The following is a 52,611-nucleotide window of genomic DNA, read 5'->3' as shown; positions in this document are numbered from 1 at the left end:
TTGTGCAATATATATATATAAATATACAAAAAAACCTGTTATTGTTGGTGAGTCTCATTATTTAAATCAGTGTATTTGTATCTTCCAAATATACTTAAATGAGATGTTTAAATAAGCTAAAATAAATATTTTGAATGCTTAAATATCGTCTTTGCCATTTTTTAATGTGCTAATGTGCCCCTCTGATTAAACACTGGCCCCTCCTTGGCCCCCACAGTAAAACTGGTCTAGAACCGCCACTGCCAACTGACCTTCAAGGTTCATGTGTCCTCAATTGCCAGGTCGTGTTGATTCTCCCTGTACAACATCAGGAAGATCAGACCCTACCTGACCGAGCAATCCAAACAAATCCTGGTTCAGGCCCTTGTGTTATCGTGTTCAGACTACTGCAACTCTCTACTGGCAGGTCTTCCTGCTGCACCACCAAGCCTCTGTGCACGTCTGGTCTTCAACCAACCATAGAGAGCATATGTCACTCCGCTCATTATCTCTCTACACTGGCTCAGCTACTATCAAACTCAAAGTTTTGTCTCTTGTCTACAAACCAGCAACAGGCACAGCTCCTACATATCTGAACTCCTTTGTTCAGGTCCACAAACCCTCCCGCCCACTACGCTCTTTGAGTGAAAGACGTCTGGCTCCTCCGCCGCTGAAGGGCCCTACATCTCAAACCAGATTCTTCTCCTCTGTAGTGCCCCGGTGGAACAAAATACCAAACTCAATCCAATCTGCTGAATCCTTTTCAATCTTTAAGAAGAGACTGAAGACCCAACTCTTTACTGAACACCTCCACACTTGATCGTTGCTTGTGTTGTATTAGCTTTCAAATGTACGTTGCTTTGGATAAAAGTGTCTGCTAAATGACATTGTAGAATTGTACCTCTAAGATGTTAGATTTACATTTAATATTCTTCAAAAAACATCCTTTTCAAAGTCAAATTGTATATTTCTTTGTATTTTTTGGTTCTAAATGTTGATCTAGTGAGTCAAAGTAGTGATGGGATGTACTGTGCCGAGGCTTCGGTTTTTGGGTTTGAGAAATCCAGCAAATCTTTCATGAAGCGCGGATCAAGGCTTGTTTCTTTAAGGGTGAGTGATGTCATTGATGACGTCTGAAGCCTCGCTGGTTCAGGGAATGGTCCGAGTGTTGGCGTGATCTACGAACATATAGCGCAATGGATTCCCACAACATTGAGTCCAATCACAGTGGAAAAAACATTGTTCAGTCATCATCATCACCCCAGTATTCAGAATCAGACTCAGAATCACTTTATTAGTCCCTTGAAGGGAGATTTGTTTACGCCACACGCATATATAAAATCACTGACACACCCCTAAATGGAGAGTTAATACCTAGTATAGGCAAAAAGTGCAATGTGCAGATGTGCAAGAAGCAGACTTGTGAAGATGAGCAATTTGAGGGCTACTTTCTATTCGTTAAATAATGGCAGTTGGTATAAATGAGACCTGGAGTCTTTTAGTCCTCCACCTAGGGGCCCTAAGACGACGGCCTGAGGGCAAGAGCTCAAATTCATTCCGAAGAGGATGATCAGGACAATCCATAATGGCGTTAGCCTTCCTCAGGACCTGTCTGTTTTACATGGACATAACACCTTCCTGCCCACTTCCTGAAATCCTTCCAGCAGTATTGCAGTATTGTACTTCAGCACAATCACTGTCCCCTCTTTGGTAAACACTGCAAAAGTTTTTACAAACATCTAATGTCCTGTTGGATTTATTTACACATTGACTGATATCATACTGACACGTTTTTAAAAAATGAATAGACCTCTATTACCATTACCCACACATTAATCAAAAACAGATTAAATGAATGAATCACACAAGATCAAATCAAACTGTTCTTGGCAGTGATTATTCCCATGCTCACACTGTTGCAGACAGCCAAGAGGCCATCACAAATATTTGAAATGACTATCAAGGTTTTGACCAGCAGGGAGGTTTGTGAGCACAGGAAGCCTCGAGAAATTAACCTTTTTTTAAAAAAATCAATTGGATGTAAAGCTTCAAGACTTCATTAGGCTTCATCTGGCCATCACTAAGTCAAAGTGAGAAGTAATGATCAGGTCCTGATGGTGAACATTTGACCTTTATATCCAGGCAGGATGAGAAGGAGTCAGACACTCTGAACACACCAAACTCAGAAGGGTTCAGCAGTATACATGTAACAACCCAATGAGCAGGCAGACTACAGTGAGAGCTGTTTTACATGTTTACACTGAAGAATAAACTCCTGTTAATAAAAACATTTAATAAATTATGAGATTGTTCGTGGGGAGCAGCTGTCAGTGTGACCTGCTGGTCCTGCCAGCTGGTCCTGGTTGGCTCTGCCAAGGCAAAGTTCACAACAAATCAATAGTTTACTTTTCTGCTGATAAAGCCAATGTCCCGTCATTGGTCCCACCCCAAACTCTTTCACAACCTTCATTTACAGGAACAGTTTGGTGCAACAGCAGCTGTTTTCCAGCTTTCAACGTCTTTTGCTGACCCTGGCCCAGCTTTTCTTTTTTACTGGCATCAATCTCAGAAGAAGCTGAATATTTCCAAAAATCCATGAAGTTGCTAAGATAAAACATGAAGTATACTGTACACAGTTTTGTAGTTGAATGTGTCCAAACTGATTAAACATTTAATACAGCATCCCCAACACTTTTTAGCATTGTATGTTGATGAGTTTGATTATCTTTGATCTAAAATAGTCTCCTGGGGCTGATCAGTTGGAGCCAGCGGTGATTTTATTAGCAGTTCCACAGATACCCCTTCTCCACTGTTGGGACCAAGAACCCATAGAAGTCAGTGAGAAAAAACAGACTCCAGTAGTATCTATGAAGGGGTTGAAACACCCTTGTCTTAGACGAGACACCAATTGTGAAATAATGGCAAGGTGAGAGGGAGACATTTAACATTGCCTGGATGCTCTTTAATCCATTGAAGAGGGATTTCTAGGCAGGCTACAACCTGATAGATCCATGCACCTTGAATAAAACGGGATCCTGCAATTAATGCAGAGTTCTCTCCTCCCATGATGCTTGGCGTTTATGACACCTACAAATCACCTCATTGGTCAGGAGACCTTTGACACCACAGGTGGTCTACTGTCAAAAGCCCAAGACCTTCTCCCCACCTCTCACTCTTTCTCATCTGCCTGCCAAGGCGACGCCATCTCCTCCTCTAAGAGGGACAGAGGCCTGGACCCACCAGGGCCTCCCGCCTCCCTCACCTCCTGCTTAGGTCTGAGGCCTCCTGCAGAGATCTCCCTCCAGAAACAAGGAATCTTGCAGCTTACCAACTCCAAAATACCCTGTGCATCAATAGTTGGATTAATGAACACAAGTTCATTGCAACCAACAATAAAACTGCCTCAACAAACAATAGTGAGCAAAAGCTTAATTTGCAAGACAGCAAATTATTTCAAAACAGTCTGCAACAAAACCTTGTTCTAACGCCTTCTCCACCAAAAGGACTTCTCCTCTTTCTATCTGTTGATGGACTGTTGTTAATGTATTGATGATTTGGTTTATGTGTGTTTTTTAATGTTATTGTTGAAATATTTGTGTGCCAAATCACTTTAAGTTGTTAATCTTATTTTACAGACATTAAGTCACACATGCAAACTAACTCTACTAACTTATAATAAATACCTTTTGGAATATACATGCTGTCTATTCACATGTCATACACTGTGTGTAACTGTGTGGCAGGTACAGCCTTATGTAACCATGTGGGAGCCCTGTTATATCAGACTGGACATTATTCCCAGCTGAAGGTCACCTCTGTTTATGAAAACCTTTTTTTGTTAAGTGCAGGGTGTTAAACCTGGTCTGGTGAACGACATGATGATTTTTTCAGCCAGACCTAAGGAAAGGAGACTGGGAGAAGGCCTCAGGTTATTATTATTATTGTTGTTGTTATTAAAATACATTTTCTGTGGTAATCATATCAGTGGTAGAGTGGGTTGGCCCCCAACCGAAGGGTTGGTGGTTCGATCCCTGACCGTCGCAGCCTACATGTCGAAGTATCCTTGAGCAAGATACTGAACCCCAAATTGCTCCCGATGCTGCGTTCATCCGTGTGAGAATGAATTCCCGATGGTGGCAGGTGGCACCATTTAGGGTAGCCTCTGCCACCAGTATGAATGAGTGTGTGAAAGGGTGAATGAGCGCAGTCTGTAGTGTAAAGCGCTTTGACTGGTCGCAAAGTTACTAGAAAAGCGCTATATAAGTGCAGGTCCATTTACCATTTACAATTGTATTTGATAAATACAAGTATTTAAATACTGTTGCGATGCACTTAGGGTGGTGGAGGGCGGTTTAACGCAGCAGAGTGATGCGATAGAGGAGGAATGAGAGGCAGAACAGTTTAAATGATTGTGATTGGTTGGGCTTGACGCGGTTCTCGGCCAGCTGACAGCCGAGCGGGCGTGTCTTTTCCCCTGTTAATGTACATTTCTTTTTGGGTTTTCTGACGAGCCAGTTCTTGTTTTGTAACAGCCAGTTCTTGGCTTAGTTGAGCTGACCTGTTGCTTTCATGGAAAAGGCCAGACCTCTCTTCTTGAGAACTTCTTGGCGAAGTGCATGCAGCTAGGTCATGTTGGCGTATGGAGCCTGACGGTTGACCTGCTGTCTGAAGGGTCCGTGTCCTCTGGGGTCCCTTGTTGGCTGCATTTTGTCACAGATGTTGTCTGTATCAGTCGTCTGCTGTAGTTTTCTATCAAAGATTTCTCTGGGAACTGTGTGTCAGATCAGCTGTGTGATCCTATATATAGACCAGATGATGTCATGGAACTAATTCTCTGATGTCATATGTGTGTGACATATTTATTCAGGCATTCATTAGTTTAATAAGTTGATTTGGGGAATTTACTATTATAAATGTTTGAACTTCCCTATCATGTGAAAGATTCATCTGATGTGAAGGTCACTGCTATATGATGAAACTATGACATTGATTCAATCAATATGACTTTTCTAATGGTAAGCCTACTATAATATACTGTCTGTGGTCAGATGTATACAAAGATTTGGGGAAATAAACATTTTCTATTTCTGCCATTTTGCCTCAAATGTGTTTAGTTTCTGTTGATTGTGTTTGTTAATATTGCACATTTTTCCTGAGAGGATTATGTATCTCACACATATTGTCAGTAGTGAAAATACTGTTGCATGGGACTATAAATTAAACAACGAATAAACATATTTGTATATACACAGTTCATAAAAAATATCCACAGTATATGAAAAAAGTAAAGTAACATGGTGATATGGGCATATAGGTTACATTGTCATGCTGGTGTTAGCCCTCCTGTTATGTTGCGGGTCAAAATTGACCCATTTCAAAGTTTACTTCTTTTTTTTTAATTGTTAAAAGCACTTTTCATAAAAAGCAAAAAAAAAAAAAGTGAAATATATATATTTTAAAAAATCACTGTCATGTAAAACCATTGTATTTTAAATGTAGGCATTTCTAATGTACTTAAAAAAATATTTTAACATGTGTTTTTTAATGAAAAACGAGTGAATAATCCTTATTGAACCATAATCTATGAGAGGTAAAAAAAAAACACCATTGCACTAAATATTGATTGAAATGGTTAGTAACGGAGTTATGAATGAATATAAACAATGCTTATCGGGATTTCTATATAGTTTCTGGCACTTTTGGGTAATTTACCTCGTTGTAAAATGTGTTTTTTTTTTCGGTAAGAAGGCTTCAGATTGTTATAGAAGAATAGTTGGTAACGCTTTATATTAAGGTCCTTGTAATAACCATTAAGTAACAAGTAATAAGGCCCTTGTAAGTCTTTACAAGATGCTTATTAACATTATTGTGTTTATAAGCTTATATAAGTGTTAATAATGGCATTACAAACACCCATGACCCCCCCATTATGTCTTTGCCATGCCTTTATTAATCTTATTTTGTTTGCTTATTGATATTAAAATATACTTTATTGCTCATCTATTATAAGTTAACTATGCTTTTTGCAACTACCGGATCTAAAGCGAGAACAATGCCTTATTACTTGTTAATTAATGGTTATTAAGGACCTTATTATAAAGCGGTACCAAATAGTTTTTAATGGCCTTGAGAGATAAAAGTAATAAAAATGTTAATAAAAAATGAAAAATATAAAGAATTTGAATAGCAAAAAAAACAAGTGTTGGATTTGAAATGTTTGGGTGTTTTTTTTTTTGAGTGTCTGAAATGATGCCTTTCAGATAATTGCAAATGTTTGGCAATGAACATGCCTCGGGACAAATTAACCAGATAACATTATTGCTGTTCCCTCTGACTGCAGGTGTTAATAAAGAGTACCATCACTTTATAGTGCAGCAGCGTTTGTCAGTGTAATCTGTGAAGTGTCCTGTAGGCGGCAGCAGGAAGCTCAGCTGGTCGGAAACGTAGAAGAAGAAAAAAAATCCGTATGGTCTGTGACGTAATCTCTTCCTCATAACCTCCATCTTTCACTACCGCATGCCTGTGTGGATATTTGAGCAGGTTTGTGGCGTTAAATGTTGAATTGTGTGTGTCGTGCGGTGTGTGTGGAGTGTGTGTGTGTTGGTGTGTGTCCCGAGCCGAGCTGTCGGACCGAGCCGAGCCGTGACAGGCTGTGTGTCCAGTCTGTAGGCCCTGTGTTGTGTTTTTATCTCTGCAGCTGCTAACACACAAACAAACACACACACACGCACAGCACACTGACAAGTTGAAGCCAGTCTGTTATTATTGCATCAGCGTGGTGTATTTTTTATGCGTCTTTTTTATTGCTTTACCTCGTTGTAATTTTTTTTTTTTTCGGTTACTGTATTTTATTACTGTATTCTTTATACAATGGACTCTTTCTGTGGTTACCTCATGTTGTTGCGGCTCACAGTCGAAAGGGAAAACAGCAGCAGCAGCAGCATGCTAGTTGTTGAGCTGCTAACACATAACATTTGTTTTATTTTTTCAACATTACCTTCAATTTTCTCACTCTGTAGGTGACAACATGAATCAAGAAAAACTGGCAAAACTTCAAGCCCAGGTCCGGATAGGTGGAAAGGTGAGTTGACACCCAGGAAGTAGTTTATTCTTATGAGTGGTAGGTGTTATTTGAGGTGAGATAGTAGGTGTGTATGTGTGATTTATGGCTCTCCTTTCTTGTGTCAAATGAACTTGGCTGGACCAAAACCTACAGTAAATATTGCCATAAATGGGTAAATGGGTTTGTATTTTTAGGCCTGTCAAGATCACCACATTTTTGTTGAACGATATTGTCCCATAAATATTGCAATTAACAATATTATTGTATCTTTGAAGACTATTAAATGCCACTGATGTAATGATGATTAACCTTTTTCAAAATAAAATTAAAAAATCACATTCGTGCAATATCATTTAAATAAAAATGTATATTATGGGGTGTTTTGTTTGTGGACAGGGAAAAAAAACAAATGTATATCCTAAATTTCCAGAAAACTTTCCATGGGAAGGTATGCTGGGGATTTTTTTTCCCAAATCAGAACCTTTCCATGGGAATTATGGAAGATTATGGGAAATTATAGGAAATTGGGGGAAATTCAAACAAAAAAATGTATAAGCAGACATCCATGCAAAAATAATACAATTATAAAAAACAACACATTTCAACAGATTTTTGTAAGTAATACTTTATAAAGTTTAAATTATTTCATTGAACACATTTCTTTCATTGAGCAACATAAACATGAATGATGAGGTAAATAATACGCACCCCCCCAGACCCCACCCATTTATAAAAAAAAAAAGTAAAATCACCCAAGGGGCCAACCTTCAATTTTGTTAATTCCCAGTTTATTCACATTAATTCCTATGGAAAGTTTCCAACTTTGAAAATTCACAGAATTTTGGAACCCTTTAGAATACTAAACTTGCATACATATGGAAAAGATTTAAATAAGAGTGTGTGCATACTTTCCATTTCTGCCATATTTCCTCAAATGTGAAAATGTCATACATTATTGTACCATTCTCCTATGGATGGAGGGTCCGGCTTAAGCAGATAATTACATTTTAATTAAATGTCTGAATCTCCAACACAGCAATCAGAGAAGAGGACAGAAGCAACTTGACCAGAAATGCCAGCAAAACATTGCTCCGTTTATTGTAATCTTATAATGTTGGTAAACCCTGCTGTTTTCATGGCATTATGTTATTATTGTATATCTTTTGTTAAGCAATTAAACCCAAGATACATTCCATATGCATTCAAGACCCATTTTCATGACCAGCAATTCTGCATGTAACCCTGGAGTCATTAGAAACTCAGATATTGTATTAGGCACAAATATGATAGAGAAATAAGATAATAGAGAAATAAAGTGCAATAGAATCTAATTTAAAAAATGATGATAAGAACAATAACAAGCTAACCAGGTTACCCCATCCCTCTCAGGTCGACCCTCCCACACCTTCATGACATTATGTTGACTAAAATGTTGGTGATATTCTTATGTCAACAAACATAATGCATGCATATCTGGACAAGTTTTGCTGAGCTTGATAAGTCGATACTGTAAGTCTTATGTATTTTTAATTGTTTTTGTCTACAAGAAGAAGAAGAAGCTAATTTATTAAGACTTTTTTTCAATCCTGCAAGGTGAAGTTCATTTTCTTCACTCGGTTGTTTTGTGGAGTTTATGCATTCATATTCATTGTTGGGCCATAATATTTATATCAAGGTATTTGGTCAAAAATATTGATATTTAATTGCCCAACAGTAAACACTGTTCTACCCCAGTGATGGAGATTTGAATGTTAAAAATGTAGAAGAGGACTTCAGATTGTTATAGAAGAATAGTTGGTAACGCTTTATATTAAGGTCCTTGTAATAACCATTAAGTAACAAGTAATAAGGCCCTTGTAAGTCCTTACAAGATGCTTATTAACATTATTGTGTGTTTATAAGCTTATATAAGTGATAATAATGGCATTACAAACACCCATGACCCACCCATTATGTCTTTGCCATGCCTTTATTAATCTTATTTTGTTTGCTTATTGATATTAAAATATACTTTATTGCTCATCTATTATAAGTTAACTATGCTTTTTGCAACTACCGGATCTAAAGCGAGAACAATGCCTTATTACTTGTTAATTAATGGTTATTAAGGACCTTATTATAAAGCGTTACCAAATAGTTTTTAATGGCCTTGAGAGATAAAATTAATCAAAATGTTAACAAAAAATGAAAAATATAAAGAATTTGAATAGCAAAAAAAAACAAGTGTTGGATTTGAAATGTTTGGGTGTGTTCATAATACATTTTTAATACAACTGAGTGTCCGAAATGATACCAGATAATTGCAAATGTTTGGCAATGATGATAACATTTAGATATTAAATCTTTGAGTCTTGCGACCAACTTAAATATTGAACATTTGCTACAGGGACATCAAGAGTAATTTATTCCTTAACAGGGAATACTGACAATTGAATTCCTCAACGGTTAGCACCTTTGTTATCAATAAATGCAATGTTACAACATTGTAGCTATAACTTAGATATAACAACAACAACAACAACAACAAGTTGCCACCTAAACAGGTGCCTATATGGTTGAGTAAACAGTTTTGTTTTTCTGGCATCATGTTGGCTAACATGCTCCATATAAACACAATTCTTAAGACTGAAGTATGTCTAGACTTTGTATTCTATTTATACTTTTATGGCAAATATATTGATAGTAGTTTTCACATTCAAATATGTATCTGCCTGAAAAATATGTCTGATTATAGACTGCAGCTGATTTTAACCAGTCACATTTTGAATTCTGTGATTCTTACTGAATGTGTTGAATAAAGAGTCTTGTATGAAATCCTGAGATGCAATACTAAAGGTTTTGTTGCCCCTTTTTATAGCCTTTTCTTTTCCTCCTGATTCGGTCTTTCTTTTAAGAATCATGTTGCTGTCATTTAGCAGTCTTGCTTCTGTTTCAGGGATCTGCACGCAGGAAGAAGAAGGTGGTTCACAGAACAGCAACAGCTGATGACAAAAAGCTTCAGAGTTCACTTAAGAAGTTGGCTGTCAACAATATTGCTGGAATTGAGGAGGTAAGTTGTTATGAATATTGGTTATTAGTGAACCCTGAGTCTTATCTCCGCTTTACATTGATGTGATGTATTCTTACTGGGCTGTGGAGACTTCATGTTAAGGGATTTGCATCCATTTAGTCAGCACAGAGTAACAGATCATTATGACACAGAGACATTCAGCCATATTCAGCCCTGTGGAACAAGCTCAATATGGAGCTGAAGCAATGCCCAAACATGAAACAGTTCAAAACGAGGTACAAAGACACTATTTTCCAGAGGAACATGGATGAGGGAGATGTTGGGTAGCACCAAGTGTTATGAGGATACTGTGTTTATTTATTTTGATCTTTTTACACTGGTTGTCATTTTGTGTTGTTTCTTTTCCTTGTGTTGTTGTTTCTTTTCCTTGTGTTGTTGTTTCTTTTCCTTGTGTTGTTGTTCTTTTCCTTGTGTTGTTGTTCTTTTCCTTGTGTTATTTCTTTTCCTTGTGTTGTTGTTTCTTTTCCTTGTGTTGTTGTTCTTTTCCTTGTGTTGTTGTTTCTTTTCCTTGTGTTGTTGTTTCTTTTCCTTGTGTTGTTGTTTCTTTTCCTTGTGTTGTTGTTTCTTTTCCTTGTGTTGTTTCTTTTCCTTGTGTTGTTCTTTTCCTTGTGTTGTTGTTTCTTTTCCTTGTGTTGTTGTTCTTTTCCTTGTGTTGTTGTTTCTTTTCCTTGTGTTGTTGTTCTTTTCCTTGTGTTGTTGTTTCTTTTCCTTGTGTTGTTTCTTTTCCTTGTGTTGTTTCTTTTCCTTGTGTTGTTGTTCTTTTCCTTGTGTTGTTGTTTCTTTTCCTTGTGTTGTTGTTTCTTTTCCTTGTGTTGTTGTTTCTTTTCCTTGTGTTGTTGTTTCTTTTCCTTGTGTTGTTGTTCTTTTCCTTGTGTTGTATCTTTTCCTTGTGTTGTTGTTTCTTTTCCTTGTGTTGTTGTTTCTTTTCCTTGTGTTGTTTCTTTTCCTTGTGTTGTTTCTTTTCCTTGTGTTGTTGTTTCTTTTCCTTGTGTTGTTGTTCTTTTCCTTGTGTTGTTGTTTCTTTTCCTTGTGTTGTTGTTTCTTTTCCTTGTGTTGTTGTTCTTTTCCTTGTGTTGTTGTTCTTTTCCTTGTGTTATTTCTTTTCCTTGTGTTGTTGTTTCTTTTCCTTGTGTTGTTGTTCTTTTCCTTGTGTTGTTGTTTCTTTTCCTTGTGTTGTTGTTTCTTTTCCTTGTGTTGTTGTTCTTTTCCTTGTGTTGTTGTTTCTTTTCCTTGTGTTGTTGTTTCTTTTCCTTGTGTTGTTGTTTCTTTTCCTTGTGTTGTTGTTTCTTTTCCTTGTGTTGTTTCTTTTCCTTGTGTTGTTCTTTTCCTTGTGTTGTTGTTTCTTTTCCTTGTGTTGTTGTTCTTTTCCTTGTGTTGTTGTTTCTTTTCCTTGTGTTGTTGTTCTTTTCCTTGTGTTGTTGTTTCTTTTCCTTGTGTTGTTTCTTTTCCTTGTGTTGTTTCTTTTCCTTGTGTTGTTGTTCTTTTCCTTGTGTTGTTGTTTCTTTTCCTTGTGTTGTTGTTTCTTTTCCTTGTGTTGTTGTTTCTTTTCCTTGTGTTGTTGTTTCTTTTCCTTGTGTTGTTGTTCTTTTCCTTGTGTTGTATCTTTTCCTTGTGTTGTTGTTTCTTTTCCTTGTGTTGTTGTTTCTTTTCCTTGTGTTGTTTCTTTTCCTTGTGTTGTTTCTTTTCCTTGTGTTGTTGTTTCTTTTCCTTGTGGTGTTGTTCTTTTCCTTGTGGTGTTGTTTCTTTTCCTTGTGTTGTTGTTTCTTTTCCTTGTGTTGTTGTTTCTTTTCCTTGTGTTGTTGTTCTTTTCCTTGTGTTGTATCTTTTCCTTGTGTTGTATCTTTTCCTTGTGTTGTTGTTTCTTTTCCTTGTGTTGTTGTTTCTTTTCCTTGTGTTGTTGTTTCTTTTCCTTGTGTTGTTGTTTCTTTTCCTTGTGTTGTTGTTTCTTTTCCTTGTGTTGTTGTTCTTTTCCTTGTGTTGTTGTTTCTTTTCCTTGTGTTGTTGTTCTTTTCCTTGTGTTGTTGTTCTTTTCCTTGTGTTATTTCTTTTCCTTGTGTTGTTGTTTCTTTTCCTTGTGTTGTTGTTCTTTTCCTTGTGTTGTTGTTTCTTTTCCTTGTGTTGTTGTTTCTTTTCCTTGTGTTGTTGTTTCTTTTCCTTGTGTTGTTGTTTCTTTTCCTTGTGTTGTTGTTTCTTTTCCTTGTGTTGTTGTTTCTTTTCCTTGTGTTGTTTCTTTTCCTTGTGTTGTTCTTTTCCTTGTGTTGTTGTTTCTTTTCCTTGTGTTGTTGTTCTTTTCCTTGTGTTGTTGTTTCTTTTCCTTGTGTTGTTGTTCTTTTCCTTGTGTTGTTGTTTCTTTTCCTTGTGTTGTTTCTTTTCCTTGTGTTGTTTCTTTTCCTTGTGTTGTTGTTCTTTTCCTTGTGTTGTTGTTTCTTTTCCTTGTGTTGTTGTTTCTTTTCCTTGTGTTGTTGTTTCTTTTCCTTGTGTTGTTGTTTCTTTTCCTTGTGTTGTTGTTTCTTTTCCTTGTGTTGTTGTTCTTTTCCTTGTGTTGTATCTTTTCCTTGTGTTGTTGTTTCTTTTCCTTGTGTTGTTGTTTCTTTTCCTTGTGTTGTTTCTTTTCCTTGTGTTGTTGTTTCTTTTCCTTGTGGTGTTGTTCTTTTCCTTGTGGTGTTGTTTCTTTTCCTTGTGTTGTTGTTTCTTTTCCTTGTGTTGTTGTTTCTTTTCCTTGTGTTGTTGTTCTTTTCCTTGTGTTGTTGTTTCTTTTCCTTGTGTTGTTGTTTCTTTTCCTTGTGGTGTTGTTCTTTTCCTTGTGTTGTTGTTTCTTTTCCTTGTGTTGTTTCTTTTCCTTGTGGTGTTGTTTCTTTTCCTTGTGTTGTTGTTTCTTCTCCTTGTGTTGTTGTTTCTTCTCCTTTCATATGTATGTGTGCGTGTGTTTGGGTATGTATCCAAATGTGGGCGCGTGTATGTATGTATGTATAATTTCGCTGTATAGGTAAATTATATTTATGTTTTTGTAATACAAGACATGTTTAGACAAGGATGTTAACTTGTCATATTTAAGGAGAGGGGGTGGGAGTTTATAAGTTTTACTACTTCTCACTCCTTTTCAAAATATGTATTCTGTCATGTTAAATGTTTTGTCTGACTCTTTTTTTATTTTATTATTTGTTTTCATATTCGAAATAAACCTAAATCAAATCTCAAATCAAATCATAACTATAAAAACTGTCTCTTCTCAGGTGAACATGATTAAGGATGACGGGACTGTGATCCACTTCAACAACCCCAAAGTTCAGGCCTCTCTGTCCGCCAACACCTTCGCCATCACGGGCCACGCTGAGACCAAGCAGCTGACAGAGATGCTGCCCGGCATCCTCAGTCAGCTCGGAGCAGACAGCCTCAGCAGCCTGCGCAAACTGGCAGAACATTTCCCCCGGCAAGGTGGGTGTGCCTGCACCTCTTAGACCCTTGACCTCTTTAGGGCGGTTTAGATAAGAGAGAAAAAAAAAACAGTGCCATTATCAATTACAGTGATGGAAATAAGTATTTGATCCCCTGCTGATTTTGTGATTTTTGCTAAATTTTCCCACTGACAAATAAATGAACGGTTTTATAATTTTAATGGTAGGTTTTATTTCAACAGTGAGAGACAGAATATTCCAAAAATATCCAGAAAATCACATTATATAAAAGTTACAAATGTATTTCCATTTAGATAGATAGATAGATAGATTACTTTATTCATCCCTGAAGGGAAATTTGGTTGTCACAGCAGTCCGGTATTCAAGTACAATAAAATACAATAGAATAAAATACTGAGGTAGCATAAATAAAAACAACAATAGAAAATAACACAGAATAGAACAAGGACACTTAAGAAGGTAAAAAAGAACATCAGTTGGTAGGATGGTTGGCAGATGATGGTAATAATTAAACTGGTGATATGATGGCAACAATGCTATAGTGACTAGATGGTATATAATAATAATAATAATAATAGTACAGTAGATAATATAATATATATAATATAATATGTAATAATAGATAATAAACAATATAAAAATAAATAAAATGAAAAATATAAATAAAGTAATTTTAAGATTTTTTGACTGAGTGAAATAAGTAATTGATGCCCCAACAAAACATAGTGAGAAACCCTTATTTAAGAGAGGTCAGATGTTTCTTGTTGTTAGCCACCAGGTTCACACACATCTCAGGAGGGATTTCGGTCCACTCCTCTTCGCCTCAAAACATTAAGGATTTGGAGAGGACCTGTAGTTGCTCGGCAACACGAAGCATCAGCTCCCTCCACAGATTTTCTCTGGGATTAAGGTCCTGAAAACCGTGACCTTAATATGCCCTTTCTGGAGCCTCTCCTTTTGTTGCCTTGGCCGATGTTTTGGGCCATTGTCGTGCTGGAACCAGTTCTCCCTGTCCTGGCTGAGGGCAGGAGGTTGTCACCCAAAATTTCACGTTACCTGTCCCCGTCCATCTTCCACTCACTGTGGTGAAGTCATTGTGTCCCCTTAGCAGAGAAACGGCCCTAAAGCATAATATTTCCACCTCCATGTTTGACGGAGGGGGTGGTGTTCTTTGGGTCATAGTCAGCATGTCTCCTCCTCCAACACAGCGAGTTGAGTTGATGGCGAAGATACATTCCATATGCATTCAAGACTCATTTTCATGACCAGCAATTCTGCATGTAACCCTGGAGTCATTAGAAAGTCAGATATTTTATTAGGCACAAATGTGATAGAGAAATAAAGTGCAATAGAATCTAATTTAAAAAATTATGATGAGAACAATAACAAGCTAACCAGGTTACCCTACCCCAGGTCGACCCTCCCACACCTTCATGACATTATGTTGACTAAAATGTTGGTGATATCCTTATGTCAACAAACATAATGCATGCATATCTGGACAAGTTTTGCTGAGCTTGAGAAGTCGATACTGTAAGTCTTATGTATTTTTACTTGTTTTTGTCTACAAGAAGAAGAAGAAGCTAATTTATTAAGACTTTTTTTAATCCTGCAAGGTGAAGTTCATTTTCTTCACTCGGTTGTTTTGTGGAGTTTATGCATTCATATTCATTGTTGGGCCATAATATTTATATCAAGGTATTTGGTAAAATATAATAAATATTGATATTTAATTGCCCAACAGTAAACACTGTTCTACCCCAGTGATGGAGATTTGAATGTTAAAGATGTAGAAGAAGACTTCAGATTGTTATAGAAGAATAGTTGGTAACGCTTTATATTAAGGTCCTTGTAATAACCATTAAGTAACAAGTAATAAGGCCCTTGGAAGTCTTTACAAGATGCTTATTAACATTATTGTGTGTTTATAAGCTTATATAAGTGATAATAATGGCATTACAAACACCCATGACCCACCCATAATGTCTTTGCCATGCCTTTATTAATCTTATTTTGTTTGCTTATTGATATTAAAATATACTTTATTGCTCATCTATTATAAGTTAACTATAAGTTAACTATGCTTTTTGCAACTACCGGATCTAAAGCGAGAACAATGCCTTATTACTTGTTAATTAATGGTTATTAAGGACCTTATTATAAAGCGTTACCAAATAGTTTTTAATGGCCTTGACCCCAGTGATGGAGATTTGAATGTTTAAGATGTAGAAGGAGACTTCAGATTGTTATAGAAGAATAGTTGGTAACGCTTTATATTAAGGTCCTTGTAATAACCATTAAGTAACAAGTAATCAGGCCCTTGTATGTCTTTACAAGATGCTTATTAACATTATTGTGTGTTTATAAGCGAGTTGAGTTGATGGCAAAGAGCTTGATTTTGGTCTCATCGGACCACATGACGTTCTCCCAAGCCTTCTCTGAATCAGCTGGTGTTCATTGGCAAACGTCAGACGGGCCTGTACATGTGCCTTCTTCAGCAGGGGGACCTTGCGGGCACTGCAGGATTTCAATCCATTACGGCGTAGTGTGTTACCAATAGTTCTCTACATTACTTTGGTTCCAGCTGCCTTGAGATCATTAACAAGCTCCTCCTGTGTAGTTCTGGGCTGATTCCTCACCTTTCTCATGGTCATTGATACCCTATCTTGCGTGGCACCCCAGACTGAGGGCGATTGCTGGTTATTTTGTGTTTCTTCTATTTCTATTTTGAATAATTGCACCAACAGTTGACTCCTTCTCACCAAGCTGCTTGCTGATGGTCTTGTTGCCCATTCCAGCCTTGTGCAGGATGACTATCTTGTCCTTAGACAGGTCTTTGGTCTTGCCCATAGTGGAGAGGTTGGAATCTGATTGAATGATTCTGTGGACAGGTGCCTCTTATACAGGTAACGAGCTGAGATGAGATTAGGAGTACTTTCTTAATGTGAGAGGATTAATTTGTGGGCCTCATGGGCACATAACTGGTCTGTGGGAGCCAGATGTATGTCCTGGATCAACAAGTTTTCTTTATATAACCTATACCCACATCTGAGAATCCATATAAGTCATACACCACTGAATACAGAATGACGCTTTTTCCAAAGGATTTGATTAGTGAGAGCCTTTTTAGCCAATTTTAATCAGAAACGGAACATGAACTGGATTTGACCAGTTTAAGCCTGCAGCATTTATTGCTACGGCAATCTAGCCAAATTAAAAGAGCCACTCAGGCAGTAGACTTGGACCGACTTTGCATGCGTGTGTGTGTTAAAACAATGGATAATATATATCAGGCTTTGGTGTAACAGAAGTGTTTGTTAGATGGATAAATACGTTTTGTTTTTTCTCTTTTCCTGGGATTTGTTAAATAGGAAAACTCTGAAATATCACCAGACTTATTCTGTTAAGAAAGTATTACAGATCTGGCTACAATAATTTAATGGCCAAAGCAATAATAAATTTCTTACTTCTACATTTTTCTCTCTCAGCCCTCGACAGCAAGGCTCCAAAACCAGAGGACATTGAGGAAGAGGATGATGATGTTCCAGGTATGAATAGTCAGACAGTTAAATAGTTTTTTTTTCTCTACACACACATTCAAACTGATTCTCATAATGCTAAGTAAACTATTATGTCAAATTAAGAAGATCCATGTTGTAGAACTGCTATATTTTGTTTTTTGCTACTATCCTTTTGAGCTGAGTGCATATTATATAATTTCATTGGTGGAATGAAAACCCTGTAATTTGAAGTCCTTCTGTATAATAATTTGTAATTCAAAATGTTTTTGTTGTGCAGATCTGGTGGAGAACTTCGACGAGGCGTCAAAGAACGAGGCAAACTGACGCACATGGGGTTCATGTGCACACGGGCTGGACTGCAATGAAGCGAGAAACCTTCTCCGGTGTTTTTAAGTCTAGTCATCCAGACATATCAGACACTATCTCCACGAACCAGAGACTTTTCTATTTTACGATGGCCCACGGATGTCCGAGTCAGACTGGCTTGTGCACTTATTAAATAAAAAAAGAAAACCGGTTAAATCCCTTCACCACATTGTCAGTCATGTCAGGATTACAGTGGTCATTCAAGCTAGTCTTAAGACTTTTTGTTTATGAAACAAAATAAAGGTGATTAACATTTTTTAGATGGTGCTGTGGTCATTGACAACATGTGCAAATGTTTAATTTTTAGTATGCAGTTTTGCCTGGAACAATTCAATGATATTTCCTGCAGTATGACAGCTTGTGCATGCAGCCAGGGTTTTCATATCTGGCATCATAGCTGTGCTGTCTTGGCCTGCACGCTGTCCTGCGGGGCTGAGCTGGGGAGGGACATTTCTGCACACCTCTTGAGTTTCTTCAAAGAGCTGCAGAGAGACACAGGGGAGGAGGGAGATCACAGAGAAGGGGGGTATAGAGAGAGGCGAAAATCATCCCAGCATCCTCCGCTTGTGAGCAAGGCACTGCTGCTGGACTCCGTGTGCTCCTCGGCTCCTCACATGTAAGAGGAGAAAATGCTCAAGTTCTTCTCTGCGCGGGATGACGAGAACGAAAGCCTTTTGGGAGCGATAACTGAGGGTAAGAAATGCTTTCATTGTACCGGGGTGGGGATGCTTTACCCCCCTACAGGATGATGATACTGCGCGTCTGTGTTTGTCACAGAAAACCGCTGATACAGCATTTAGCTGCGCGCACAGACCGCATCATCTGTGTGTGTGTTGCGCACATTCCCGTGTGAAGACAGGCTGCGTACATGCACCGCAGCCTCCTCAGTAAACATCAGCCCAGTGAGGTGTCCTGCTGGCCTGATGTAACGGGGTGCGGGGTGAGTGTCGCATTGCCGCCGGCCTCGGTGCCTGCGAGCGGATTAAAACATTTGCACGTGTGTTGAATGCGTCACTGTCCCGGGAAGCGATCTCTCTCCTCCGCCGGCAGCAGTGATCCGGATCGGTGGCGGTGCAGCGGTGCAGCCCCGCCGCCGTGTCGGGAAATGATCACTCTGCAGCCCGCAACAGCGACACGACCCGCCTATATTTTTTCTTTTCTTTTTATGGGTTTCGGGAGGCAGCTGCAGTGCAGTTTTAAAAAAATTAGGTAATTTCCCTCAAATGTAAACTGAAGAGCCAGTCATCCTAAAGCTGCAGTACTATACTGTGGCTGTTTAGCGCTCTTATTATCGGCTCCTGAGTCATAACTCTTCATGAATCACTGGCTGCTACAGCTGAAACAACAGCCATGGACACATTAACTCCCCTGGTGCTGGTAATTAACAGTAGCTTAATGGTTATTACGTAACGAGCCTTGCTCAGGAGAGAGGTTGCAGAAAGTCATCAGAGAAGGTATTTGCCTTTATGTATGCTGAGATTATGAATGGAGTCATTCAGAAACAAATGGCGCATTTGACTATATTTATAGGGGAACACAGTTTCTTTGCTGAATTGAACGTGCAGGTGATCAGTGCAAGGTATCAAGTACATTTACTCAAGTAGGCTACTTAGTATTTTCATTTTCTGTTACTTTAAATTTATACTCCACTAAGCTACATCTCAGAGCTAAATATTGTACTTCTTGCTCCACTGCATTTATCTGATACCTTTAATTTAATTGCAAATACATGAAATAATGATATTGTATTTTTGTGGATAACGATAAAAACCTCAACTATCCAGCAGTGTAAAATAAACCCCGCATTCACCAACACCAACATTATTATCTAGATTGATTAAAAAAAAAAGTACCACAGGTAAGAGAATACATTTATTTATTTGATTTTAGGGTGGACTGTTCCTTTAAAGTAATGTATGCATCAATGATTATAATCCAATCATAGAATAGGCTATATACCTATAAGCTGGAATGCATGAAGTAAAATGATTATCATGAAATTTTCCATTACAATATAGTTTTAGCTACTTTTTTTACTTATGTAAAATGGCCCATTTTACAAAGTATATTTTGGTGCTTGTATTTATTTAGCAGGTATTTTCACAGTTGTATTGATACTTTTACTTTAAGATGAGGACTATGACTTATAGAGTGCTTGGCGGCCTTTCAGTGCAGGAGTCACTAGGGCTGACTCCTGGTGATGCATTATTATTATTGTATTGTTGTTGCATATTTGAAATAAATCATTCATTCATTCATTCATGAGGACTATGAGAATGTAATGTTTAAACCATTATATTACCATACCATTGTCTTTGGTCTACCACTACAGGCACACAACAAATGGGCCAGTACACAGAAACAGTCATGTTTTTAGTGTTGACGCATGAAAGCTGGAAAAAAACCTTAAAATGTGGCCACTCAATAGGAGAATGAAACACAGAATCACTATTATCAAAATTTTTTGTTTCTCTGGGGAACCAGAAGCTATGTGGTATCACCTATTGCTTCTTCATCAATATTAAGTCAAAAACAATGCCTTTCCTTTCATTTATATATATATATATATATATATATATATATAACCGCGTCATCGAATACCCCTCAAGGGCGACTGAGCGCTAATGCTGCCTTGAGTGAGGATTGAAAGCTGTGAGGTGTGTTCGAGGTGATGAGATAGATTATCACATGCTGTCAAATGGCCACTTAGCACATGTGAACATTTTCCATCTAATAACTCATTGTAATGAGTTCACATGCATTGTGTGCGTAAGTGTGTGTGCTTGACATAAAGAGACACTGAGACATTAACGATATCATCATGCTCCCCCTCGAAACAGATGAAGGAGACAATCCGTCTCTTCAGGATACCAAGCACCACTGGCTCAACAGACCCTGCCTGCTGGTGCTCAAAGATGGGGACGTGTCCAAACCAGGATTGGGCTGCGGCCAAATCAGACCAGAATCTCCATCTAAGACCACTTCAGACGCATCAGTCAGAAGCAGCTTTGGGCCATGCGAGCAGAAACCATCCGAACATCCTGCAAAGACGGCTTCGCCCTCCCAGCTGGAGGAAGGCAGCTGCACTGTGACCGCCATCTCCGCCTGGGGGGAGAGTTGTTTCGGGGAGTCTCCTAGCCCCCTGGTGCTGAGTCCTGCAGAGGCCGCGTGGCCAGAAGAGGAGGAGGACGAGGTGGCAGAGGAGAAGAAGAAGCCAGAGGCTCTCCCATCAAAGGAGGACTCTGTGGTTGAGGAGAAGGAGCTGGAGGAGAGCAGGCTGGAGCAGACGGAGCAGTCCTGCAGCTCGGAGGCGACAGCAGCAGCCTCTGATGAGAAGGGGTCCAAGACCAGATCCAGTGGAGGAGATGAGACCCAGGAAGCCAGTGGGGAGGGAGCAACGGGGGACTGTGCAGCTTCCCCTCTGGATCCAGACAACGAGTCCCACCTGAGTCCTGTTGGTATTCTGTCCAAGGATCGAGGCACAGTCCTCGGAGAGGTAGCTCCAGTGTGGATCCCTGATGCTCAGGCGCTGGTCTGCATGAAGTGTGGGGTCAAGTTTACATTTACGAAGAGGAGACATCACTGCCGTGCATGTGGGAAGGTGAGAAAAAAAGGTTCATATGTTGTGCAGCATTTAAAAATACAAATTAGATGTCCCAGGGGCGGCTGTGGCTCAGTTGGTAGAGTTGGTTGGTCCCTAACCGAAGGGTTGGTGGTTCGATCCCTGACCGTCGCAGCCTACATATCAAAGTATCCTACATGTCGGTGTGTGAATGAGTTCCCAATGGTGGCAGGTGGCACCGTTTAGGGTAGCCTCTGCCACCAGTATGAATGTGTGTGTGAAAGGGTGAATGAGCGCAGTCTGTAGTGTAAAGCGCTTTGAGTGGTCCCAAAGCGACTAGAAAAGCGCTATATAAGTGCAGGTCCATTTACCATCCATGTTCTCAAGAAATTTTAACAAGTGATTTTTTGTCTGTCCTTATGTGTGCATGTGCAGGTTTTTTGTGCATTTTGCTCCAGTCTGAAGTTCAGACTCACACACCTGGATGGCAAGGAGGGACGAGTTTGTATTTCCTGTCATTCAACCCTCCTCAAAAGTGAGCACAGTTTTCTCTTTGTTGCAATTTTCTAAGAGGATTTTGGCAGAAGTAATTCTTGCACCTTCCCCTTTAGGGACACCTCCAAGGGGGAAAAGGAGGGTGTGGTTTGCAGATGACATCGTCCCCAGTAAGCAGTCAGAGTCTGCTCCGACTTCACCAGTCAGAGGGTTCTCACCGCTGATGAGACGAGCGCTGGGCGGGCCAGTTAGAAGTCCTGTGGGCTCACCGCAGATCAGGAGAGCTTTGCGGCCACATGGGACAAATATCAGTGTAAGAAAACATAATGCAGAACCAAGGTTATTATAGTTAACGAAAACTAACAAAATAACGAAAACTAGAATTGAAAAATCATTTTCGTAAACTGAAATAAAAATAAAAACAAGAGTTTTTAAAAAACGATAACTAACTGAAACTGTATTTTGTGGTTACAAAACTAACTAAAATTATAGTGAAAATGTCCTTAGTTTTAGTCTTTGTCAACTTTTTTCATACATAAACCTTTTTGGTTGATATGAAATCAATTTCATCTATTTGGTTTTATGACTTAATACATTTATTGGGGCTGAAATGGATCAGACAAAGGAAATAAAGGAAACATTTATTGTGACCTTATTGAATCTGGACCCAACAAATACCCCATTGCAAAAAAACTAAAACTAACACTAAAACTAATAAAAACTAAGCATTTTCCAAAAAATTAAACTAATCAAAACTAGCAAACTCACTCTAAAAACTAATTAAAACTAACTGAATTTGAAAAATTGACAACGAAATCAAAACAAAAACTAATGAAAAATTCAAAACTGTTATAACCTTGTGCAGAACTTATGTGTTGTTCTATAATAAGTCAGATTGTTTGTACAAACCTGGGCTCTCTCCTCTGCCTCCATCCTGCTCCAGGAGGCCTGTGGTCCTTACGGCTGGGGCACCACAGCTTTAGTGAGCAGCTCTGCCAATCTCATCCCCCTTGATGGCCTGCCGCCCATCCTCACCTCCACAGGAGTCAAAGGAGGTAAACAGCTGCCATCCAATTTCAGAGGCAGAATTACTTTTTTTTTGTTCATGGTAGTGCAGATGCTGGGATTTTCTTGACCTTGAAAAGAGCTTTGCTGCATTTCTTTGCCCTCATCATGTCTTGCACTGCGCAAAGATAAGAAGAGAGGCACAAACAGAAGGGAGTTTCTTGCAAATCAGGCAGCACAAGGCGAGGAGTTGACAATGTATTGATGACAAAAGGAAGAGCAAAGTGAAGCGTCTGCATGAATTAGCAGTAGTGACTACAGAGTGATGCTGGATAGCCTAAATGAACACTTTCAGCCTGTCAGTTCTGAATAAAAGATTAAGCAGTCATTAGTGTATTTATGTTGTGACTGCTCCCTTTAGTGCTGCTACTGTAAATGATTATGTGAACCTTGTCCTGCCTGGTTACTCAGGAGCCTTTCAGAATAATAGCATTAATAAAAGCTTCCTGTCCTTGCATCTTAATTATAAGCTTGGCCCAGACAATGCCTATTGATCTTCACACAGCTACCGATTAGGTTACAGTTAGCTCTTTTATTCGCTTGCTATGTATAAAAGTACAATGTCAGTAGAATATTCTTCTGTGGCAGCTCAATGCTTGACCACTTGTAGTAGATTCTACTGTCTAACAGCAGTAATACCACTCTTTTTTTAAATCTCCATAGATTACACAGTGGAGGAGCAACCCTCTGAGATGCTGCTTATTCAGGAGTTGGAGAGCAGCCGGCCCAAGCCCCTGGTGTTTGTCCTCAACGCCAATTTACTCGCTATGGTCAAGCTGGTCAACTGTATGTTCCTGTTTTCTTTTCATTTTGCATGATAAAGTGCATAGAAAACAGCTTATTGTGCACATTTTAATATAGGGCTGCTGTGATCCTACAAAAAAGCTGGGGGATATGTGTTTTGCAATTTGTAAAGAAGGTCAATAGCCGCTGGTTGTGCCTATTGTCAGGATTGTCACAGTGACATCATCATCAAAGCCTCTTACAGTGGGATGATTTTTACAGTTTTGTTTGAAAATATTATTTTATGTTTGACATGTAACCAAAGTTGAAAAAGTTTTCTGTTTTTTCCCAGTGTCATTACATTTAGGAAAGCATATTATATGTCTACATCTGTCAGTGGGTCATCACTACAACAGTAACTATAATAATATGTTAAGTCTACAACAGAAAGCTTGATGCTTTCTGTAATAACATGGGAAAAAAGTGCATAAACCTGTGTCGGAAATTGGCTAAAATGAGTTGAAATATGTCATATATCTGCAAAAATCCAACATTGTGCGACCCCAACTGTTATAATTACCGTTATTGACTATAAAAAGGGTTGATTAATTGTGATTCAGGTTGGACTGTCCTTGTAAACCTCTGAGGTTGTGCCTTGTTGTGTTACAGATGTTAACAGGAAGTGCTGGTGCGTGACGACGAAGGGAATGCACGCTGTGGGTCAGGTGGAGGTGGTGGTGCTGCTGCAGTGCCTGCCCGAAGAGAAAAGCTTCCCCAAAGACATTTTCAGCCACTTTATCCAGCTGTACAGGGACACCCTCACAGGTCAGCCACACACACAAAAACATGCGGAAATACAATCATTTGTGACCCCCGCTCACTGAACTGAATCTCACACGCACAGTTCAGATCACCCAAAAAAGAAACAAAATGACCAAAAGAAGGAAACAAAATGACCAAAAAAGACACAAATTGACCACAAAATCATCAAAAAAGACACAAAATGACCAAAAAAAGACACAAAATGACCAAAAAAAGACACAAAATGACCAAAAAAAAGACACAAATTGACCACAAAAGACACAAAATGACCAAAAAAAGACACAAAATGACCCAAAAAAGAAACAAAATTACCAAAAAAGACACAAAATGACAAAAAAAGACACAAAATGGCCAAAAAAAGAAAACAAAATGACCAAAAAGACACAAAATGACCAAAAAAAGACATTAAATGACCAAAAAGACTAAAACACATTAACACTTTAACACAGTGGAGACAGAGCTGACTTCCAAAATGATTTGGCGACCCCCAGAAATCATCTCGCGACCCCAATTGGGGTCCCGACCCCAAGGTTGAGAACAGCTGGCTTAAACTACCTCTGAAGGGGTCCTATAATGCAAATTTTCAGGTTCATACTCATATTTTGGGTTTTTTAATGTGTTATAATGAGAAAAAAAAACTGCCTCTCCTGCACTGACTGTCATGTCCCTCAAAGAGTTTTTTTGTTCCTTTTCCTCTGTTTTTCTGCAGGAAAAGTCTTGAAACACCTGTCGCTGTCCTTGTTCGGCACTAGTTTCCTGGGTTGTGAGGAGCATGCAGGCTTCCTGTACATTCGCTCCACCCTCCAGTCCCTTCAAGGTCTACCTCTGCCAAACCAGCCCTACCTCTTTGGCCTGCTGGTCCACAGAGCAGAGGTGACCTGGGCCAAAGCCTTTCCACTGCGTCTCATGCTGCGATTGGGGGCCGAATACAGATGTAAGCTGCACTCAAAAAAATAACTTGTTCCCAGAACGAAATAAAATTATGGAAATAATTTCCACCTAAATAAAATGCTTTGATTTAGCGAGAAACAGTTTTGTTGAGTGAACAAAATGTAAATATGTTGGGTCAACATGATGTATTTGCGTTACTGTTACTTAATTACCAGGGGTCAGTCCAACTAGATTTGTAAGGGTAATTGTAACATACTAATGTAATTTTCTTGGGCCATTTAAACATGTATGACATTATTAAGAGTTACTTTATTTAATAGGTTAGTTACAACTACTTTTTAAAATAGTGAAGTACATGAATTAATTGTGCTGAGCCAACAAAACAGTTAGGTTGAAGTGGTTTAGCCTAAAAGATTACCTTTATCATATGAAAATGAACATAATAGTAATTATTCAGGAAATAAATATTATATTCAGCAATTGAATTAGGTTGTTTTAACATAAAGTATTCTAGTAAATTTTAAAGTGTTGCATTTTATGCTAAAACTACATGTTTTAAAACTGTTCAACCACAAAACATCATTTTATTTAGTAGAAGCTACATGTTAGACTAAGGAGAAGGTAACAGACACCCAGTTTGCTTTTTTTGAGTGTGGGCTCCGGTATAAAATACTACATCTGTAATGCTGCAGGATTCCTCCTCAGTTACCCACTTTCTTTCCTGTTCCAGTTTACCCGTGTCCTCTGTACAGCGTGCGCTTTAGGAAGCCCTTGTTTGGGGAAATTGGCCACACCATAATGAGACTGTTAGTTGTGAGTATAACATTTAATAACAGCCTGTATTTGGCGTTGTGACAGAACCTCATTTCCCACTTTTTATAGTCAAAACTTCAATCAAATTTTCTCAAAATTGATGTCGACCTGCACTTCTCCTTCTGTTCCAGGACTTTAGGAATTACCGTTACAGCCTACCAATGGTGCCGGGGCTCACTGTGGATCTAGAGGCTCAGAGGACCTGCATAAAGATACCGACCACTGGGTATAACGAGGTAAAACTAAGCCTTTAAATGCCTCACAGAGTTAATAATAATGTTTATGCATTTTTCATCAATCGCCATCCTTCCCTCTCCGCCCTCTTGTCTCTCATCAGCTAATGAAGGCTTTGAATAAGTCCAATGAGCATGTGCTGGCCATCGGGGCGGGCTTCAACGAGACTGCAGACTCCCATCTCATCTGTGTGCAAAGAGACGATGGCCAGTACCAGACCCAAGCCATCAGCATCCACAATCAGCCACGCAAAGGTGGGTCATAATCAGTGGTGGAAGAAGTGTTCAGATCTCTTACTTCAGTAAAAATACTGATACCACACAGTGAAATTACTCCACGACAAGTAAAAGTCCTGAAATCCAAATCTTACCTAGGTAAAAGTACTAGAAGTACTAAAGTATCAGAATCAAAATGTGCTTAAAGCATCAAAAGTAAAAGTATTCATTATGCAGAATGGACCAACTCAGATTGTTTTATATATTACAAGTATATTATTAAATTGTTTGTATTGATGTTTTTTTGGTAAATAGCATTGCATTATTTTATTTTAATGGTAGGGCTAATTACTTAATAAACTGTTATGAGGTGTAATTGAAAGAAATCATGTCTAATCACTTTATATTTATCATGTTTTTCAAGTTGAATCTTGACTGGAAGCTGGCAGATAAATGTAGCGGAGCAAAAAGTACAATATTTACCTCAAAATGTAGAGAAGTAGAAGTATATAATCAAGCAGCAAAATCCCAATTCCAAGAAAGTTTGGCAGTAGTAAAACCAGACTGCAATTATTTGCATTGGACCAAATTCACCTTCCTTTATTGTACACTAGATGGCACTACATGCTTGTTTTTTTCACCTGATTATATTGGGATTGAAGCCACAAATTGTGTCTTTATTTTTCTGTCTTATTTTATTACAGTTACTGGATCATGCTTTTTTATATTCAGTAGTGCACTGAAAGCGTCTGCAGGATACCTCGCCAAATCCAGCATCGTAGAAGGTAGGATGTCCAGTCAAAGGGGAGTCAGGTTCACTTTGTCCTGCCCTGCAGGAAATTATTTGTTTACATGGTTTTCTAAAACAGTAGTGCATGTTACACCCCTGCTTCAGATCTGGTTTATTCAGAATGTGTTGATGTTTGTATGTGTGTGTGTCTGCGTACATTTTAACAGACTGTTTGTCTAGGCGTGTGTACATGTTGATGCATGTGAGTTTGTGTGTGTGTGTGTGTGTGTGTGTGTGTTTGTGTGTTTCCTCTGTATCGCTGACCCCTCTCTCCAGATGGGCTCATGGTGCAGATCACAGTGGAAACCATGGCGGAGCTTCGCAGGTCACTACGGGAGATGAAAGAATACACTGTCACCTGTGGACGGCTCGACCAATCAGACGGCCAGGAGCTGGTTTGTGTACAGTGGGTGGAGGAGAAATGCACTGTGAATAAAGGGTGAGTGTGTCCACCTGATGTTTTTGTGGCAGAATGAAGGTTTTGTGCTTAAAGAGAACAATATAACAGTAATAAATAAATACAGTACAGGCCAAAAGTTTGGACACGCCTTCTCATTCAATGTGTTTACTTTATTTTCATGACTATTTACATTGTAGATTCATCAAAACTATTAATGAACACATGTGGGATTATGTACTGAACAAAAAAGTGTGAAATAACTGAAAACATGTCTTATATTCTAGTAAGCAAAGGGTGGCTACTTTGAGGAATCTAAAATCCAAGACATGTTTTCAGTTATTTCACACTTTTTTTGTTAAGTACATAATTCCATATGTGTTCATTCATAGTTTTGATGCATTCAGTGAGAATCTACAATGTAAATAGTCATGAAAATAAAAAAAAACGCATTGAATGAGTAGGTGTGTGTCCAAACTTTTGGCCTGTACTGTATATGTAACACTTAAAACTGCCTTTTAATTTTTCATTTAATTTCATTTTCATTTTCATTTTATTAATTCTTCTTTTCGAACCGAAAAATAAAAAATAAAAAACAATAAACTACAACAGCGTAGGCTAGATGCACATACATATTCATACACATACTCACATAGACACCATTAAACAGATGTACATAAACATATAAACATTTACACACATACAGTATATAAAGCCCTATACATATACATGCATCTGCCCCGTTTAAGTAATAAGATAGAAATAAGAACCAGTTAACTTAATATTCAATATGTAATGTGTTTGTTTCATGCAGAGTTATTAGCCCCATTGATGGGAAATCCATGGAGTCCATCAGCAGTACAAAGATGTTCCAGAAGTCAGAATACAAAGAAAATGGGAAGATCATCCGCTGGACAGAAGTATGCATGGTGATCTGCTTAGAATATTCATATTAGTCCATCTGAGTGTCTCCTTCTTCACATTTCTATGTGTGATTTGTGCAGGTGTTCTTCTTGCAAAGGGGCGATCATCCTAAAGGAGGAGCGAGTGACTCCGCTGAACACGACCGCTTAACGGAGCGGATCGCTCGGGCGTTTTGCTTGGCTCTGTGTCCACACCTGAAACTGTTGAAGGAGGATGGGATGGCCAAACTGGGGCTGCGTGTTGCTTTCGACTCTCAAGAGGTTAGACAGGATGTTTGGTATTTGAATCAATTGTTAATAACTTCCTATAACAAGGTTGCATCATGAATACTCACCTACAAAGCCAAAATGGAGCTACAAACAAGGCAGAAATGTGACTGATCTACTTTGTCGCTTAAACCAGTAGTTCTCAACCTTTTTGAGTCGCGACCCCCAATTTAACATGCATGTTGTCCTCGACCCTCGCTCACTGAACAGAATCTCACACGCACAGTTCAGATCACCCAAAATGATCAAAAGAAGGAAACAAAATGACCAAAAAAGACACAAATTGACCACAAAATGATCAAAAAAGACACAAAATGACCAAAAGAAGGACACAAAATGACCAAAAAAGACACAAATTGACCACAAAATGATCAAAAAAGACACAAAATGACCAGAAAAGACACAAAATGACCAAAAAAGACACAAAATGACCAAAAAAAAGACAGAAATTGACCACAAAAGACACAAAATGACCAAAAAAAGACAAAGTGACCCAAAAAAGAAACAAAATTACAAAAAAGACACAAAATGACAAAAAAAGACACAAAATGGCCAAAAAAAGAAAACAAAATGACCAAAAAAGACACAAAATGACCAAAAAAGGACATTAAATGACCAAAAAGACTAAAACACATGAACACTTTAACACAGTGGAGACAGAGCTGACTTCCAAAATGATTTGGCGACCCCCAGAAATCATCTCGCAACCCCAATTGTTGAGAATAGCTGGCTTAAACTACCTCTAAAGGGGTCCTATAATGCAAATTTTCAGGTTCATACTAATATTTTGGGTTTTTACAAGAATGTGTTTGCATGCTTAAATGTTCAAAAAAACACAGGCCAGTCAGCATAAAAGAGCAGATTGTTTCTGCGTTCTCCACATCTGTGTTATCGATGTCGGGTGTGTCCAGACGCCAAGCCTAGATTTGCAAAAACACTGCAGCTGATACTCTGCTAACAATCTGGTAATTTCTTCAGCATGGGATTCCTCAAAGTTTCAGATGCTCCTCCACATACTGAAGAACATAAAATATGAGCTATGAGTCACATAATGCAGAGCTGTGAAGTTTATACCACGAGCTCCTGGGTGTGACTGCATTCAAACAAATTAGTGGTTTGTTTTGTCATTCCAGGTGGGATTTGTGGCCGGGAGCAACGGGCAGCCCCTCCCAGCTCAGTACCTAAACGCCCTGGATAGCGTGCTGATCCCCGTCATACACAGCAGGGGGCGCAAGAGGGGCGACGAGCCTATAGTGATGGAGCTCATCTTTTACATCCTGGAGAACATCACTTAGAGCGCACACACCCAACTCTTTCTTCTTTTTAACCCTGACCACAACTCTGTCTCCGGCACATCTCAGCAGTGCTGCCATCGGTTTCAGGGCAATAAAAGCATCCAAAGGGCGAACCAGACCACATCCAAGGTCTGCATCCATCTCATCCAGTAGAGAGGAGTGGTCTGACTCTTAGTGGTTTTCTGATCTCACCCTGCCCTGCAGCAGACAATCTGGGTAAGCATGAAACCTACTGTAGGATGGCCCATCAGATCACTGTACACTGTACAGTAGTAGCAAATTCATAGCTTGATATCATTCACAATGTCACAACGTTCAATAAAAGTTCCTGTACAGAGAATACCTTTAAAAGTGGGAGCTGGATTCAGCCCCATGACCTTAAAGCAAAGAGAAAAAGAGAATGAATTAAAGACCAGTATGTAGTAGATCTGTAGCAACTTGATACACTGAATGAATGCCTGGAGAATGTTTTCATACTGGATGTATTTTAATTGATTGCTCATGAAATGTAATGTTGGCCTGGAATTAAAAGTTGCAGCAATGACAGTTACTGCCTCTTCATCCTCAATACATACAAGAGCTTTATAGTTCTACTTTACTACATTTATGACTGGGATTCTTTTGTCATAAACATTACTCAATACAGGTTCATCTCAATAAATTAGAATATCAAAAGCCCATTTCCAGTAGTTCAAGTCAAATAGCCCCAACCAAGTATTGAGTGCATATAGATGGAAATACTTTTCAGAGACCAACATTTCCATATGAAACACTTTTTAAAATGTGTCTTTTGTAATACAACTTTTTTTGAGACACTGAAATTTAGGTCTTAATTAAATGTAAGCCATAAGCGTTAATAAATTAAGACATGAAATGCTTCATTCTGTGTGTAATGGATCTCGATGTGCTATTTCCACTTCTTTAATTGAATTACTGACAAACTTTTCTATGATATTCTAATTTATTGAGATGCACCTGTGTTAGTTATATTATTGCAGCCTTGGGTTAAACATCTGACATTTTCTATACCTCCTGTATACGTTCAATCGGATCATTTTAAACATGTGGTATTGAAAAGGTATTGAAGTATCACTACTAACAGCCTTATTGGATTAGTAGTTTATTCAGTTTGCACCCATCTGCAGGTTCAATGAATGTAAAGAATACATGCTCTCTGAGTGTGAATATGACTCTATGAACCAGCTGAAGGCTGTGGGTGTAGATCCGGTCTGCAGGATGCCTTCTCTCTGCCTCTTATGAGGAATATTTTCAAACAAAGCAGAATGGCTTCCTTGTTTACCTCCTACTTGCTCTGCATACTTGGGATGGCCGAGACAAGAAGCTCAAGCAAGCAACGCAAATACTTTTCTTCTTTGTTGCAACGCAGCACAACGTCAATCTTCCTCCCAAAGACAACTACAGCTGAAATATTTTTTACACACAGTAAGCAGCTACTCTGCAAGTGAAAGTACTGACACACAGAATGTATAATTTAAATTTGAATTTATTGGCATTTAATTTTAAATACACAATATAACAAAATTTAGAAAGTCTAAAGCATACCAATACAATTAGTTTTTGTTTGTTGTAAAACTATTTACAAAAAGTATTTTCAAGTTTGATAGAAACTGTACAGTCATCTGTCCACAGGGGGGGTCGGGACGATATGGGGGTCAGATAAGTAGTGAGGGTGAACAGGGTTTAAGGCCCCCAGGGTGATATGAGCCAAGGGGGTTATTGTAACTTCAGTGAAGATAACGTTTAGGTGAAAACATCATAGATTCACTTCATATATTTTGGTCCAGAACTGATTTCCCAACTCGACATGAACACAAAAATCCCAACAAATGTGGAACCCCAACTATGGAAATCATTGACGTCATTTCCCCATGTGATACATATAAAACTAGAAAACAGGAAAAGAAACACAGCCAAAACTATCTTTGGAATCTGTAATAGTTTCAACAGGTTCACTGGGTCATATTTCTTGGGTGTTTCCTTCTGGGGGTCCTAGGCCTTCTTCATCTTGCTTATGTGAGTGCTGCCGTTCTCGTGGCGAGCAGAACCGTTGGTGGTGCCGTTGGTGGCTCCGTGGTTGATGGCGTTCTCGTGGTGTTTGCCGTTAGCGTGGACGTCTGTGCCGTTCTGACACTGCTTAACCTCCTGTTTTGGCAGCCGTTTACCTTTAACGTAAGCCTGGACCCAGAAGTTGGAGAAGAGCACGAAGAAGAAGGTTCCATACACCCAGATGAGGTGGAGGACCATGGGGAACTGGTAGTCGCAGGTGTCCATGAAGTAATACTGGGTAGCGTGGAGAGAAACCAGGACAAACTGGATCTGTTGGAGAAAAAAAAAAACAGGACTAAGGCCAAGCACTTATTATAAATAAACGTAGAGGAATGTGTCTTGGTGCCTTCGGAGCAGAGACATGGGAAAGGACCGGAGTAGTTTAAGACACTGAGCGAGGCTCTTAACCCATTGAAGCCTGGAAAGAGGATACGTAGTTTTGTAATATTTGTATAACCTCTCAAATACTTTTGGAATTTCATTTCTACCTGCTACAGAGGCTGAAAAATCTATTATTTAGTAGAAGCGTTGACACTTCTGTTGAATTTCCAGAAAAACTTCAGGTTTTAGGGGCTTATTTTAAAATCACCCAGAGGTTTTACAGGCGTTTTAGGCGTCAATGGGTTAATAAATGCATTAGCTACATCATCCCTGAAGCCTACAAGAAGCTCAATTAAATTTAAAAATGACAAAACAAATGACACAGAAAACTGCAGAGTATACGGTGTCCTTACCAGCTGGATGGCTGTCATGTATTTCTTCCACCACAAGAACTTCTGGAAGCGTGGTCCAGCAGCAGCAAGGCCGTAGTAGAAGTACATGACGACGTGGACAGAAGAATTCACCATGGCATGGAAAGATCCCATTCCACCTGAGAAATTATCACAAACAGCATTAGGCCAACTCAGCTGAAAAAAAAACATCTGAGTTTAAACTCTGTGACCTCTATATTCTTGATTTTTATAGCAAGGTCAGAGTCTCTTGGTTAATAATTTCCTTATGACCAAGCATAACTTTACAGGCAACTTGCATAAGCGTTCACGCCAAAGGGAAAGTTCATTCCAAAATCAAAAATGTACCTTACCTCTTACCTGTAGTGCCATTTGTCAGTGTAGATTGTTTTGCTGTGAGTTGTAGAGTGTTTGAGGTGTAGGCCAGCGAGATGTCTGCCTTCTTTCAAATAGTGTAATGGAACTAGAAGGCACTCAAAAGCACCAATGACCTTTCCAGAAATCATGACCCAGTTACTCAAGATAATCCACAAATCTTGTTGTGAGCTTTTTTACTTCTTCACCTTCCTTCTACCATACTGCATCACCGCACAAAGGGACACGATCTAATGTTAGCTGAGCTAGTTTACGGTACTGCTCAGCCAAAAAGGAGTCCATTAGTGTTTTGCACGGTCACAAGCATGAGCCTCTTGTCCATGAGAAGGTTGCATGCTTCCCTCTGCAAAGTGATATGTTTGGTGGGTGCAGTTCTGTAGAAACAAGTTCCAACATGAAGCTGCTCACAACAAGACCTGTGGATTATCTTGAGTAACTGGGTCCTGATTTTTGGAAAGAGACATTGCGGTTGAGTTTTTCAAATGTATTTTTTTGGTTGAGAGTAGACAGACATCTCCACAGCCGATATCTCCAACACTCTGCAACTCACAGCAAAACAACCTACAAACCAAATTCTAAAAATAAGTTGAGACACTGTGAAAAACTTAATAAAAAAACAGAATGCAATGATTTGCAAATCCTATTCAACCTACATTCAATTGCAAATAGTACAAAGACAAGACATTCTTTGCTCAAACTGAAAAATTTGGAAAATTTACTTTTGTGAATAAATACACTCTTGATGCATGCATCCCAATGTTTTTAGAATCAGGGTTGAACAGGCAAGAGGACAAATATGCATTTATGATTTTAGGGTGAACTGCCCTTTTTAGGCTGACAAGAGCAGATTGTACAGGTCAACATGTACCAGATTGCTTTGCAGGATAAAGTTAGGAAGCTACAGTCCTCACCTGCTATTGTTTCTCTATTAATCATTTCCAAACTCTTTGAAGAAAACTAAAAACCCACAAGGCTTAGTTAATGAGTACTCACCAGGAGCATAGCCGACCCCCCACCACCAGGTCCAGGGCATGAAGGAATGGTGGAAGATGTGCAGGAAGGTGACCTGGCCGTGCTTTTTCCTCAAAATGAAGAAAATCTGAGTGAAAGAAGATTTTGATTAGTTGGAGCGAGGATGTGGTGACTGAAACCTGCACACCAAGTAGAAGACTGAACTTACTGTGTCCATGAGCTCGATGATCTTGGAGAACCAGAACAGCCAGGCAACTTGAACCATCTGGTGAGTAGAATAAAAAATTGTCAAAGTATTTGTTTAACTTCATATTGTTACATAATTGTATTCAACAGAGTAGTTAGAGGGGACTTACTCGGAGTGCTTCAGGACTCTCAGATGTATCAACTGGGTCACATCTCCAGGTATATGTCGTGAGCCAACCGGACATCAAGAACTAAACAACAAGAACATTTAATTTTTCTTGGTTTGTAGTCATAGTTAAAGCAAGTATGAACAAAAGATCCTCAGATATACATTCCCGGTCAAAAGTTTTAGAACACCCCAATTTTTCCAGTTTTTTATTGAAATTCAAGCAGTTCAAGTCAAATGAACAGCTTGAAAGGGTACAAAGGTAAGTGGTGAACTGCCAGAGGTAAATAAAAAAGAAAAGCTTAACCAAAACTGAAAAATAATGTACATTTCAGAATTATACAAGTAGGCCTTTTTCAGGGAACAAGAAATGGGTTAACAACTTAACTCTATGGAGTCTTGGGCTATTTTGTCCATTTTTGAATTCTTTTCATGTCTTTGTAAGTCATTTTGTGTCTTTTGGTGTCTTTTTTTTGTCATTTTGTGTCTTTTTTTGGTCATTTTGTGTCTTTTTTTAGTCCTTTAGTCCAACATAAAATGTGATTTTGAATCTTTTTTTTTACTTTCAAAACACTATCATGCTCAATAAAGAATTTTAAATGTTGCAAATGTGCATTCATTTCAGAGTACACTGAGACATTAAACTGCATCATTTTCAATTAAATTCTGGAAAAGTTGGAGTGTTCTAAAACTTTTGACCGGTAGTGTACATTCAACCAAAACTACACAACTTAAGCAATGTCCATTCAGAACATGAAATGTTTAAAATGTGTAAAAAAAAAAAAAAAGAATTCGACTAGACTCAAAGCAACAGTTTCTTACTTCGTAGACAATGTATATTGACAGTGCCACTAGCGTGAAGTTGTAGACTATCATGGCTTCTTTCAGCTGGAAGGGCTTGCGATTGGCCATCATGCGAGGTCCAAGGTACAGTACAAAGAACAGGTAACTCAGCAATATTGCAGACATTGGAAGAGGATTCATCATCAGTGGATAGTCCGACAACCGTGGATCTACAGAACAAAGAGCCAAAATTACGTTAGAAAATGAAACGGCGGTGTGATTTTTCTGTATTTAGTCAGGCCCTTCACCTACCAAGTCCTGACAGGAGGTAGTCGTAGATGTCCTTGGCGTGTGCGCCCATCTCCTGCATCCCTTGAAGAATGTTTGCCATCTTGTGTTGCAGTGACCCAATTATCTACAAAAAAAGACAACAAGCTCATTGTTACTTTTATCTTGTGAAAGCCAAACACAGCAGAAACCCTTCCACCACTATCACTCAATTCTCAAAAACGAAAAACAACATTTCTGGACATTTTTTTGTCCAAAATAGAAAAGGGTGTAGATCTGATGTGTAGCAGATGTACGATTCTGAGGACATGTTGCTCCTTTCCCACCTGTTTGGAACCTCATGTCTTGTCATGTCCTAGACAGTGACATTTCCAAAGACATCAGAAAGTTAAATGTGACACTATTCTCCTTTAAGAATGGATGGCAAATACTTAAACAAAAGTAAAATGTCTTATTCATTGCTTGGGTCTTCCTGGTGAACACCCGTGACTCATAAATGCCTACGAGGAGGAGCATTTGGAGATATTTCCCTATTCAGCAGGACTGAAATGCAATTACAGAGACAGAGCAGCTCATCTCTACCCAAACAAACACTCCCAACAGAAATACCAGGATGCTTTGCTCCAACCACTCATTAGCCATGGCCTGATATTAGAGAGGAGGTGCTACGAGGGAACTGGGAGGCGCCAGATGTTGAGACACAAATTGCTCTCCTCAAATGAACTCAAAGTCCCCAATCACTGGACTAAAAATACAAACGCTTCCATCCAAGTTCCTTAAAACCAAAAGCGTCGCTTCTTCTTATGTAGCAACTACATTTACTGGAAGACTGCCACTGCAAACTCAGTCTATCAGCTGAAAAACAAATATGTACACACATGAATGTTGCTATGGTTTTCAGAGCCTGCATGTTTCTGTGTTGACAAAGGCTTACCGCGTCAAGTGTAAACTGTAAAGCGTATTAGCAAAGTAGAGGACAGGCAGGGTGCGGCCTCCTCTCACCACGCTATTGTTGTACAATCTACAAAGCTCTGAGTTTTCACTGCCTCAGGACTAAAGAACAGCCCGCCTTGAGCCAATATAATTACCAGCTAACAGTCTCATGCTGTGGAATGAAGGGCAGGGAGCTGAGCCCACAGAGATGCAGCTCAGGTAAACGGCAAGAAGGGAAATGGTGCACAGACATTTCAGTTACAGTTGTGCTTTTCAGTTTAAGGATGTTAACTTGCTTTCAGGGTCAGGTTTCAAAATGCAGGATGTGAAACAGGACATTTGGACTACTTATTTCCTACTTCAGTTTGACTCACTGAATTAATCTAAAACATTATCTTGCATGTGTAGAAAAAACAGCTTACACTGAATGCAAAAAACAGGAAATCTGTAGCAATTAAAATCAAAACATAATAGCCTTTGATCTGCTTTTGGTGATAGTTTGTGCATCTATTGTGTCAAAGGTGACAGGGTTTTCTGAACAGCACAGTATAAACAGATTACATCTTACAAACTGGACATTCCTCTTGTAGATCCCCCTGTGGATTGTTCACTTCAGTTGTTAAACACAATGCAATGTCAACATCACAGCACAGTATCTTTCTTGTGGATCTTGTCGTGCGTCCAGCATTCCTGAACAATCTGTTACCGACGCTGCACTACGTAGACTTTGCGTCCTTCGGTCAATATTGGTGACAATGTAATCGCAGGTCTTGTCTTCTTACAGGCCTCAGCTTTGCCACCAAGAGTGCAAGAGATGTTGTAAAACAGGTCAGATACTGTACATGACATTTCAGGAAACTCTTACGCATAACGCTGTGGCTGTTTAAGAACCGCTGGTGAGGCCTTTGGTCAGGCACCACACAGTTCAACAACAGTACCATCATGTCTGTTGTGTTGAGTCTGTCTTGTTCTGAGGAAAAATGCCGCACAGTTAATCTGATCATGTAAGTGGCATTGTCTAGTTTTTTGTAACACAGTGACCTCGAGTTGTGTAGTGGCAGCTTGACCACATCACATGGTCTACAGGTTTAAAGTTGAGTTATTCAAGTCAAAAGTCTCCCTTAATGTTTATGCTGGTTATGCATTCAATTTTGATAGTTTAGGCTTGTATTTATGAGAAAACATATTTAGTTTGTTTCCACCTCAATGCACATTTCTGTGTTCAGTCGAATTGTTCAGAAATCCTACCGAAAAAAGAGGATTTGCTGTTTGAATACAAGTTTTCATGTTCAAATTACTAGATGAACATGCAGCATGTGACTCACTTCAGAGTGATTCTGACCAATAACAAAATTGGCAGTGCGAGTCAGGGGGGTAGTCTTATGATCATGAACACTGAGAAGAAAAAAGGAAACAATATTTCTGCCTCATAAGTCCCACGTGAAGATAGAGGTTTGAGAAAATTGAAAATGAAGCCCCTTCCATTCCAGCTCAGTGAAACCTCAAAACTTGCCTAGGGATGCACCTATCTGACACACCTATCTGACACACCGTATCGCTCAGATACTATCCATGTCCATGTGACGTCAATACACAACTAGAACTGAGTGACATGCTGTAAAGTAAGATGTGTCACGTGTCACACACAAAAAGAAGCAGCAGCATTGCATGGCTGAGTTTATGCATTTCTTCTTTTGCTGTGCCACATAATGGCCAAGCAAAGTGCAACTATACAAATGCATTAGTGCTTAGTGCTCTAAGAGAGGGAAAAAGGCAGTATCAGATTTGCATCAGTATCAGCAGATGGTTATGGTGCATTTTTTGGATCTGTGCCAATCAAGAAAAAACCTTTAGAATATGATTTATAGACTTATAGACATCTCTGCAGCACCATACTACAATACTATATTAATTCAGAATGGTGTTTTAACACATTTTTTGCTATTAACAAATATTTTGCCTCCTGCAATTTGCATATCTCACTAGTCCATAATGTGATTTTGATTTTAAAAAATTGATGAAAGAACCACATTTTCTCCACTTCTAAACACAAAAAAAGCAGGATAGTGGCACTAGTCTAATAATGTGATTTTGATCAAATTCAGGAGAATTGTTGATCCCTAGTATCAGTCATTAAAAAGAGGAATTGAGCATCCCAAAGACATTTCTTTCTCTGACACTTCTGTCAACTGAGCTTTATTACTTAACGGTCATTCATTCAGCTACACCAATATTACAAGTAGTAATTCCACAAGAGGACAGGAACTTCCTCATAACTGTGATAAGGGTCCACAGAGTGTCTGCTGTATTATTCCCCTGACAGAGAAGCATTTTAGCTGCTGCTGACACATGACCGGTGAAACACCACCCAGCCTTCAGGCAATGACTTCTGTCCCCTCTCAACAGAAATGCTCAGGATTTGCAGCCCTCAGCAAACATCAGTGCATTCTTGTGACCCAAATAAAACTTGTTTAAATAGAATAAAAACACCCTTATAATCCACCTGTATGTCACTCCACAAACACTCGTTCAACACTAGGCAACCTTGACGACGAGCTGGCTGGTTTACATCTACAAAGGAGATATAAAACTGTGGAAAGGGAGGGGGAACATTTCCTACCAGAGCCATGTCAATGAATCATAGGGATGGAAAAAGGGAGCTCACGAGGTAAGAGTTAATGATGAACCAAAAAAAAAAAAAAATTCAGAGGAGCAGACAGAATCCCATTAGTCAAACACACAGTAAAGTGTCCACTTTTTTTCAAAAAATATATTTTAAACAGAACAGCCTGAGATTTTCAAGCACCAAAGGAACAGATTCCCCAATTTAAAACAAAACAAAAAAACCCACTGCTCAACATGTGTGCAGCCTCCGTACAAATGCAACATACCTTGTTGAGACAAGACTTTTCCACTTAAGTCATCAAAAGACGATGTAGATTCCTCTTTCACAGGACGGCGAAGCCTCTTCACAAACTATGCGGGCAGGCAGGCGGGCAGGCAGGCAGCAGCGAGAAGAGAAAGCAGCGGCACAGGGACAGAAACACAGAAAGAGAGAGAGAGAGAGAGAGAGAGAGACAGAGAGACAGAGAGATGGGGTAAGGGAATGAGAAAGTAAACTGACAAAGTGTGACTGGTACAGCAGTCTTCCAAATCCCCACCCTCCCTGACTCACACAGTGGATGAATAACTCGCTTACAGAGGGAAAGGGAGGGAAAGAGGCTGAGCCAGAGAGAGCGAGCACTGTGTGTGTGAGCGTGCGCCAAGACAGAGTACAACTGGGGTGAGAGTGAGATGGCCCCTATTTAAACAGTCACGACAGAAAACACCCCGAAATAAAGGGCGACTTGCTGTTTTGAGCCGGTCGTTTAGATAGTGGTGATAAGGCCCCACCCCCTTCACTCTGTATCACACATCCACCCACTAAAACACACATGTAGGGAAACACACACGACTCCGGAGTCGCCCTGTCAGTCTTCACTCGGGGGAGGGCTGATAATATTATTCACAGGCAGCGGGCGAGAAATCAGAGGAGACTCTGTTATCATGAAGGGGGCCATTGTTACGCCTTTATTGGCTCTTTAACCAGCCAACACCCATAAAGCAAAACTAGCTTCCATGTCTGTCTCTCCCTGTGCTGCGAGACAATCCATGTCATGTCTAAAACGCCTGAAACAAGTCAGGAGTCGTTGCATTTCTTTCCCAACATTTTGCTTTTGCCTAATATTTGGCACACATCCACAAAATGCTTTTTTCCTGTACTCACAACTCATATAAGTATACAGTTTACTGGCAACTACAAGAAGTGCAACACATGATAGCCTACTAGAGAAGAGATTATTTATTGATTTGGGGTATGAAGTATCATTAACAGTCGTAAAAGCTTCATGTTTGCTCAGGGTTGGAAAGTTAACTAACGGCTAACGGATCAAATGATTGCTGCAAAGGAAAAAAAATGACTCATGCAACAATGCTTGAAATTCCTTGGAACATACTCTCTAAGGAAGCTTTGCTCCTGCTGATAGGAAATCACTTACTCTGATGTAACGTCCACACCCAGTGGCTCCATGGAGGAACATATCATTTCCATAATAGGAGTCAAATTTTCTGGTTATGGATTATTTTAGTCTTTTGGCAGCAGGTAAATGGCCACTACAGATACGCTCACTAGCCGCTTTATTAGCTGAAGTTTGTACCTACTAAATAGTGGTGTGGTTTTCTGCTGTCGTAGCTCGTTTTTGCGAGTTTGGACGTGTTGTGCTTCAGAGATGCTCTTCTGCATACCTCGGTTGTAACAAGTTGTTATTTGAGTTACTGTTGCCTTTCTATCATCTCGAACCAGTCTGGCCATTCTCCTCTGACCTCTGGCATCAAGGCATTTTGGCCCAGAGAATAGATAGATCCTTTTAATAATCCTTTACAGGAAATTACAGTGTCACAAACAGCGTATGGACAGACATAACAAACACACATTCCCTCATATAGCTAAAATACTTTAAAAAAAGGATAAAAAACAATAAATACAATAATAAATACTACAAAGTGCAAAGTTATTTTTGTGCAACTGTCGCTCACTGGATATTTTCCCCTTTTCGGACCATTCTTTGTAAACCCTAGGTTTGTGTCATACTCAGACCAGCCCGTCTGGCACCAACCACCATGCCACTTAAATCACCTCTCCATTCTGATGCTCGGTTTGAACGTCAGCAGGTCGTCGTCACCATGTCTAAATACCTTAAATGCATTGACAAGCTGCCATGTGATCGGCTGATTAGATACTTGAGTTAACGAACAGTTGCACACGTGTACCTAATAAAGTGGCCGGTGGGTGTAAGACTAGATGGGACATTCCACATTCAAAATGTCTTCAGATTTGTTAACACAACTATCAATGTGGTCTGATAAAACTACACAATATTTAGAGTTGCTGAGATCAAGTCACACATTTGCAATCAATCTACAACTCTTGAAAACATTTTGCAAATACAAGTTGAACTTGGCTGTTAAAGTCAGAGACACTGTTGCACAATTGATCTTGTCACTGTAAATGCCCTCTTCAGCACTATATCTGATTGACTGGGCTGGTTCTACCTGTCGCCATGTCCCCTGTGGGGTGATGGGAGGAGCGCTACATTGCATATTAGCGCCTCCTCCAAATACCGAAACACACCTGACAACAGAATAGATCACCTCTCGCTGCACTCTGCTGACAGAGCCATTTCAAACATGATAGTAATCTGGTCCCGTCACACCAACACCCATCTCCACCTCGCTAAAAAAGCAATGCAAAGGAAATTAAAATGATTGTGGTTTCGTTGTTATTTAACTCCTTTGTTGGTTGACTTGTGGAATAATTAGTGGAAAATAAAGGGTGAGGGTGTCCTCAAAGTCAAGTTCAACTAATCAAAAATCTATTTGGTTTCATATAAGCTCCACATTTATCATCCACTGTCCCGACACCTCAGATCCGCCCCCTCAGAGTCATTCCAAGCTCAGCTCATGGTCTATGAACATATATACATAAACATACATGCATAAATTGGCCGTTTATAATTGGTGGCTATTCATTTTTGCATTACTCAACAATTTTATCTTGATTTCTGCACAATTTAGTTGTCTGCTCTGTTGACCGGTTTCATTTGGCCCATGTTTGTAATAGGGGTGTAAATCATGATTTTCCTCATAATTCATTAATATTCTTTATTGGCAACATTAATATTCTTTGGACCAAGATACAAAGCCAATTTATTACAATCAGTCACATTTGTATGAACTCACAAAAATCAAATAAAATATGATTTGACAACATACTGAGCTATTCCAGACATTTAAATTAAAATCAATCTATTGCTTTGAAGAACAAGAATAAAAAAGCATCTCAAATATGAAGATATTTTCAGTTTGCATAGATCATTTTTAATCACTGATCAGTGAGTCGATATGTATATACAGATCGATGTAAAACACAGAAATAAATCGGACATGACATATTGCAATATTAGCTGGGTAAAAGCACAAACGGCACGAGTAAAGTAAATCAATATTAATAATGCTTAAGTAGTAATGTGTAAACTCTTGAATATGTTCATTGAAAAAAAAGATGACGGATACCAGAAGTTAAAGTCGGTGAAATTCCAGAGACGCTTTGTAGTTACACCCTGCGTTATTATGATTATACAACAAAGGATTGTGCAATGTTGTTTGTGTAGGTGATTATTTCCAGGATACAGTGCCAAACAAAATGAATATTCCCATTTTAGACTATAGATAAATTAATTTTGCAAAGTAGTGAGGGACCATACATGAATACAATGAATAAGAGCTACCCCAGTGGAGGATCTGTGGTCTTGGAAAGCGTAAAAAGCAGGAATATGTGTGCGGCAGCTGTATTATAACAGAGAGCACAAGTCTCTCGGAATTTCCACCAGCATGTCACACACTGGTGTGACGAGTCTGACTTTGCTGCCAAGGCACAAATCTCAGGTCAACCTATACAACGTGAATAACTTTCAAACAAAAGGAGCAGAAAATAATTCAGCTTTGAAAAGCCAGATCATATAATTGAGTCGTTGCCTTCAGAGATAATGAGGTATTTCAAGTTATTAATCGTTCGTGGCTCATAATTAACTAAGCATTTAGTGTTTCTTAGGGTCTCTTCATGTGCTCATAACTTAACATCAGTCTTAAAATGAAGTAATGCCAACTTGAAAAACAGTTACAATCAGTAAAGTTAATACTAGTTTCATATGGCAAAAACAATAACACACATTCCAGTCTGCAGCAGGACAAACTCACTCTCGAGAAAACAAAGGCATTACTCAATGAACATTTCCTGGGCCGCAGGTCTTATGAGTCCAAATGTCAGTCATAACTGCTTCAAAATAATAGAGTAGTAACTGTTAACATCACTCTCATTCCACACGGGTTACAAATCAATCTAATCCTAACTAGTTCTGCTACTTTGTCACTGAAAAACACTTTCCTGCAACTCCCTGCTTCTTCCTTATGGACCCTTTAATAACTTCAATCTAAAGCAAAGTTGGCATTTCTCTCTTTAACAACAAAGAATACAGTCTGGATCTGCTCTGCAACCTTGTCTTTTAGTGCATCTACTTATAAGAATGCACAGCATGCAATATTGTCATCAACATAATCAAAACCCAACATTCATTCTGTGTGACTGCACATAACTCTCAATATTTTAATGTGCCCTCTAGTTTCCAACCATGCGTGGCAGATCTGTGCTATGATAAAAACGAATATGGGAGACTTATTGATATATAAACTCAACAAAATTAATCAATTTTAAAGCTTAAACAAGCCAAGGCGTACAAGTCGTAGTAATAGTTATACCCCCCATCACAGGAATGTTGCTGAACCGGTCTGGACACTGACATGTTTACACCATATCCCCTTATTGTGTCTCTTTGAGGGTGTGTGTGTGTGCAGGTGGGTGGAGGGGGCGAAGTTTCACCCCCACCTGCCAGACAAGGCCGGCTATTCAACACTGGTCTCATTCTTTTCACGCTGATCCCTCCCTCTCCGCCTCTTATGCAGGTGAAAACGACTCAGGAAAACTTTCCGGAGACAACGATAAATGCATCGCCTGCTTATGAATAAACTCCCACTGAGGCAGATTGTAAAGAATTAACTGCAGCTCTGCAAATGCAAAGTGCATTAGAGATAATGAATTTGCATGGGGCCACTCTCACGTCTGTGTCCACACACTCTGTATCCTACATGAGAGCAAAAACTGCAGCAACTGGTTCGGTATGATGCTACCAATAATTATGCTTAGCAAATGCAATAGCTTAGAAATTAGTTAGGTTCGTCCGCATAGACAAAGTGGCATTAAATACACATAATATAAAAGGGCAATATCGGATTATCGTAATTTAGGTTTTATTTATCATTTCCCATCTGTTATAATAAAACTATACTCAAAGTAATTACTGAGATCACAGAACAAGGAGATATCACCATAATAAAGTCAATCAAGTAAGAGCAATAATAAGCCAACAGCTCTTTAATGTCAACAATAATCCCTCCTGGCAAAGGTGTGACCACAACGATGGAAAGTGCTGCAGCAGGGACGGGAGGTGTTCTGTTAACTGCTCACCTTTGGTTCACTTTCTTTGGCTGACCTGGGACATTTAACCCATTGAAGCCTGGAAAGCGTTTACGTCGTTTTGTAGTATTTGTATAAGCTCTCAAATACTTTTTGAATTTCATTTCCATCTGCTACAGAGGCTGAAAAATCTATTATTTAGTAGAAGCGTTGACACTTCTGTTGAATTTCCAGAAAAACTTCAGGTTTTAGGGGCTTATTTTAAAATCGCCCAGAGGTTTTACAGGAAGTTTTAGGCGTCAATGGGTTAAAAAACTAGTTTGATCATCTTTTTTAGAGATGTAGCTGTGTTCTGGAGATCCCAGAGAAAAAAAGTATTTCATAATCTGTGACACTACCACAATGTTAAGTTAATGAGCTAGGCAAGAACTTGCAAGCAATAATAGCAGTCAAAAAACTACTGTGCATATCAGGGGGTACATAACAAGGTGGGAGACCCGGTGTATTTGGGTATGAGCAATTCCCATTGGACGGAATAGGTGCCATCTTTGAGTCCGTCACCCAGTTCTTAGGATACATCCATAACTAGCACCCATCAACCACTCAAAGGGATTCCTACATTTATTTAAAAAGTTCCATTTTTTCCCCTCATTGATGTTTTTTTTCTTTCCCACACAAGGGTGTGCCATTGTGGGTGTCCCATGGACAAGCATGCTAGAACTCATCAACAAAACAACTCCAGACTTGATGGCTGGGGCGAATGTAAACCAGGCCAGGTAGATGGGTTAGGATGATGCAATACTTAAACTACGACAGGAATGACACAATCCATGTCTGTCAAGAATGCCTGAGATGTTACTATGACCAGAACTTCCACTTGATATTCCAAACATGCACACGTGTTAACTCTTGAGAAAGCTATTGTAAACATCCTGGATTCTTCTGACACGACTTGTTTAACACAGAGAGAAAACAATAGCCAGTTGTGCCAACGGCTTCTGGGTTTGTAATTGTGTTCTCTACAATCTGACTTTTGGTCTAATTTTCCCAAAAATGATGATGCAGCACTTTCACTTTCCATGAAAACTCTGTGGCGACAAGCAAGCAGATATTAAAATATATCATTTATCCAAAAGAAACAGTAATATTTACAGGATAAGAAATGAAAAGAAAAACTTGTAGCCGGCCTTCCAGGCATGCTGGTCTAAACACGCACAGCCACAATCACCCCTGAGGCCATCCTGACATACTTCAAGGACGTAACAAGGCCAGTGCTTACACTTGCTGCAAACACTTCTTATCCTTGCACTGTTTAGACAAGAGCAAGTTAAACTGTGTAACAGACATTTACTAAGTCACTACGCCCTAATATTGACCTGAACTGATGCATAACCATCACACCAATCTCACTTCTCTGTTTTCCAGTTTTTCTGAATTGTTTGACTTGAAATAAACTTTAATATGTGCACAGATTGTCCTTGGCACGGCTGTGTGATAGATATATTTTAAACCATGTAATAAATGTAGCAGTTACATCTACTAAAGAGCAGCTTATAAAAGGTTCATTCACATTGAAGCAAAAGCTGAAGTCCAATAAAAATATAGCTGAATTTGTTTTCGTGGGCCATGATAATATTCTGGCCCTACCCCAATCAATGTGATCCCTAGCTGCTGTTTTAAACCGGGAAACTGCATATCATTGATCAGTGTTAATAGTTAACCTGTTACCACCGTTCTTCCTCTAATCTAAACTGTCAAATGAAACCACAATGCTGTGAGTGAGGGTAAATGAACCCTTGCTGGTATTCATAACATTTGCCCAAATGAAAAGCTCTAAATCTGGTCAGGTAGCTTCTCTTCAGAAAGAAACACCAACTTCAAAGCAATATTAACAATTCAATTTGGCCTCCCTGGCTTGTTCATTTCATTAAATGATTATTCAACATACCTAACAACATTCAGATGTAAAGTAAAGAGTGACAGCTTTACAGTTGGGGCACAAACGTTTTTAAATACCCTGGAGTTATATTCTGTTTGTTATCAATGACACCATCTTGTGTGCTTGAGTGAAAGCGAACAGAGAAGTGACAAGGATCCCTTTAAAGACTTGTTCGGAATATGTGGTGAGGGGAAACATGCATGACTAACATTTTCCACTTCCTAGCACAGCCTTTTACTACAGCTACTACAGACTACGAGGAGCAAACTGTGGTCAACTGTGTGAAGCATGGCTGCGGTGTAAACACACCCAGCTAAGACTGAAAACTTTGTTGATAAAAAACTTGGTTTAAATGTCAGTCCCACCAACTGAAATTTGCCTTAAGTCCTTCAGAGGGGGTGTTGACTTTGGGGGCGGATGAGGCGACAACATGCTATGCTGGAGGGCTAACAGTCACAATGCTGCTGTAGTGTTTACATTACTATCATTAAGTACACCAGGGCTGGTTGACCTTGAGGCCCTTTGTCTCCATCCCACAGGCGTTAGATACGGCTAATGTTTACATGTCCACACAGAGTAAGTGATCCATAATCTACCTTTAGAGAAGGTAAAACATCTGAAAAGAAAAGGCCAGCATGTATGAGACGTTAAAGCAGATTATTTTAAACATTAAGAACTTATTTGTAAATTGTTCTCAATGTAAAAAAAACAGTTGTTAATATGTGCACAGTGTCAAACGAACATGACTTGCATCAGTTGTAAAAAGCAGTGCTGTATTACCTTGATGTTTGCCAATTACTTGTGTGTTAAATGCCTACTATTTTTGCCACATTTTGCATTGCATAAATAAGGTGTGTTTGCTTCTGTTTTACTCCCAGAATGTTGAAATTAACCGAAAGTTTAACATGACTAACGCTGTTGCATCCATTGATAGAGGCTGCTGATAGAATTATCAAAGTAATCATAAAGAACATTATCTTTATAAGATATGCTGCAATGTTAATATTGACTCATGTATTCACAATCACATGGTGCAAAGTTCAACTCCTCATCCTGCTAGAATGAGTCAAATATGTATTATTTTACTTCCACAAAAACCAACATTCTACAAAAAACATACAGATTTACGGATGCAATGGTAGTGTATAGGACATACCACTATGTAGCAGATTGTTACATTACATTAATTGTAGCCTGGTAAATACACACAATTCTCAACTAGCAGCAGGGGCAGACCAGGCAAATGTCTTGCCCCCAATAAAGAATATTTTATTTTGCAATGACAGCTATAAATCCTTAAGCCTAAGGCCTCCAATAAAGACGCAATACAGTGCACTGCCGCTGCCCCCCAGATAACACAAGGGTAACTAGGTCTGAACTAATTAATCTAACATTAATCACAACCATGACTTGCTTTGTTAAGGCTAAATGCCAAAGTGCAATAGAAATATGAATGATTAACGAATAATCATGATCTCGATATTGATTAAAAAAAAAAAAATCTTGGTTGGGCTGAGACTTTGTCACAGTGGACCTGGGTTCAGATCCGTCTCCCCCTTCCATTCCCTCTGTGACTAACAAATAAAGCATGAAAATGCCAAAAAACACAAATCTTAAAAAAAAATATCTCAGCCATAATGTGCAGCCTTATGGCTTCTTTGCCAGTGACACCTCAGACTCTATGATCGCCACTGCCAACTGAAATAAATAAAAAAAATACACCCATTCTCTAATGTGTGTCTCTTTATTACTAACTTACTCACAAATTCATGAACAGTGAACCATTAGACAGTTAAAATTGTATAATTTAGCCAGCAGGTACGTTTCACCTTTGACCGACTAGGGTGAAACTTTATGTGCTATATAACTCATAACGTATATTACACATGCAGTTCTGTATGTTCTCTTTATCACTTCCATAAAGAAGTATAACAGCTCCAACCAGCACAGGTGGATGACCGTCACGACTCGCACCTGCCTTCAAAGTGCAGAGCAACAATAGCCAGAGTGAACCGAGAGTCCCTGCTCCAATGAGCTCTTTGTCCTCAACACAGGTGCAAATGATGAGAAGCGGGGAGATAGATACAGGACGTACCATCAATAGCCAGAACAACTAAATTAAATGGTGTGCAAAATTAATCTCCAACCACACAAGGGATACACGTTTGTGCGTCACACCGGATACGAGGTCAGAGGTCACCTCCAACCCCCACCCCACCCCCTAAAAAATATACTTTTTTTTTTTTTTTTTTAAATAAATCTACATCTGAGCTATTCTAATGATAAAAACAACAAATTAAGTGAAAGTGAATATATCTTGCATATCACGTTGCGGAAATTGACAGCGCGCGCCCCCTCCCCAAAAAAATAAACACACCTGAAATTAACAAACGCCTCGTTGGGTGAAAAGTGTTGCTAACTGTTAAGTGATGAAAATAGTGTAACAAAGTACTCACTTGAAATGGAGCTGAGGTAACTGTCGCTGATAACGTCTCCCCAGCGCGTTTGTGAAGTTTGCTCCGCTTCCTCTTCCTCCCCGCTGCTTAAATCTTCCCCTTGACGCAACCCTTTGATGAAGAAAAAGGTGGAGTCTCTGCACTGTTGAGAGTTGGTCGCCTAATATGGACGTAATCGACTGACTGTATCAAATGTCAATACAAATACTGATTAAAAAAAAAATACAAATACAAATACTGATTCAACTGCAGCGGCTGTTACTTGGCAACTGATGCTCAGACTAATGAAACGTATTAATTAGTCTGCTTCTGATGGGAGTGGACCCGTCTAAACTCTGTACAGTTGCTTATTACCATCAAGGACATAATTCAGGAAATATTTCCCTTTTGGTTTTTCATGTAAAGACAATAAAGAGGCATATATCACCAGTTTAATTATTACCATCAACTGCCAACCATCCTATCAACTGATGTTCTTCTTTTTAACTTCTTAAGTGTCCTTGTTCTTGTTCTATTCTGTGTTTTTTTCTATTGTTGTTTCTATTTATTCTACCTCAGTATTTTATTCTATTGTATTTTATTGTACTTGAATACTGAACTGCTGTGACAACCGAATTTCCCTGATGAATAAAGTAGGCTAATCTATCTATCTATCTATCTATCTATCTATCTATCTATCTATCTATCTATCTATCTATCTATCTATCTATCTATCTATCTATCTATCTATCTATCTATCTATCTATCTATATTTGGCACCATTTTACTAAACTACCATATTATATTTGCATTAAGATATTGTGTGTATGTAAGTGTGTAACATCATAGTTGTACATACTGTTTATATTTGTGTTTATACTTGTTCTGTTCTTCCTATTTTCTATTTATGCTGCTGTTTTTGATTCTTAGTACTTGCCTTAATCTCTATTTATATTTTTCAGTACTTTATTTGGTGTAATGCACCAATACACCAGCAAATTACTTGTATGTGAAAACATACTTGGCAGTACAACTGATTGTGATTCTGTGTCTTAATGTATATTTTGGATGTTTTCTCTCCACTAGTCTAAAAGAAAGCATGTTATAGAAGCAATATAGCACAAGATGCATGAAAACACAATGTTTTTGCATGTAGTCTATCACCATCAACAGCTTTTATCTTCGACCAGGCACACTGTACTATAAATAATTAAAAATCAAATGATTTATATAATACCGTTATTCAGGCTTCAACTTGATGAATGACAAGCATTTGATCCCCTGTAAAGATAAAGGTCTGCTTGTATATGTCAGTCAAACAGCAGAAGCAAGATGTTTTACATTTTACACTTTGTAAACAGTAAAGTGCAAGTTTACCTGAAACATTTAACACAGTGAAATCTAAAGCTGGCGACTTGAAAAAGCCTGTTGGTTAGAGTTGGATAGATGTTTAATGGGTGAAGCTCCTGATGGTGACTTTCACTATGATGATTAGATATTATGGAGGCGTGATCATAAATCATCCACCTGTATGGTTGTAAATCTGCTGCTTTAAGTGTAGCACCCTCTCTCAAAGTACCCGAGGCTTCCTGGGTCTTTTAAACCAGAACAACCACTTCCTCTTACATAATCAGAAATCAGTTGAAATGTTACTGGTAAGACGCACTCAAATAATGTGTCTTTATTGTAACCCAGACAAAAGTTGAATTAACCTGAAATGGATCAGATGTTTGATTCAAGGAAAATCGGGTAAAGTATGTACTTGATATAGAATAAAGAAATATTACCTCTTATCATACGGCCCCCTTTTATTGAGAACTGGGGGTTGTGGGCAGTGGATGTTTAGGGGGAGATAGCAGGTCAGCAATAAATGCCACATAAAAGTGAACATCATCTGAAAGCTGTGGACCTGAAGATTAATTTGAACTACAGCTCAGCACTGAGTCAAATTGTTTTGTTCAAAAATCTCTAATAAACAGTTCAGAATTTTTATATTTCTCCTTTTGAAGTCCATTTCCATGTTAAACTATGTCCCATAAGTTGTTGCAGCAGTTTTGAGGTTGGTGTCATTTATTACAAACATTTGGTGCAGAATTATGCATTTTTTTCATATTTTTGCTTTATTATGGTGGCACCTCATGTGGGCTTAAAGGAGGCTTTAAAACTGACTATTTTAACATCGTCTGTACAGAGAGACACATATCGTCATATATATTCATGCATAGCACTGACCCAAAACCTACAACTGTTTTCCTAAATATGTGTTTTGTTTGGACAGGCAGCGTGTTTTTGTGATTGATAAGTGACAAAGGTGAATAAAAAGGCCCGTATGGTTACACTTCCTGCTGTGACAAATTTTTGTGTGATATCAGTCACACACTTCGTAGTCACAGCGAAAGTAGAGCAGAGGTCATGGCTGCATCCTGTGCATGTCGTCACTGTTCAGAGTTTTTGAAATTCCTTTGTACAAAGTCAGTTATTTTGGTTTTGGTCACCTCTTAAACTGTTCCCTTTGTTTTTGGGGACTGTGACTTATTCCTTTTGTGATGACATTAGAGAGCTAACCCAACACTAAACCTCAGCTCAGTTGTCTTCCATTTACCTGGATGCTACTCTTTGTATGATATGCAAACATTTTATGCCAAATTGAGCACTAGCCAGTATTCAGTCAGCATTGATTTCCCCTGTAGATAACTCACCAAAAGATAGAAAGTGTCATAAAAAAGCACTCATAACAACAGTCATGGTGACCCCATGTGGATATGTTGGGTTACTGCAAGGCAGGACTTCTTTGTTTTGTCCATGTCCCTTTTTAAATTCCAGCAATCTTTGAAAAGTATAAATATGGAGATGCAGAATTAAATTAATAAGAAATTCTACAAATGTGTACATTGTTCATCTATCTACATCTATTTACATAAGTGTAAGTTTACAAGCCCAGAAGCCCCCTTTGTAAGAGAAAGGGATACATAGTTTCAGTTTTAGGGTGAACTATGCCTTTTAAGATAAAGAGAAGCAATAAAAGCAATACAATTTGCATAAAGGTATACCTGTTGCTCCAAGGAAAACACCTGGATTTGGAAACTCTCCAGTGAAACGCTTCGGGACACACACTGAAACCGGTTGGGATTTTTTAGTCATGGGAAAGAAGGCAAATCTTGTCACAAATCTAGCTCTAGTTGTCTGCACTGTAGTGGCTTTTGATACCATTGCCCCTAAACTAAAAAAAAGTTTAACTCATATGATAAAGATTAACCTATGTGAATGAGATTGTATCTCCTCCTACAGCTTTGTTATTCCCATACTGGAGGGAATAATATCACAAAGAGTCTAGACAGCTTCTTTTTGCAGGTGGGGTGATATTACACAGCAGAGAAACAGACACTCTCTTCATTTTAGCTGCACCCATTCACCTTTGAGACAAAGGGAACGGTCAGGGCAGCTATCATAAGAACACTCTGCCCCCAAGGGCACCAGGAAATAGACACTTTCAGTCAAACATGTCTTGTTTGTTTATGATTTGAATGCATTTTTGTTAACTTTTTTTCAAGACTAGCACTTTCTCTATTTAAGGTTGAGCTCTGAGCTCAACAACAATATCTTAAAAAGGCCAAGAATTTAAATGATATGTTATTGAGACTTCACAGGGGGAAAAAAAAGAGCGGCATGGACTGCCAAACATCCAGAAATGTTTGTGGGATCGTTCTGCTCCTTCTGTCCTATATGTGGCTTAAGAGGAGGGGTTGTTTTCTCAGGACCTT

General features: G+C 38.9%; 3 protein-coding genes across 4 annotated transcripts; 2 read left to right on the top strand and 1 right to left on the bottom strand.

Annotated features, from left to right (window-relative positions):
• Positions 1-6,427: 6,427 nt before the first annotated feature.
• btf3l4 (basic transcription factor 3-like 4) lies at positions 6,428-17,675 on the top strand. The gene is made up of 6 exons (XM_059341956.1): positions 6,428-6,519; positions 6,999-7,060; positions 9,978-10,091; positions 13,346-13,547; positions 17,017-17,076; positions 17,327-17,675. Exons 2-6 carry the CDS (start codon positions 7,007-7,009, stop codon positions 17,371-17,373), a joined length of 477 nt encoding a protein of 158 aa, XP_059197939.1. The 5' UTR covers positions 6,428-6,519; positions 6,999-7,006; the 3' UTR covers positions 17,374-17,675.
• A 230-nt stretch (positions 17,676-17,905) lies between these two features.
• zfyve9b (zinc finger, FYVE domain containing 9b) lies at positions 17,906-30,453 on the top strand. 2 transcript variants are annotated; one of them, XM_059341285.1, is made up of 16 exons: positions 17,910-18,108; positions 20,256-21,016; positions 21,413-21,512; positions 21,589-21,785; positions 22,416-22,527; positions 23,201-23,323; positions 23,930-24,085; positions 24,792-25,016; positions 25,704-25,786; positions 25,918-26,022; positions 26,124-26,274; positions 26,940-27,020; positions 27,302-27,464; positions 28,237-28,342; positions 28,427-28,606; positions 29,746-30,453. In XM_059341285.1, exons 1-16 carry the CDS (start codon positions 18,045-18,047, stop codon positions 29,905-29,907), a joined length of 2,769 nt encoding a protein of 922 aa, XP_059197268.1. In that variant the 5' UTR covers positions 17,910-18,044; the 3' UTR covers positions 29,908-30,453. The 2 variants fall into 2 exon arrangements, 1 of the variants encoding a protein (XP_059197268.1); XR_009394918.1 differs by lacking the exon at positions 29,746-30,453 and having other exon boundaries at positions 17,906-18,108; positions 27,193-27,464; positions 28,427-28,457.
• A 940-nt stretch (positions 30,454-31,393) lies between these two features.
• Positions 31,394-48,944, bottom strand: elovl1b (ELOVL fatty acid elongase 1b). Its single transcript, XM_059341110.1, has 9 exons — positions 48,872-48,944; positions 39,300-39,384; positions 35,500-35,602; positions 35,227-35,417; positions 34,409-34,489; positions 34,261-34,317; positions 34,074-34,179; positions 32,709-32,845; positions 31,394-32,244 (listed from the first exon to the last, which is right to left on the bottom strand). The coding sequence occupies exons 3-9, from the start codon at positions 35,576-35,578 to the stop codon at positions 31,918-31,920; spliced, it is 978 nt and encodes a 325-aa protein (XP_059197093.1). The 5' UTR covers positions 35,579-35,602; positions 39,300-39,384; positions 48,872-48,944; the 3' UTR covers positions 31,394-31,917.
• Between the last annotated feature and the right edge of the window lie 3,667 nt (positions 48,945-52,611).

The sequence above is a fragment of the Centropristis striata genome, chromosome 9 (genome assembly GCF_030273125.1).
Source record: "Centropristis striata isolate RG_2023a ecotype Rhode Island chromosome 9, C.striata_1.0, whole genome shotgun sequence".
Classification (NCBI taxonomy): Eukaryota; Metazoa; Chordata; class Actinopteri; order Perciformes; family Serranidae; genus Centropristis; species Centropristis striata.
Note: the sequence above shows the minus strand (reverse complement) of the source record. Positions and strands in the feature narration are given on the sequence as shown.

Bases quoted from the DNA above. Each gene is read 5' to 3' on its own strand.
- btf3l4 (XM_059341956.1), top strand. From the start codon at position 7,007: ATGAATCAAGAAAAACTGGCAAAACTTCAAGCCCAGGTCCGGATAGGT. The intron at 7,061-9,977 runs GTGAGTTGACAC...CTTCTGTTTCAG, and splicing joins AGGTCCGGATAGGTGGAAAG to GGATCTGCACGCAGGAAGAA. The intron at 13,548-17,016 runs GTGGGTGTGCCT...TTTCTCTCTCAG, and splicing joins AGAACATTTCCCCCGGCAAG to CCCTCGACAGCAAGGCTCCA.
- zfyve9b (XM_059341285.1), top strand. From the start codon at position 18,045: ATGCTCAAGTTCTTCTCTGCGCGGGATGACGAGAACGAAAGCCTTTTG. The intron at 24,086-24,791 runs GTCAGCCACACA...GTTTTTCTGCAG, and splicing joins GTACAGGGACACCCTCACAG to GAAAAGTCTTGAAACACCTG. The intron at 27,021-27,301 runs GTAGGATGTCCA...CCCTCTCTCCAG, and splicing joins CAAATCCAGCATCGTAGAAG to ATGGGCTCATGGTGCAGATC.
- elovl1b (XM_059341110.1), bottom strand. From the start codon at position 35,578: ATGGCAAACATTCTTCAAGGGATGCAGGAGATGGGCGCACACGCCAAG. The intron at 34,318-34,408 runs GTAAGTCCCCTC...TCTACTCACCAG, and splicing joins AGAGTCCTGAAGCACTCCGA to ATGGTTCAAGTTGCCTGGCT. The intron at 32,846-34,073 runs GTGAGTACTCAT...ATAATTTCTCAG, and splicing joins GGGGGTCGGCTATGCTCCTG to GTGGAATGGGATCTTTCCAT.